Below are 72,089 nucleotides of genomic sequence, written 5' to 3'. Positions count from 1 at the left end.
AAATTTGTGTGATTATACAGACTGTTGTTATTTTAAGGAAGTCCTCCATACAGCAATTCCAATTTTGCTGTCAGAAGTATGTTTAACCCTTTGAGGACCAGGCCCAAAATGACCCAGTGGACCGCGCAAATTTTGTTCTTTGCGCTTTCGTTTTTTCCTCCTCTCCTTCTAAGAGCTCTAGCACTTTCAGTTTTCTATCTACAATGCCATGTAAGGGCTTGTTTTTTACAGGAATAGTTGTACTTTGTAATGGCGTCTTTCATTTTACCATAACATGTATGACGGAATCCCAAATATATTATTTATAAAGATATAAATAGGTGAAATCGTAAAAAAGAATGCAATATGGTAACGTTTGGGGGATTCCTGTGTCTACGTAATGCACTATATGGTAAAAGCGACATGATACCATTATTCCATAGGTCAGTCCGAACACAACCATATGCAGGTTTACACAGATTTTCTAATGTTATATATATATTTTTTTATGAAATCCTTTTTTTTGTTCACTGTGCGGCGTTATGGTTATGGGAGTCATACTTCCATCCATTTTATTGCTTCTTGCTCCCAGGAATGCTGATTTTCAGTACCCCGGCTCCTGCCCTTTGTGTTGCCCACTTACAAAATGGCCGACGGCGCTGTGCACTCCCATATGCATGGGCTGGCCATATCTATGTAAATGCCATAAAAAGGCTTTGTTCCTGCCTATGTTGGAGGATGCTCGGTGCCACTAAACAGCAGGGCCTGAGAGGACATTAAAGGCTGCAGGCAGTGTGGATTGCTGCCGGCTCCTTTTGTCCGCTCAAATCCTGCCACCTAAATGGAAAGCAGCCAGGAAGCTGAGGGACCCCATTAAGCTGAATAGCATTTGTTGGGGGTCCAATGTTTAATTGACCTTTCTGCTGAGTTTTTGTGCAGTGAACGGAGCCTGTGAGGGAGGCAGATGTGTATGAAGGGCAGATGGCAGCAGCCATTTTCCTATTGCATCAACTTAGCTGATAAAATCTCCAGTGACAGTTAAGGGTGCTCAGTGGTGGCAGTGGCAGGGTGTCGGCGCTCGGGGCTGACAGGGAAGGGTTCAATTCCCAGTACCCACACTTTTTTTTTTTTTTCACCCCTTCCTTTACATTTTAGGCTTATTGGATCTCCACTATTATCTTACCACTTTGGCGAACCAGAACACACTATATACAGCTTTGCCTTCATCCCTCCTTGCTCATCATCTACAACTTGGTGCCTACTTATATACTGGCCCTCAAGAAGCCATTGCCTGTGAAACATACCTCCTTTATGGTCGGGGTTCTCCTTCTAGTCTTTTTCATTTCATTTCTTTACATGTAGGTATTCTTGAGTATTCTTTGGATATTGTAGGTTTTTCTTGCATGTGCCATCTATTTACCAGTGGGGTATACCTTATATAGATATCAATGGCTTATCCTTATTTTCTCAATAGAATCACAAGGATTGAACCTTTATGCCTATAGTATTGTATACTATGTAGTCATATCTTTTCACTCTCGCTGAGGTTTTCATGGATTAAGCAGCAATGAGGATGTTCCCTTACCTGTTTGCCTATCAGCTTTGGCTTATATATATGTACTTACCTTACCAACCCTTCCTCTGATTTGAGGGCCGTTCATGTAGAGCAGGGGTGTCAAGCTCAAATACATAATGGGCCAAAATAAAAAAATTGGACAAAGTCTAGGGCCAACCTTGATAATTATTTAAGCATGAATGCCGTACTGTCAGTGCTGTGCACTATGATATATGACATGATATATTGCTATGCCATGATTAATCTTCAACCCTGGTAATATCCAACCCCCCCCCCCCCAATATTGCCCCATGTAGTAGCCAACAACTATACTGCTTTTTCAGTGTAACAAAAAACCCCACCCCTATTCCCCATGTAAGTAGTTTTCCCAAATATGTGGCACTCTGTGCCCCCATATAATATAGGAGATCTTGTTTGTGCCTCCAAATAGGTAGGGTGTAGTAGTGGAGGTATAGTGGATAAGGGGTTTAGTAGTACAGGTAAGGATGAGGGGTGTAGTAATAGTAGTAGTAATAGTACAGGTATAGATGAGGGGTGTAGTAATAGTTCAGGTATATATGAGGGGAGTAGTAGTGAAGGTATAATGGATAAAGGGTGTAGTAGTACAGGTATAAATGAGGGGTGACTGAGCGGACATTGAAGGAGACTGGGGGGACACTGAAGGGGACTGGGGGGATGCTGAAGGGGACTGGGGTAACTGAGGGTGGATAAGGTGAATGGGGGGACACTGAGAGGGACTGGGACAGCTGGGGGTGATTGGAGCAGGAGGGCACATACACCTTCTCCTCTAACCTCCCCACACACGTTTCCCTCCCAGCCAGACATGGAGGTCCCCGGTCTCTGGAGGAGGACGCAGGGACTTCAAGAGTAGGTGATCATGTCGTTGCGGGTCCTGGAGCTGTACAGCGGGATCGGGGGTCTGCACTGAAATCCTGCTGTACAGCTCAAGGACCCGCAGCAACGTGATCACCTTCTCCTGTGGTCCCTGCGGCCTCCTTCAAAAACCGGTAACCTCCATGTCTGGCCGGAAGGGGAGCCGGATGCTCAGCGGAAGAGGCGGGGGCAGGTCAGCTGTAGGCCGGCTGCACAGGTGGCTGTAGGCCGCCGGCACCACACCTCCCCTCTGCAGCCTGCCCACCCAACATCTTGACTCCGCCCACCCCTCTCCAGCATGCCTGTGTCGCGCCCCACACCATCCCTCTGCGACTTGCCCGCCGGCCCGACACCGCAACCCCCCTATCCCCCGCTCTTCTCCGGCTTCTCTGGACTGCCCGCGCGTACCTCACAACGCACAGCCCGAAATTAATTTTTGTGAAAATTGAATTCACGGTTTTCACAAAAAATAAAATCGATTTCAACTTTCTGGGCGAATTAATCAAATTAATTCGATTAATCGTCTGCCCTAGTCTCATATAGTAGACAGCCCTCCCCTATTGTCCCATATTTAGTAGCCAGCCCTCCCCAGTAGTCTCATATAGTAGACAGCCCTCCCCTATTGTCTCTTATATAGTAGCCAGCCCTCCCCCATTGTCTCTTTATATAGTAGCCAGCCCTCCCCAGTAGTCTCATATAGTAGACAGCCCTCCCCTATTGTCTCTTATATTGTAGCCATGGCGGGTCAGATGTAATTCAAACTCTCAATTGCCTGGTGGGCCAAAAATAATGGCACAATGGGCCAGAGTTTGACATGACTTATATAGAGGGATCCCAACTTTTTTGTTCTATTGTTCACAGGCTCCATTTCTTGGTTAATGCGAGCAATTACTCCTTTCTTAGACCCCACCATGCTAGGAGCACCATCAGTTGTCACACTGGCTAGTTTAGCCCAGTCCAGCTCCAAATCCTTCACAGTTTGGGAAACCTTTTCATAGATATCCTCTCCTGTAGTTGTTCCTTTGATGCTTTGCAGTGCAGCAAGCTCTTCTGTGACTTCGAAATTCTCATTTATCCCAAAAATAATAATTAGAAGTTCAGAATGCTGTGCAGAATCACGAACATCATTGCTCTCATCAAGTGCCAAGGAAAAATAGGAAAGTTTTCTTGCTCAATTTTGCAAATGCTAATGCAAGTTGTCTCCCATTTCTTCAATCCTTTGTGTAATTGTAGATCCTGAAAGACTAACTGTACTAAATAAATCTGCCTTTTCTGGACACATCTCTTTGGCAACAGAAAGAAGGCACTCCTTTACAAATTCGCCCTCCACGAAAGGTCTGCGAGTGCACGCTATTAGCTTGGCTACTTGAAAACTTGCTCGCAGTGATGAAATATTTAGCTGCTTCTGCTTCACAAAAGTATTTTGCTGAGTTGTCAATGTATTTTTCAGTTTTAATATTTTATCTTTTCTCACATCACTGACTAAACAATCATATTTATCTTTATGTTGAGTTTGATAGTGTCGCCGCAAATTGTATTCTTTGAACACAGACACTGAGTTCTGGCATATCAAACACACAGCTTTTTCCTTGTACTGCATGAAAAGATCAACAGATATAGATATCACACTGTTGCGGTGCAGGAACCAACATGATTACAGAGTCGGTTCCTCCACCACCTTTCCAGTTCACACTACCCTGTGCGAACCGCAGTGCAATCTGTAAACTCACACAGGAATCTGATCGCATGGGTGAGAAATCCCATGCAATCAGATTCCACGGCAGGAAAAAAATAAGTCATGATGCGTCCTGTGCTCCTCTCCAGGGCTGGCTCCAGTGTTTTGTGGGCCCTTGGGCCTCAGAACCTCAGTGGGCCCCTATGTGGAACAAATTATGTGGTGTCATTATTAGGGGGTCTCAGCAGAGACGGGGGAGATGAGAGATCAAGGGCCTCTTCTGAGACCCCTAACAATCCGGGACTGGGTGGCAGCAGGCTGGTGTTATTAGGCTGGCAATGGCCAAAATAAATAGCCCTTGCCACACTGATAGTATCAGGCTTCTGCTTAGTTTTGTGTCTGGCTAAAAAATAAATAATTTAACAAAAAGTGTGTGGGGTTCCCCTATTTTCCATATCCAGCCAGATCCAAAACTAAGCAGCAGCAGCCTGACATTATTGGCTTGCAAGGGCTGCTTTGTTTTGTGTCTGGTTGGCTATAGAAAATAGTGGGGACCCCACACATTAGTTTAATAAATAAATAAATAATTAAAAAAATGTGTGGGGTCCCCCTATTTTCCATAACCAGATACAAAACTAAGCAGCAGCAGCCTGACACTATTAGGGTGGCAAGGGCCATTTATTTTGGCCGTTGCCAGCCTAATAACACCAGCCTGCTGCCTCCTAGTCCCGGATTATCATTTTCTGACACTCCAAGTCTGACGGCGGTGGGTACCGGGGTAATAAGTGGGGGGTTAGTGTTAGCGGTTCTACTGGCTAACACTAAGCCCGGCATAGAAATGGACGCCATCTGTTAGACAGCTTCCACTACTAAGCCAAATAGAAGTAAGGAAAAAACACAACTTTAAAAGGATCTTTATTGAAATAAAACTCCCCAGAAACCTCTCATTGACCCTTTCATTAAATAAAAAAGCGATCCTCTTCTTTCCGTAGTAGTCCAGTCTTTATTTCAACCTGTAAAGTAAAAATAAATTAATGACAATTTCACTGGTAGTCTACTGTCACTAAAAAAACATATCGAATTTAGTCCTCTAGACCGCAAGAAGTCCCAACCTTTACATGTAACAGTTTTAATTAATAAAGAAATGCAATAGCAATATAAATAATGATATCATCAGAGTATATAATAAAATATACAAATAAAATGAGTGAAAATTTTGGTTTTAAAACATCATGTACATCATATATAAATCATAAAAGTTAGCCGTGAAAGTACGGAATTGGAAAAAAGGATAGTTGAAAAGTCAATGTAATACCGCTGGGTACTGGCCAATGAGCATTAGTTCAATGTATTGTTAGAAGTGTTATTTCAGACCTCAGATCGTTTTTAGGTCACAGTTAATATTGGACTTATGGTCCTTCTAGTGTTCGTGTGTCTCGCAGCTCCCGGCACTTGGTACAGCGAGATACCTTATAATGGCCAGGTTAAGTCACACTTATTGCACTTTAGGTATAAAGGATGGCGTCTGTGACGCCGCTCACCCGTCCCAATCGAGGTGATGGCTGCTGTCGTGGCTCTCTCCCTCCTGAGGAGGCTGCCAGTTGTGATCACTTGGTCTGGGCTGGAGAGGCTCTTGCAGCGCGTCCTCGTGGTGTTGGCGTTCGCGCGCCGTTACTCGGCCTCGTTCTGTATCGCGGCCTCATTCTGTATCCCGGCCTCGTTCTGCGACCTCGTTCTCCCCTCGGGTATCTCCGTCTAGGGTGAGATGCTGGTGGAAGTAGCAGATAGTTGCAAATAGATTGGTCGGGTGGGAAGGATAGCGGGGGGCCCCCCAATAGCGGTATGTCTTGCAAATTGAAATAGTTTGTGATAAACAGTTCATATATTGCGCCAAATGCGTTTCAAGGTTATAATGATTAACCCCTTTGTCAGTGGCAGTGGTAAGCAAGTATTGGCAATCTTTGTGGTCCCCTCCTCCGGGGACATTTTATAGTTGGTCACTCATTGGTATCTCATTAGTCTCTCATTAGTCAGATTGATAACTATATCGGATGATAAGGAAAACCCAGACTTAGTGGGAGTTCTCAAGGATATTTAGAGATTTTATAAGCTCTCAAAGGGTTATGAAGTTGGACACTTACCTTGGACAAACATACAATTTTAAAATAAAACATCAAATTCCTATAATGTACATCAATAGATAGGTAGGCTGTAAAAGTCGATCCTCATCAAACATGTAACATGGGAGCATCCAGAGAGGCCGTATTATGTAAATTGGCATAAATGAAAATATATATAATAGAAAACGCTCGGACAAGACATATTGTGTGAACAAGAGTAAATGTGTAATTTATATATGGTGGAAAATATAGAAGAGATTTGACTGATGTCTCTAAGATCATGTATAGTGATCTGGAGTATATAATCGAAATAGTAGATCATAAAATGGTAAATATATGGGTGTATGTATGAATAGATGAATAAATGGATAAATAATCAAGGGATGTTGGATATATCGAAAGGTAGGGGAGGTTTGGATAGTTTGGACCAGTGCTTATAAGAGAATATATGATGATCAGATGTATGATTTCGATTAGATGTAGTTCTCAGGTTCATGATATGTACTAACGCATACAGAAGTGAATGAATGTAGATAAATAAATAAATAAATAATCAAACATAAGAAAAGTGGAAAAATGAATAATCGATCTTGGAATATTGAGTAAATAAATAAGATAGATGGATGAATGAATAAATGGGTAATAAGTTATACTTATATTCTGAGGGAAGGATTTTCCCTTACAAACCGCATGGGAATCGCATCATGTGAATATATGCATGAATTCAAATACATATAACTCTCAGGTTCATAATAAAGAGTGGACTTATAAATCAAAAGGAATAAACTAATAGATCAAAAACAGATCGATTGTGAGATGAGGGAAAAATAAAATTGAATAAAAATAATAAAAAATAATAAAAATTAATAGAGAATTAATATAAATTGCTGGACTATACTCATGTTCTAGGAGAATTATTCCCTTTCGAACCACTTGAAGAACGCATCATGTAAATTAGGAACCAAAGGATATATTTCAGGTAACAGAATGATGGCTGGTCTATGTGATACCAACTAGAGGCATGAGTGAGGAGTGGGTTGGCTGGGACCAAGGTGGCAGAGACGGCTCCGGCGCCGTGGAGAACGGCCAGGCACGGAGGCGGCTGTGGCATCGAGGTGGCCAGGTAGGGGGGAGGGGGAGGGGTGGTGCAAAAGGACATATATAGTCATATATAAAATATCAAAAAAGCATAAGGAATCATAAAAAACCAAAAACCTCCATCTCGGCATTCAGGCCCCTAGGTTCAAGGCTATCAAGTTCAAATATTCTCTGGGATTCTATCCTTAACATCTTACTAATAAAGTCGCCCCCTCTCCAGTCCTTCTGTACACTTTGTATGGCTAGAAAGGATAATTGGGAAGGATCATACTGATGCGTCTCTTTAAAGTGGGATGAGAGGGGGTGAGTCATTTCACCTTTTCTGAGGTTACGAATGTGTTCCGTAATTCTAATTTTTAGCTGTCTTTTTGTCTTACCCACATATTGTTTGCGACAGTTGCACTGTATAACGTAAATGACTCCTTTGGAATTACACGTCAAGCATTCCTTGATGTTCATCTTATAGTTGTTGGAAGTGGATATAACGCTTATAGTGTGTCTGGGGGTAGATATATTTTTACATCCCACACATGTGCCACATTTATGGAAGCCCGGTGTTTGCAGCCAAGACCTGGAGGTGGTGGCATTCTGAGTTCTCTTGGTGACAGTGGGGGCCACTTGGATTCTCAAATTGGGAGCTCTGGTATATACTATTGGGGGTCTCTGGGGAAGGCAGGGTCCTACTGTTTTATCTCTTTGAATTAAATGCCAGTTTTTTGTAATAACTTTTTCCACTTTCTTATGGTCTGAATTGAATGGTAGGATGATGGATTCCATTCTTTCTGTAGGAGCTTTGTATGTTGAATTAAAGAATGATTGGCGTTCTAGTCCTCTAACTTTAGCTAGTGATTTTTGTAAAATGGTGTCTAGATAGTTCTTTTCTTGGAACCGTGTTGTTAATTTCTGGGCCTCGATCTCAAATTGGTTGGATTTTGTGCAGTTCCTTTTTAGTCTTCTAAACTGTCCTGTGGGGACATTGATAAGCCACCTAGGGAGGTGGCAACTATTAAAGAGGATATAGCTGTTTCTGGCTTTCGGTTTCTGATAGGTTCTACATTCAAGGCCTTCCTCTGACGCAAGTATATGGAGATCAAGGAATTCGATTTCAGATCTACTTATTACTGGTGTTAGCCTTATGTTCCAGTCATTCTGATTAAGAGTATTTATGAAGATCTCAAGATCATCACGCGTGCCGTCCCATATGACAATTATGTCGTCTATATATCTCCGCCAGAGGACCAGGACCGCGCCCAGCCTGGGGGTGACTGCCGTCTCTTCCCAGGTTGCCATGAAGAGATTAGCAAAAACTAGGCGCGAACCTGGTCCCCATAGCGGTGCCGATTTGCTGGACGTAGTAGTCCCCCTCATAGTAAAAATAATTGTGTGTCAAAATAAAACGGATAAAATCCAAAATTAATTGTATCTGGTCAGATCTCATATCGCTCTTATCTAAATGATTCCTAACTGCCTCTATCCCTCGTTCATGTTCTATTATTGTGTAAAGGGAGCTTACGTCCATTGTTGCCATGATGTGATTAGTGTTCCATGGAAAGGCTTCTAATAACTCAATGGTTGTTGTTGTGTCTCGTAAGTAGTAGGGAGTCTGTTTTACATACGGTTGAAGAAGTTTGTCTATATATTGTGAAATGTTTGAAGTGATGGATCCTATCCCTGAAATGATTGGACGTCCTGGTGGTTGTGTTGGGTGTTAATGGATTTTTGGCAAACAATAGAATACAGGTATGCTAGCTGGCGTATCAAGCTATATTCTTTGTGATTGAGAATGCCCTCCTCTAATGCTCTATCACATAAGGGTAAAAGTTCAGATAGATATAGTGATGTGGGGTCAGATCTCAATTTTGTATATGTTGTTTGGTCCGCTAGTTGTCTAAGGCATTCTTGGTTATAATCTGCAATGTTTTGGATGACTATAGCTCCCCCCTTATCTGCAGGGCGAATGATGATATTTGCATTAGTTTGTAATTCCTTAATTGCTTGTCTCTCCTTATAGCTTAAATTATGTTCAAATCTCTTAGTGGGGTTCATATGTCGTAGATCTGCGGTTACAGCTCTCTGAAATGCTGTGATATCTGGTCCCATCTCGTGTTTAGGATAAAAATGTGATTTGTTCTTACAATCTGTATGAATATATGGGTCAGTCTTCTTTTTTAACCCTTAGACGACCCAGGGCGTATAGTTACGCCATGGAAGTCTGTCCCCAGACGACCTAGGGTGTAACTGTACGCCCTGGGTGTTTCTCCGGCTATGAAGTGTGCTCCGGAGCGGAGCGCGCTTCATAGCAGGTGGGGGCCGGCTTCAATCAGCAGCCGGGACCTCACCGGTAATGACACGCTGCAGCGATCGCGCTGCCACGTGTCATTAACTCCTTAAACGCCGCGACCGCAGCGTTTAAGTGTAAGTGACAGGGGGAGTCCCCTGTCACTTACCGATCGGGACCCCCGCAGTGTGACTACGGGGGTTCCGATAGGTAGAGCGGGCCGCCGGAGGTCTCTCACCTGCCTCCGTGCGGTCTGATCGGCGATCTGCTGCACTAAGCTTGCACAGGCAGGCTTAATGAGCAGATCGCCGATAACACTGATCAATGCTATGCCTATGGCATAGCAATGATCAGTGTAAAAATCCAAGTACTGGATATAAAAGTCCCCCAAAGGGACTTCAAATGTGTAAAAAAAAAAAAGTTAAAAACACTAACACACAACCCCAAAACCCCTCCCCCAATAAAAGTTGAAATAACCCCCCTTTCCCATTATATAAATAAAACATATAAAAGTAAATAAACAAATAAACATATAATATACCGTAGCGTGCGTAATTGTCCGATCTATTAAAATATAACAAGCGTCATTGCGAACGGTAAACGGCGTACACGAAAAGAGGGAAAAAGGTGCGCAGATTACCGATTTTATGTTACATTATATATAAAAAAAAATTAATAAAAAGTGATCAAAACGTCCGATCTTCACAAATATGGTATTAATAAAAACTAGAGATCATGGCGGAAAAAATGACACCCCATACAGCCCCGTAAGTGAAAAAATAAAACCGTTATAAGCGTCACAATAGGCCCATTTTATTTATAATTAATTGCCAAAAAAAAGGATTTCATTTAAAAAAAATATATAACATTAGAGAATCTGTGTAAACCTGTATATGGTTGTGTTCGGGCTGACCTATAGAATAATAGTATCATGTCGCTTTTACCATATAGTGCATTACGTAGACACAGGAACCCCCCAAACGTTACCATATTGCATTCTTTTTTGCAATTTCACCAATTTATATCTTCATAAATAATATATTTGGAATTCCATCATACATATATGGTAAAATGAATGACGCCATTACACAGTACAACTATTCCTGTAACAAATAAGCCATTACATGGCCTTGTAGATAAAAAACTGAAAGTGCTATGGAGGCACACAGGCGAGATAGGATGGGTGCCCAGGGACTGTAGCCGGTCCGTTGCTGGGTGGGTGCGGCATAGTGCAACACAAGCCAGCCTTTAGGCAGAGTTCCCCCTCCCTTCCTTCCTAGCCACCCCTTCTTCTGGCCCACATGACCTGGCCAACCAATAGTTTGCTATACATGGGGCATATTACCCCTGGGGTTAGCCTACCTCTTCCTCTTGCGATTCCGGAGGCAGCTCTTAGAAGGGGAGGAGGGAAAAACGGAAACACTAAGATCAAAATTAGCGCGGTCCACTGGGTCATTTTGGGCCTGGTCCTCAAAGGGTTAAAATACTTTTTTAAACATAGTTTTCGGACATATTTTTCCAGTCCTATATACACCTCAAATTTATTACATGGTTTCATTGGTGGTTGTGATATGTTCTCTGTGTCCTCTCCTTCTTGTTCAGCGTCGGCATGTTCTCTTTTTCTCCTTGGTGTTTGAACTAGTTGATTCAGAGGTTGTGGGGATGGTGAGTTGTTGTGTCTGGTTTGTAATGGCGTAGGTAGAAGTGGTTTCCTGTAATTGTTCCTGTTGTTGGTATTGTTGTTGTTGTAATGGTGATATTGTTTCATGTTCTGTTGATACGTGTGGTGTGATTTTGGTCTCCTCACATAGTCTACTGTCACTATTAGCGGATCTCAGCAGTGGCTCTCACCAGCCTGTGCTTAGACCCCCTATTAATGACAGTAGAGAAAAAATCCACCTACCTTCTCCAAACTAAACACATCCCTCACTACCCCCTCAACCAGCCCCCCTCACTACCCCCTCAACCAGACCCCCTCACTACCCCCTCAACCAGACCCCTCACCCACCCGAATACTCACCACACCTGCTGCTAGGTTGCTTGGAGGAGACTCTGGCAGGACGAGCTGCATCTAAATAGCATTGCAGCCCCTTCCCCGGTGTCTAGTGGGGGAAATCGTCCCCTGCACGATGCGATCACAGAGGGGCGATCCCTTCTGCTTACCCGGGCCGAGCCTTAACGTCTGTATGACGCTCGGCAATAGATTGCTTCTGGCTGCAGCAGCCCTAAGCAATCTAACACTGATCTCATTGATCAGTGCATTGTTAGTACACTGCAGTGATCTCTATGAGGGATCACTGCACTCATAATAAAAGTCCCCCAGGGGGACTAAAAGGTAAAGTAAAAAAAAAAAAAATTCCCATCAATAAGAAATCCCCTCCCCTTATAAAAGTCTGAATCACCCCCCATTTTATATTTTAGAAATAAATAAACATACATATTTGATATCGCCGCGTGTGTAATCACCTAAACTATTAAATTATCACAAGCCTGATCTCGCACAGTATACAGCGTAAGCGTAAAAACCCGCCAAAGTGCAAAATGATGATTTTTGGTCACATCAAATCCAGAAAATTGTAATAAAAAGTGATCAAAAAGTCCCATATACACAATCAAGGTATCACAATCACTGATAGAAACTACATATCATGGCACAAGAAATGACACCTCACTCAGCCCCATAGACCAAAAAATAAAAATGTTATAAGGATGTGAATAGAGCAATTAGAGTTTTTTAAAAGCCATCAAATAAAATAAAAGTTGTACAAGTACAAAAAATTGCCCTTTTTTCAGTTTCACTGCACAAACAATTTTTTTCCGGTTGTGCAGCATATTTTATGGAAAAATGAAATCGAAATTTTTTAAAAGCCATCAAATAAAATAAAAGTTGTACAAGTTACATATAGTTGTAATCGTACCGATTTAAGAAACATAAATAACATGTTTGTCTTACTATGGGGCGAACGGTGTCAACACAACCCCCCCTTCCCAAATAAAACAATTGCCCTTTTTTTCAGTTTCACTGCACAAACAGTTTTTTACGGTTGTGCAGCATATTTTATGGAAAAATGAAATCGGTTAATGCAAAGTTCAATTAGTGCCACAAATAATAAGGCCTCATATGGGTCTGTAGGTGAAATAATGCAAGCGCTATGGTTTTTTAAACACAAGGAGGAGAAAATGAGAGAGCAAAATCGAAATTTGACTCCTTCCTTAAAGAGGTTAAAGGGGTATTCCGGGAAAATTTACTTTTCCACTATCCACAGGATACCCCTTTAAGTATGTTCCTGAGTTATTGCTCAGTGCACAACTCCACCACTTGTAGAGTCTGGCTCCTCCCACCCATGTAATTGATTACACGGACATCACCACAGGTCCTTCGGCCAACACTCCCCAGGGGATGCGGTCCTACAGCAGCCCAGGTGTCCTGTCTCTCTTCTCTATCAGAGTCCTGGCAGGGAGGAGCAGGAGTCAGGACAGGGCTGTTAGTTAGCAGCAGGATGGTGAGAGGGCACTCAGCTGCTGCATCCACAGGTGAGCGAGGGCATTCCCAGCTAGAGAAAGGTGTGGTCTGCTGGGAGAGGAGGGGGCGGCAGACAGTCGCAGCAATGGCTCAGCATCCTAGGTGAGGAGCCGTCTCCCTTTCTGACAACAGGGGGCGCCGCCTGAGGTCCCCACTTCAAGTGGCCTCATGGATGAAGTGCCACTGGCTGTATTTATTATCCTGTAGAGTAATATCCCTGTCACTTATACTCAGTTCTCCCCATTTCTCTTAATTCCCCCCAGTCATGTTCACTATGGTACATTGACGTGTATTACACCTTACTACACCACAGTTTGGTTTCATTGTTCACTGTGCGGCGTTATGGTTATGGGAGTCATACTTCCATCCATTTTATTGCTTCTTGCCCCCAGGAATGCTGATTTTCAGTACCCCGGCTCCTGCCCTTTGTGTCGCCCACTTACAAAATGGCCGACGGCGCTGTGCACTCCCATATGCATGGGCTGGCCGTATCTATGTAAATGCCATAAAAAGGCTTTGTTCCTGCCTATATTGGAGGATGCTCGGTGCCACTAAACAGCAGGGCCTGAGTGGACATTAAAGGCTGCAGGCAGTGTGGATTGCTGCCGGCTCCTTTTGTCCGCTCAAATCCTGCCACCTAAATGGAAAGCAGCCAGGGAGCTGAGGGACCCCATTAAGCTGAATAGCATGTGTTGGGGATCCAATGTCTAATTGACCTTCCTGCTGAGTTTTTGTGCAGTGAACGGAGCCTGTGAGGGAGGCAGATGTGTATGAAGGGCAGATGGCAGCAGCCATTTTCCTATTGCATCAACTTAGCTGATAAAATCTCCAGTGACAGTTAAGGGTGCTCAGTGGTGGCAGTGGCAGGGTGTCGGCGCTCGGGGCTGACAGGGAAGGGTTCAATTCCCAGTACCCACACTTTTTTTTTTTTTTTACCCCTTCCTTTACATTTTAGGCTTATTGGATCTCCACTATTATCTTACCACTTTGGCGAACCAGAACACACTATATATACAGCTTTGCCTTCATCCCTCCTTGCTCATCATCTACAACTTGGTGCCTACTTATATACTGGCCCTCAAGAAGCCATATCCTGTGAAACATACCTCCTTTATGGCGGGGTTCCTCTTCTAGTCTTTTTCATTTCATTTCTTTACATGTAGGTATTCTTGAGTATTCTTTGGATATTGTAGGTTTTTCTTGCATGTGCCATCTATTTACCTTTATGCCTATAGTATTGTATACTATGTACTCATATCTTTTCACTCTCGCTGAGGTTTTCATGGATTAGGCAGCAATAAGGATGTTCCCTTACCTGTTTGCCTATCAGCTTTGGCTTATATATATGTACTTACCTTACCAACCCTTCCTCTGATTTCAGGGCTATTCATGTAGAGCAGGGGTATCAAACTCAAATACATAGTGGGCCAAAATTGAAAAATTGGACAAAGTCGAGGGCCAACCGTGATTATTTAGGCACGAATGCCGCCTTCCTGGTACTGTCAGATCAGCATGCGCCATTCCTGGTACTGTCAGTGCTGCGCACTATGATAAATGACATGATATATTGCTATGCCATGCTTAACCTTCAACCCATGTAATAGCCAACCCCCCCAATATTGCCCCATGTAGTAGCCAACCAAACCAAAATTGCCCCATATATTAGCCAGCCCTCCCAATAGTGTTCAAATAGTAACCAGCCCCCAATAGTCTCATATAGTAGCCAGCCCTTCCCCATAGTCTCTTTTATAGTAGCCAGCCCTCCCCATAGTCTCTTTTATAGTAGCCAACCCTCTCCAATAGTCTCATATAGTAGCCAGCCCTCCCCCAATAGTCTCATATAGTAGCCAGCCCTCCCCCATAGTCTCTTTTATAGTAGCCAACCCTCTCCAATAGTCTCATATAGTAGACAGCCCTCCCCATAGTCTCTTATATAGTAGCCAGCCCCTCCCCAATAGTCTCATATAGTAACCAGCCCTCTCAGTAGTCTCATATAGTAGTCAGCACCAGGGGTCAGAACAGGAATCATGACAGAACTGTAGCCAGGAGACAATACACAACTGAAAGTCTTTTTGGATGGCCATGGGCCCCCCTGGAGCTCAGGGCCCCAGGCTACCGCCCAAAACTGACCTATTATAATCCACTACTGGTCAGCCCTCCCCCATAGTCTCTTATATAGTAGCCAGCCCTCCCCCATAGTCTCTTATACAATCGCCAGCCCTCCCCAGTAGTCTCATATAGCCTGGGCGTTATGGGCAAAAAATAAAATCTCGATTTAAAAAAAAACAAACTTTTGGACGAATCTCAATCTTTTTTGCTGCATAAACAGAACATTTTTCTCCCTGCAGCGTCAGATACTATTTTAATGATATTTCAGTCAACAGCTGTATTGCTTTCCAGTGTAACAGAGCTCCCCCCCCCCCCCGTTCCCCATGTAAGTAGTTTTCCTAAATACGTGACACTACGTGATACTTTGCCCCCCCATATAATATAGGAGATCTTGTTTGTGCCTCCAAATAGGTAGGGTGTAGTAGTGGAGGTATAGTGGATAAGGGGTGTCATAGTACAGGTTAGGGTGAGGGGTGTAGTAGTAGTAATAATAATACAGGTATAGATGAGGGGTGTAGTAGTAGTTCAGGTACATATGAGGGGAGTAGTAGTGAAGGTATAGTGGATAAAGGGTGTAGTAGTACAGGTATTGATGAGGGGTGACTGAGGGGACACTGAAGGAGACTGGGGGGACACTGAAGGGGACTGGGGGGACACTGAAGGGGACTGGGGTGACTGAGGGGGAATAAGGTGACTGGGGGGACACTTAGGTGGACTGGGGGGACACTGAGGGGGGGCAGCTGGGGGTGATTGGAGCAGGAGGGCACATACACCTCCTCCTCTCACCTCCACACACACATGTTCCCCTCCCGGACAGACATGGAGGTCCCTGGTCTCTGGAGGAGGCTGCAGGGACTACAGGAGAAGGTGATAACGTCGCTGCAGGTCCTGGAGCTGTACAGCGGGATCGGGGGTCTGCACTGACGCCTTCTTTAATTTGAGGCCGTACTTTCCTTTTCATCTTCATCTGTCCCAGACCACTATGATGTTTTCTTCCAGCTACAATTCTTCTTTTCTGAACCTGCCAGACAAACAGGTGCTCCACACTTTTACAACAACTTCCACTTTTTTGTGTCTTGTCAGTAGCTATGTGGGTTGCCCTATGTATATAGGATCCCCTGCTGTGCTCCCATATGGTAACAATGCCCACTGCTGTGCTTCCATATAGTAATAATGTCTCCTGCTGTGCGCCCATATAGTAATAATGCCCCCAGTGTGCCTTCCAAATAGTAGTAATGCCCCTGATGTGCCCCCCATATAGTAATAATGTCCCCTGCTGTGCATCCTATATAGTAATAATGCGCCTGCTGTACCCTCCATATAGTAATAATGCCTCCTCTGCTGTGCCTCCTATATAGTAATAGTGCGCCCACCATATTAATAAGATTCCCCTCCTGCCTGCAATTAACCTAACCGCCATCCCAACACACACTACCCCACCTGACCCTCCCCACATACACACTACGCCATTTGACCCCCCTTCCACACACTATCTCCCCTGACCCCCCTCCACACACTATCCCCCCTGACCCCCCATACACACACACTATCCCCCCCTGACCCCCCATACACACACACTATCCCCCCCTGACCCCCTCATACACACACACTATCCCCCCTGACACCCCCATACACACACACACACTATCCCCCCTGACCCCCCATACACACACTATCCCCCCTGACCCCCCCATACACACACACACACACACTATCCCCCCTTACCCCCATACACACACTATCCCCCCTGACCCCCCCATACACACACACTATCCCCCCTGACCCCCCATACACACACACACACACTATCCCCCCCTGACCCCCCCATACACACACACTCTCCCCCCTGACCCCCCCATACACACACACTCACAGTACCCCACTTATCAGATGGCTGCCTTCTCCTCCGACCTGCGCCAGCAAGACTGCTGCAGCAGTAGTAGCGCTTCACCTACTGCCCGCCCGACAAATCGCCGTGTTCTTCAAATACAATCAGCGCAGGGCGAGAGCGTGGGGCCGCTGCGGCTGGCCATGGTGCACGCAGCCAATCAATGCGTGCGCCACGCACCCGCCCGCTGGGGCAAGTCGTGGCGGGCGGGGTAACTGAGATAAGCGCAGACCAGGCGGCGGGCAGCCGGGTGACAGTCTGGGCGTGGGGGCGCGTGGTGCGCTATCCAACCCAGGCTGTGTGAGGTCCCGGGGGTGCCACCAGCGCCCCCTAGCTGTCGGCGCCCCGTGCCGTTGCCCGGCCCGCCCGATGCAAGAAATGACCCTGCTAGGAGCACCATCAGTTGTCACACTGGCTAGTTTAGCCCAGTCCAGCTCCAAATCCTTCACAGTTTGGGAAACCTTTTCATAGATATCCTCTCCTGTAGTTGTTCCTTTAATGCTTTGCAGTGCAGCAAGCTCTTCTGTGACTTCGAAATTCTCATTTATCCCACAAATAATAATTAGAAGTTGTGCAGAATCACAAACATCATTGCTCTCGTCAAGTGCCAAGGAAAAACAGGAAAGTTTTCTTACGCAGTTTTGCAAATGCCAATTAGTGTTGCACAATGCACCGAAATATCGATACTACTATCGATATTTCGGGCAGAAAAACGGTGCGGTACCAGGATTTCCTGGTATCAATACTTTATGTTAAGCTGCATAATAGCGCATAATAATATAAAGTACAGCGCAGAGACCACGGCCGGCAGCTAGCTGATCGCCGGCCATGTTCTCTGTGTGCCGCCCCCTGGTGTCCCCTCCTCCGCCCGCGCGCTCTCCGCTCCCGGTGGCGCCAACTTCAAATAACCGGCACATAGCGATCGCTAGTGCCGGCTATTTTACAGGGTAGATGCCGCTGTCACAACTGACAGCAGCATTTAACCCCCCCCCCCAGAGCCACTCCATATGCAGCAGAAGTCTGCTGTATATGGAGCGCCCCCACTGCTAATGACTGCAGCCCGCGATATTACGGGTGGCAGTTATTTAACTATTCCCCCGCCGCGGCTGCGTCCTTCCAGTCCTGCCCCCCATTGTCAGCCCCGGCAGCCACCTCTGCACCGCCAGTCCAGCCCTTCATCCACCCCTCCCCTCCGTCCCCCGGGACCCGCCGCTGCACTTTGCGGTCCCTCACACCGGCCAGTCCCCTCCCAGCATACCTGCTTGTGCACAAGAAGGTATGCTGGAAGTTGTAGTGCACGGAGGTATGCTGGGATCGGGAGGCTGCTGCTGCACAACTACAACTCTCACCATACCTTCTAGTGCACTACAACTCTCAGCATACCTCTTTGCACAAAGAGGTATGCTGGGGGTTCTAGTGCACAAGAAGATGTTGGGAGTTGCAGTTGTGCAGCAGCAGCCTTCCGACACAACTCCCAGCATATCTCCTTGTCCACTACAACTCCCAGCATACCTTCTTGAGCACTACAACTCCCAGCATATCTTCTTGTGCACAAGGAGGTATGCTGGGGGTTGTAGTGCACAAGAAGGTATGCTGGGAGTTATAACAAACAAGGAAATATGTTGGGAGTTGTAGTTGTGCAGCAGCAGCCTCCCATCACAACAACTCCCAGCATACCTCTTTGTGCATTACAACCCCCAGCATACCTCTTTGTGCACAAGAAGATATGCTGGGAGTTGTAGTGCACAAGAAGGTATGCTGGGAGTTGCAGTTGTGCAGCAGCAGCCTCCTGACACCACAACAACCCCCAGGATACCTCTGTGCACTACAACTCCCAGCATACCTTCTTGTGCACAAAGATGTATGCTGGGAGTTGTGTTGGGAGGCTGCTGCTGCACCACTGTACCTCCCAGCATACCTTCTTGTGTACTACAACCCCACCATACCTCTTTGTGGACAAGGAGGTATGCTGGGAGTTGTAGTGCACAAGAAGGTATGCTGGTAGGTACAAGGGAATTAAAAAGTGTAAAAAAAAACCTAGGGAAATCCTACTGTGCTGCTCCAGGGGAAGGCGAAAACCCCTATGAGGGAGATGACAATTAAAAAAATTTCAGAATAAAAGTTCTAATAATCCCCGCCTTTCCCTTTTATTCATGTCAAAAAATAAACATTTGGCATCATTGCATGCGGAATTGTCCGAACCATTAAAAGTAACAAAAAAAAAGATCAAAAAGTCACATAAATAAAAATGTGGTGCATGGGGGCATCATACCCACAGTCTGGGTGAGGGGGGGGGGGATGTCATTATATTTGTATTTTAAGTGCTTTTTTTCAAAAGTATCGAAATGGTATTGAGTATCGGGAAAAAAAAGATGGTATCGGTATCGAACTCAAAATTCTGTTATCGTGACATCCCTAATGCCAATGCAAGTTGTCTCCCATTTCTTCAATCCTTTGTGTAGTTGTAGATCCTGAAAGACTAAGGGCCCTATTCCACCGGACGATTATCGTTCGCATAATCGTTAACCATTAACGATCTCAAACTATGCTATTGCGAAAGACCTGAAAACGTTCACTCATTTCCATGGAATGATAATCGTTACTTATGATCGTATTTGCGATCGTTTTTTCTTCGCTATTTTAACAACGTCTTATTCAATGCGAACGATTTGCGAACGAGCAACGATAAAAAAGGTCCAGGTCTTATAAAGCGATCAACGATTTCTCGTTCGGTCATTAATCGTTAACTGCATTTCAACCGAACGATTATCGTTTAGATTCGAACGATTTAACGATAATCTGAACGATAATCGTCCGGTGGAATAGGGCCCTAACTGTACTAAATAAATCTGCCTTTTCTGGACACATCTCTTTGGCAGCAGAAAGAAGGCACTCCTTAAAGTGACTGTACCACCAGGCCCAGGCAGAAGCACTGGAGGCGGGCCGACCCACCCCCCAGTGGGAAGAAACCCCAGCCCCTCCATGATGTGACTCCATTAGAATCAATGGAACCCTATCATAGAGGGGCGGGGGTTTCCTCCCACTAAGGGTGGGTCGGCCCGCCTCCAGTGTGTCAGCCTGGGCCTGGTGGTACAGTCACTTTAACAAATTCGCCCTCCGCGAAAGGTCTGCCAGTGCACGCTATTAGCTTGGCTACTTAAAAACTTGCTCGCAGTGATGAAATATTTAGCTGCTTCTGCTTCACAAAAGTATTTTGCTGAGTTGTCAATGTATTTTTCAGTTTTAATATTTTATCTTTTCTCACATCACTGACCAAACAATCATATTTATCTTTATGTTGAGTTTGGTAGTGTCGCCGCAAATTGTATTCTTTGAACACAGACACAGAGTTCTGGCATATCAAACACTCAGCTCTTTCCTTGTACTGCATGACGACCAACAAAACACAGTTATCACTGAACTCAAGGAGAACAGTGAAAAAAATTCCAATGAAGTACTCAATCAAGAGTCTCCACTGATGCCCCCAAAAATTTAAATATGCAAAACAGGAGTCCGTGGAGCCTCGGTTGTGAGTCTCAAAACACGGGATAGCCAGATATCTCTAGCCTGTTGATAGGGAGAGCACCACACCACCCTGATAAATAGCCCCTTAAGTCCCACTCGGTTGCGAGTATTGGAACATAAATAGGGAAACACCAGGGTGGCCCCTTTTTGTCAATGTCAAACTCAAGGTGCGAGTATTGCGATCATGACAAGGGCTTGCCAAGGCAGGCTTCCATCCACAGACAGCCGTTTCGGGGTTTTTGCCCCTCGTCAGTGTGGAGTAGGATTCTGGCTAGTTGGGGCAATAGCAAATCGACCACAATCGACCGACCGTGTTTTGAGACTCGCAACCGAGGCTCCACGGACTCCTGTTTTGCATACTTGTACTGCATGAAAAAGTAATCATAAGTCCACTATCAGGGGCGGAACTACCGCCGTAGCAGCCGTAGCGACTGCTACGGGGCCCCTAGCATCGGGGGGCCCGTGGCATGGGCCCCCGGAGCTTACTGCCTACAATACCTGGTGGCCTCCCGGGCCTCCCGGGTGTTCAGTGTTCTGATTGACAGCGCGAGAAGCCATAGGCTTCCCGCCCTGTCAATCACTCTTGTGACCGCAAGCAGCATTTTGCTTGCGATCACAAGAGTGTTGCCCCTGCCCCCGACAGATCAGATATATATATAGCCCCTAGTGCTGTGCATCCCCCATATATATATATATATATATATATATATGGGATACACAGCACTAGGGGCTGTATATATATATATATATATATATATATATATATATGGGGGATGCACAGCACTAGGGGCTGTATATATATATATATATATATATATATATATATATATATGGGGGATGCACAGCACTAGGGGCTGTATATATGTATGTATATATATATATATATATATATATATATATATATATATGGGGGATGCACAATACTGGGGGCTGTATATATATATATATATATGGGGGAGGCACAGCACTGGGGGCTATATATATATATGGGGGAGGCACAGCACTGGGGGCTGTATATATGGGGGAGGGACAGCACTGGCGGCTATATATATGGGGGAGGCACAGCACTGGGGGCTGTATATATATGGGGGAGGCACAGCACTGGGGGCTGTATATATGGGGGAGGGACAGCACTGGGGGCTATATATATGGGGGAGGCACAGCAATGGGGGCTAAATATATGGAGAGGCACAGCATTGGGGGCTATATATATGGGGGAGGCACAGCACTTTGGGCTATATATATGGGGGAGGCACAGCACTGGGGGTTATATATATGGGGGAGGGACAACACTGGGGGCTATATGGGGGAGGCTCAACACTGGGGGCTACATATATGGGGGAGGCACAACACTGGGGGCTATATATGGGGGAGGCACAACACTGGGGGCTATATATATGGGGAGGCACAACACTTGGGGCTACATATATATGGGGGAGGGACAACACTTGGGGCTATATATATGGGGGAGGGAAAACACTGGGGGCTGCCTATGGGGGAGGCACAACACTGGGTGCTGCCTATGGGGGAGGCACAACACTGGGGGTTGCCTATGGGGGAGGGATAATACTGGGGGCCATTTGTAAGGGGAACAACACTGGGCGCTGCCTATGGAGGAGGGACAACACTGGGGGCCATTTGTAAGGGGAACAACACAGGGGGCAATCTATAAGGAGTACGTCACAGAGGAGGCATCTATAAGGGTAAATACACTGCGGGATGTATATAATAGGGCATGCGCAGAGGGGGGGGTATCTATTTTAGTGGACTAAACAGAGGGGTCATCTATAAGGGGACTACACAGAGGGGGCCATATACTACAGGGCAGTGATAGGGAACCTTGGCTCTCAAGCTGTTTAAAAACTACAGCTTTAGCTTTGTCTACACATGATGGGAGTTGTAGTTTTGCAACAGCTAGAAAGCCGAGGTTCCCTACCCCTGGTATAGGGGATGCACAGAGGTTGTCATCTACTATAAACACAGAGGGGCTCTCTACTATAGTAGATGCACACAGGGCCATCTATGTGGAAGACTGAACAAGGGACTATCTATAAGGAGCCAGGGCTACCCACTGAAAGAGGGCTTAAAGGGGCCAATACAGATGTGCAGTGTGTATAGAGATGAGGATGGTGCCAGAGTGAGGAGCCTAATATGTCTGTCTGGCAGATTCTGTTGATTTGTGGCTCGGAGAAGTTCTCATAATGGCCCAGGACAGATGGAGAAGAAGATGAAAAGGGAAGAACTCCGATCAGAGGAGAAGTCCCCTGTGAGTCACTAAATATATTTGCACTGTAATTTATATGTAGTACAGACCCTGTGTAGAGCTGGGTGTGTTGACGGCGTAGTGGTCGGTTGAGGGGGGGGGGGGGGGGGGCAATTAAAAGTTTGCTATGGGGCCCAGCCATTTCTAGTTACGCCCCTGTCCACTGTTCTTTGAATATCCTACACGCCGAGTCAATTTTCCTCTTTTTTGACATCATTGTTTCCAAGGGATTACAAATTGCTATTAGTAAAATACCAACAGATATAGATATCACACTGGTGCGGTGCAGGAACCAGCATGATTACAGAGTCGGTTCCTCCACCACCTTTCCAGTTCACACTACCCTGTGCGAACCGCAGTGCGATCTGTAAACTCACACAGGAATCTGATCGCATGGGTGAGAAATCCCATGCAATCAGATTCCACGGCAGGAAAAAAAGAAGTCATGATGCGTCCTGTGTTCCTCTCCAGGGCTGGCTCCAGGTTTTTGTGGGCCCTTGGGCAACAGAACCTCAGTGGGCCCCTATGTGGAACAAATTATGTGGTGTCATTATTAGGGTGTCTCAGCAAAGACGGGGAGATGAGAGATCAAGGGCCTCTTCTGAGAGCCCCTAACAATCCGGGACTGTGTGGCAGCAGACAGGGCCGTATTTGTCACTAGGCACCCGTGGTCCGGTGCCTAGGGCGGCATCTGCAGGGAACACTTTTTTTTATTATTATTAAAAAAAAAAAATCTTTGTAGGCACCGGCCCACGGGTGCCTAGTCCGCGCCGGGGGGGAGGAGGGGAGGAGGGGGAGCGTCCGGGAGCAGGAGCAGGATGGGCAGCAGGCAGGCTGGCTCCCTCCCCCTATGCAGCGCCGAGGTCCCGGTTCCGGGGCCGAGCTTCCGGCACACACAGCTTGACAGAGGAAGCTCACAGCTGCAGCCCCGCGATGCACGATCTTCTCTCCTGCTCGGCGGCGCTCACGTGATGTGACGTCATCGCCGAGCAGGAGAGAAGATCCGGGACCGCGGGGCTGCAGCTGTGAGCTTCCGGCCTCTGTCAAGCTGTGTGTGCCGGAAGCTCGGCCCCGGACCCCGCACCCTGGACCCCGGACCTCGGACCTCGGCACTGCATGGGGGGAGGGAACCAGCCTGCCTGCCCATCCTGCTCCTGGCCGCTCCCCCTGCCCCCCAGCCTCTACCTGCCCCCCCAACCTCTCTACCTAACCCCCAGCCTTTCCCCTACCCCTAGCCTCTCCCCTGCCCCCCAGCCTCTCCCCTGCCCCCCAGCCTCTCCACCTAACCCCCAGCCTCTCCACCTAACCCCCAGCCTCTCCCCCTGCCCCTTAGCCTCTCCCCTGCCCCCAGCCTCTCCCCTGCCCCCCAGCCTCTCCCCTGCCCCCCAGCCTCTCCACCTAACCCCCAGCCTCTCCCCTGCCCCCCAGCCTCTCCCCTGCCCCCCAGCCTCTCCACCTAACCCCCAGCCTCTCCCCTGCCCCCCAGCCTCTCCACCTAACCCCCAGCCTCTCCACCCAACCCCCAGCCTCTCCACCTAACCCCCAGCCTCTCCCCTGCCTCCCAGCCTCTCCCCTGCCCCCAGCCTCTCCACCTAACCCCCAGCCTCTCCCCTGCCCCCCAGCCTCTCCCCCTGCCCCCAGCCTCTCCCCTGCCCCCCCAGCCTCTCCACCTTACCCCCAGCCTCTCCCCTGCCCCCAGCCTCTCCACCTAACCCCCAGCCTCTCCGCTGCCCCCCCAGCCTCTCCACCTAACCCCCAGCCTCTCCCCTGCCCCCCCAGCCTCTCCCCTGCCCCCCAGCCTCTCCAGCTAACCCCAGCCTCTCCACCTAACCCCCTGCCCCCCAGCCTCTCCACCTAACCCCCAGCCTCTCCCCTGCCCCCCAGCCTCTCCCCTGCCCCCCAGCCTCTCCACCTAACCCCCAGCCTCTCCACCTAACCCCCAGCCTCTCCCCTGCCCCCCAGCCTCTCCCCTGCCCCCCAGCCTCTCCACCTAACCCCCAGCCTCTCCCCTGCCCCCCCAGCCTCTCCACCTAACCCCCAGCCTCTCCCCTGCCCCCCAGCCTCTCCCCTGCCCCCCCCCAGCCTCTCCACCTAACCCCCAGCCTCTCCCCTGCCCCCCCAGCCTCTCCACCTAACCCCCAGCCTCTCCCCTGCCCCCCCAGCCTCTCCACCTAACCCCCAGCCTCTCCCCTGCCCCCAGCCTCTCCCCTGCCCCCCCAGCCTCTCCACCTAACCCCCAGCCTCTCCCCTGCCCCCCCAGCCTCTCCCCTGCCCCCCAGCCTCTCCCCTGCCCCCCAGCCTCTCCACCTAACCCCCAGCCTCTCCCCTGCCCCCCCAGCCTCTCCTCTGCCCCCCAGCCTCTCCCCTGCCCCCCAGCCTCTCCACCTAATACTCAGCCTCTCCCCTGCCCCCCAGACTCTCCCCTGCCCCTTCAGCCTCTCCACTGCCCCCAGCCTCTTCCCCTGCCCCCCAGCCTCTCCCCCTGCCCCCAGCCTCTCCCCTGCCCCCCAGCCTCTCCCCCTAACCCCCAGCCTCTCCCCTGACCCCAGCGTCTCCCCTGCCCCCCCAGCCTCTCCCTCTGGTCCCCAGCCTCTCCCCTGACCCCAGCCTCTCCCCTGCCCCCCCAGCCTCTCCCCTGCCCCCCCAGCCTCTCATCCTGCCCCCCAGCCTCTTTCCCTGCCCCCCCAGCCTCTCCACCTAACCCCCAGCCTCTCCACCTAACCCCAGCCTCTCCCCTGCCCCCCAGCCTCTCCCCTACCCTCAGCCTCTCCCCTACCCTCAGCCTCTCCCCTGCCCCCCAGCCTCTCCCCTGCCCCCCAGCCTCTCCCCTGCCCCCCAGCCTCTCCCCTGACCCCAGCCTCTCCCCTGCCCCCCCAGCCTCTCATCCTGCCCCCCAGCCTCTTTCCCTGCCCCCCCCCCCCAGCCTCTCCACCTGCCCCCCAGCCTCTCCACCTAACCCCAGCCTCTCCCCTGCCCCCCAGCCTCTCCCCTACCCTCAGCCTCTCCCCTGCCCCCCAGCCTCTCCCCTGCCACCCAGCCTCTCCCCCTAACCCTCAGCTTCTCCACCTAACCCCCAGCCTCTCCACCTAACCCCAGCCTCTCCCCTGTTCCCCAGCCTCTCCCCTACCCTCAGCCTCTCCCCTGCCCCCCAGCCTCTCCCCTGCCCCCCAGCCTCTCCACCTGCCCCCCAGCCTCTCCACCTAACCCTCAGCCTCTCCCCCTAACCCTCAGCCTCTCCCCTGCCCTCCAGCCTCTCCCCCTAACCCTCTCCCCCTAACCTTTAGCCTCTCCCCTGTCCTCCAGCGTCTCCCCCTAACCCTCAGCCTCTCCCCTGTCCTCCAGCCTCTCCCCCTAACCCTCAGCCTCTCCCCCTAACCCCCAGCCTCTCCCCCTACCCCCCAGCCTCTCCCCTACCCTCAGCCTCTCCCCTGCCCCCCAGCCTCTCCCCTGCCCACCAGCCTCTCCACCTGCCCCCCAGCCTCTCCCCCTAACCCTCAGCCTCTCCCCCTAACCCTCAGCCTCTCCCCCTAACCCTCAGCCTCTCCCCTGCCCTCCAGCCTCTCCCCCTAACCCTCTCCCCCTAACCCTCAGCCTCTCCCCTGTCCTCCAGCCTCTCCCCCTAACCCTCAGCCTCTCCCCCTAACCCTCAGCCTCTCCCCTGCCCCCAGCCTCTCCCCTGCCCCCCCAGCCTCTCCACCTAACCCTCAGCGTCTCCCCTGACCCCAGCCTTCATGATGCTGCGCCATATGGAGAAGAAAGCAAAAAGTGAGCGACGGCAATTTGAGAAGACGTCACCTGTGAGTCATTAGTAACTGCACTGCACTGTAATCACTTCTATAGTGTGCAGAGCCTGTGTACCATTGGGGTCTCAATGGGTCAGTGTATTGTTTGCGGTAGTGTACTGACACAGCTCTGCGGTCACTACAGTACACTAGCGCAAACTTTTAAACTAGGACCCAACTACAAGAGCTGCAGGCACTACAGCTCCCAGCATATCCTGAGGGCTGTAGACTGTCAGTAAATGCTGGGAGTTGTAGTGCCTGCAGCTGTTGTTGAGTCATAGGTGCATGATACACTGGATGCTTTGTGGCATATAAGTATACATAGATCTGTGGGGGCTCAGTGCAGGGAAGTGACCTCAGAACATCACTAATAGGGGATAGAACAAAAACATCTCCCCCTATCCCCTATTAGTGATGTTCTGGGGTCACTTCCCTACACTGAGCCCCCACAGATCTATGTATTCTGATCTCCCACAACGCCTCCAGGACCCATCTACAACAGCTGCAGGCACTACAACTCCCAGAACAGTCTGCAGCCCTCAGGATATGCTGGGAGTTGTAGTGCCTGCAGCTGCTGTAGTTGGGTCCTAGGTGCATTATACACTGGATGCTTTGTGGCATATAAGAATACATAGATCTGTGGGGGCTCAGTATATAGAAGTGACCCCAGAACAGCACTAATAAGATATAGGGGGAGATGTTTTTGTTCTATCCCCTATTAGTGCTGTTCTGGGGTCACTTCTATATACTGAGCCCCCACAGATCTATGTATTTTTATATGCCACAAAGCATCCAGTGTATAATGCACCTAGGACCCAACTACAACAGCTGCAGGCACTACAACTCCCAGCATGTACTGACAGTCTGCAGCCCTCAGCATATGCTGGGAGTTGTAGTACAGTAGTACAATCCTCTGATAGCTGCCGCTGTAGACAGATGTGTTGCTGGACCTTTAGGGCTGATGGTTGTCACCCACAGATTGCAGCCACCAGGAGACTCTGCACACAGTGATTTATTACAGGGTTGTCCTCTCAGAGACTACAACTCCCAGCATACCCTGAGAGCTGTATAAATGGAGGGTGTTCTGAGATTTGTCACAGATACAGATGAATTCAGGAAAGGAGCGGGTCAGCATGTCATGTCTCACTGGTTGTATATTGGTGGGCTCCAGGTACCCCAGTCCAACACTGGACAGAACCGGTCCCCAAACTAAGACGTCCCCGGCCTCCTTCCTTCCTCCATCACATTTGTTTGATGAGAACAGCGGGCATCAAGCAGAGCGGCACCCAAGTGCCAGGGTATATACCATGCATGTACAGTAACGGTGGGGGGGGGGGGGGCGCCTCTGCGTGCAAAGTGCCTAGGGCAGCATGAACTCTAAATGCAGGCCTGGCAGCAGACTGGTGTTATTAGGCTGGCAAAAGCCAAAATTAATGGCTTTGCCACACTGATAGTATCAGGCTTCTGTTTAGTTTTGTGTCTGGCTGGTTATGAAAAATAGGGGGGACCCCATGCATTGGTTTAATAAATAAATAAATAAATAATAAGAAAAAAAATAATGTGTGGGGTTCCCCTATTTTCCATAACCAGCCAGATACAAAACCAAGTCCCACATCGCGGCACTCCGGTCCCCAGCAGTTTCCGGGTGTCTGACGTGGGCTCGAGACGTGACGTCTCAGGTCCGTTCAGCCACTCAGTGAAGAAGGCGGGATCCGTTTCAAGTCTGCTCAGATCCCGCCTCCTTCACTGAGGGGCTGAGCGGACCTGAGACGTCACATCTTGGGCCCACGTCAGACACCCGGAAGCGGCCGGGCACCGGAGTGGCACGATGCGGGACCCGCCGCTGGAATTGGGGAGGTGAGTGGACGTCTTTTTCCTCAGCCACCTCCTCCCCGATCCCAGTAAAAAAATGCCCTCCCACTGAAGTACCCCTTTAGCCTGGCAAGGGCTGCTTTGTTTTGTGTCTCGTTGGCTATGGAAAATAGGGGGAACCCCACACATTAGTTTAATAAATAAATATATAATAAAAAAAAAATGTGTGGAGTCCCCCTATTTTCCATAACCAGACAGATACAAAACTAAGCAGAAGCCTGATACTATCAGTGTGGCAAGTGCCATTTATTTTGGCCGTTGCCAGCCTAATAACACCAGCCTGCTGCCGCCCAGTCCCGGATTATAATTTTCTGACACTCCAAGACTGACGGTATCTGGCTCTTCCCGGTACCCATGGTGGCGGTGGGTACCGGGATAATAAGTGGGGGGTTAGTGTTAGCGGTTCTACCGGCTAACACTAAGCCCGGCATAGAAATGGACGCCATCTGTTAGACAGCTTCCACTACTAAGCCAAATAGAAGTAAGGAAAAAACACAACTTTAAAAAGATCTTTATTGAAATAAAACTCCCCAGAAATCCCTCATTGACCCTTTTATTAAATAAAAAAGCGATCCTCTTCTTTCCGTAGTAGTCCAGTCTTTATTTCAACCTGTAAAGTAAAAATAAATTAATGACAATTTCACTGGTAGTCTACTGTCACTATTAGGGGATCTCTATTAGGGGATCCCCGGTGTCTAGTGTGGGAAATCGTCCTCCGCGTGATGCGATTACGGAAGGGCGATCCTTTCTGCTTAGGCTAGGTTCACACTGCGTTTTCAGCATCCGTTTAACGGATCCGTTTTTTTTAACGTCCACAAAAATAGGGTCAGCAACGTTTTTTGGTCCGTTTTGGTCCGCCAAAAAAAACGGATCCGTTTTTTTTTTATAATGGAAGTCAATGGAAAAACGGATGCACACAAATGAATCCGTTTTTTGCAATCCGTTTTTCATGCGTTTTTTGCAAAAAACGGATGCGTTAAACGGATGCTGAAAACGCAGTGTGAACCTAGCCTTACCCGGGCCGAGCCTCAACGTCTGTATGACGCTCGGCAATAGATGCAGCAGCCCTAAGCAATCTAACACTGATCTCATTGATCAGTGTATTGTTAGTACACTGCAGTGATCTCTATGAGAGATCACTGCAGTAATAATAAAAGTCCCTCAGGGGACTAAAAGGTAAAGTTAACCAAAAAAAAAAAAAAATATATATATATTTTTTTTTCCATCAATAAGAAATCCCCTCCCCTTATAAAAGTCTGAATCACCCCCTTTTTCATATTTTATAAATAAATAAATATATAAACATACATATTTAGTATCGCCGCGTGTGTAATCTTCTAAACTATCAAATTATCACATGCCTGATCTCGCACGGTATACGGCGTAAGCGTAAAAACCCGCCAAAGTGCAAAATTGATGATTTTTGGTCACATCAAATCCAGAAAATTGTAATAAAAAGTGATCAAAAAGTCCCATATGTGCAATCAAGGTACTGATAGAAACTACATATCATGGCGCAAGAAATGACAGCCCCATAGACCAAAAAATAAAAGTGTTATAAGGATGGGAATAGAGCAATTTGTAGAACTATTTTTTTTAAACATTTTAATTTTTTAAAAGCCATCAAATAAAATAAAAGTCGTACAAGTTACATATAGTTGTAATCGTACCGATTTAAGAAACATAAATAACGTGTTTGTCTTACTATGGGGCAAACGGTGTCAACACAACCCCCCCTTCCCAAATATAAAAAAATTGCCCTTTTTTTTCAGTTTCACTGCACAAACAATTTTTTCCGTTTGTGCAGCATATTTTATGGAAAAATGAAATCAGTCAATGCAAAGTACAATTAATGTCACAAATAATAAGGGCTCATATGGGTCTGTAGGTGAAATAATGCAAGTGCTATGGTTTTTTAAACACAAGGAGGAGAAAATCAGAGAGCAAAAACGAAAATTGGCACCGTCCTTAAAGGGTTAAAGGGGTATTCTGGGAAAATGTGACTTTTCCCCTATCTACAGGATACCCCTTTAAGTATGTTCCTGAGTTATTGCTCAGTGCACAACTCCACCACTTGTAGAGTCTGGCTCCTCCCACCCATGTAATTGATTACACGGACATCACCACAGGTCCTTCAGCCAACACTCCCCAGGGGATGCGGTCCTACAGCAGCCCAGGTGTCCTGTCTCTCTTCTCTATCAGAGTCCTGGCAGGGAGGAGCAGGAGTCAGGACAGGGCTATTAGTTAGCAGCAGGATGGTGAGAGGGCACTCAGCTGTTGCATCCACAGGTGAGCGAGGGCATTCCCAGCTAGAGAAAGGTGTGGTCTGCTGGGAGAGGAGGGGGCGGCAGACAGTCGCAGCAATGGCTCAGCATCCTAGGTGAGGAGCCGTCTCCCTTTTTTGACAACAGGGGGCGCCGCCTGAGGTCCCCACTTCAAGTGGCCTCATGGATGAAGTGCCACTGGCTGTATTTATTATCCTGTAGAGTAATATCCCTGTCACTTATACTCAGTTCTCCCCATTTCTCTTAATTCCCCCCAGTCATGTTCACTATGGTACATTGACGTGTATTACACCTTACTACACCACAGTTTGGTTTCATTGTTCACTGTGCGGCGTTATGGTTATGGGAGTCATACTTCCATCCATTTTATTGCTTCTTGCTCCCAGGAATGCTGATTTTCAGTACCCCGGCTCCTGCCCTTTGTGTCGCCCACTTACAAAATGGCCGACGGCGCTGTGCACTCCCATATGCATGGGCTGGCCGTATCTATGTAAATGCCATAAAAAGGCTTTGTTCCTGCCTATATTGGAGGATGCTCGGTGCCACTAAACAGCAGGGCCTGAGAGGACATTAAAGGCTGCAGGCAGTGTGGATTGCTGCCGGCTTCTTTTGTCCGCTCAAATCCTGCCACCTAAGTGGAAAGCAGCCAGGAAGCTGAGGGACCCCATTAAGCTGAATAGCATGTGTTCGGGATCCAATGTTTAATTGACCTTCCTGCTGAGTTTTTGTGCAGTGATCGGAGCCTGTGAGGGAGGCAGATGTGTATGAAGGGCAGATGGCAGCAGCCATTTTCCTATTGCATCAACTTAGCTGATAAAATCTCCAGTGACAGTTAAGGGTGCTCAGTGGTGGCAGTGGCAGGGTGTCGGCGCTCGGGGCTGACAGGGAAGGGTTCAATTCCCAGTACCCACAATTTTTTTTTTTTTCACCCCTTCCTTTACATTTTAGGCTTATTGGATCTCCACTATTATCTTACCACTTTGGCGATCCAGAACACACTATATACAGCTTTGCCTTCATCCCTCCATGCTCATCATCTACAACTTGGTGCCTACTTATCTACTGGCCCTCAAGAAGCCATTGCCTGTGAAACATACCTCCTTTATGGTCGGGGTTCCTCTTCGAGTCTTTTTTCATTTCATTTCTTTACAATTAGGTATTCTTGAGTATTCTTTGGATATTGTAGGTTTTTCTTGTATGTGCCATCTATTTCCCAGTGGGGTATACCCAATATAGATATCAATGGCTTATCCTTATTTTCTTAATAGAATCACAAGGATTGAACCTTTATGCCTATAGTATTGTATACTATGTTTTCACTCTCACTGAGGTTTTCATGGATTAGGCAGCAATGAGGATGTTTCCTTACCTGTTTGCCTATCAGCTTTGGCTTATATATTTATACTTACCTTACCAACCCTTCCTCTGATTTCAGGGCCGTTCATGTAGAGCAGGGGTGTCAAACTCAAATACATAGTGGGCCAAAATTAAAAAATTGGACAAAGTCGAGGGCCAACCTTGATAATTATTTAAGCACGAATGCCGCCAACCTGGTACTGTCAGATCAGCATGCGCCATTCCTGGTACTGTCAGTGCTGCGCACTATGATAAATGACATGATATATTGCTATGCCATGATTAATCTTCAACCCATGTAATAGCCAACCCCCCCAATATTGCCCCATGTAGTAGCCAACCAAACCAAAATTGCCCCACATATTAGCCAGCCCTCCCAATAGTGTTCAAATAGTAGCCAGCCCCCAATAGTCTCATATAGTAGCCAGCCCTCTCCAATAGTCTCATATAGTAGCCAGCCCTCCCCTATAGTCTCTTTTATAGTAGCCAACCCTCTCCAATAGTCTCATATAGTAGCCGGCCCTCCCCCATAGTCTCTTATATAGTAGCCAGCCCCTCCCCAATAGTCTCATATAGTAACCAGCCCTCCCAGTATTCTCATATAGTAGTCAGCCCCAGGGGTGGATTAACTTTACCATAAACCCCGGGCTGTTCACCCAGCCTGGGCCCCCCCAACCCACTGTAACTATGGCAGCATTAGCATGGTGTCCATAGTATAGGATAGATAATGTCATGTGTCCCTTATTTGTGCAAAATTGTGGTAAAAATGTAATGATTTTTTGCAAATCATGACAGAACTGTAGCCAGAAGACAATACACAACTGAATACACTACCGCCCGAAACTGACCTATTATAATCCACTACTGGTCAGCCCTTTCCCATAGTCTCTAATATAGTAGCCAGCCCTCCTTCATAGTCTCTTATACAGTAGCCAGTCCTCCCCAGTAGTCTCATATAGGGCTGGCCGTTATGGGCAAAAAAATAAAATCTCGATTTTTAAAAAGAAACGTCGGACGAATCTTGATTTAAATCTCGATTTTTTTTTCTTTTTTGCTACATAAACAGAACATTTTTCTCCCTGCAGCGTCAGATACTATTTAAATGATATTTCAGTCGACAACCCCCCCCCCCCCCCCCCCCCGTTACCCATGTAAGTAGTTTTCCCAAATATGTGACACTCTTTGCCCCCATATAATGTAGGAGATCTTCTTTGTGCCTCCAAATAGGTAGGGTGTAGTAGTGGAGGTATAGTGGATAAGAGGTGTAATAGTACAGGTAAGGATAAGGGGTGTAGTAATAGTAGTAGTAATAATACAGATATAGATGAGGGGTGTAGAAGTGAAGGTATAGTGGATAAAGGGTGTAGTAGTACAGGTATAAATGAGGGGTGACTGAGGGGACACTGAAGGAGACTGGGGGGACACTGAATTGGACTGGGATGACTGAAGGGGAATAAGGTGACTGGCGGACACTTAGGGGGACTGGGGGGACACTTAGGGGGACTGGGGCAGCTGTAGGTGATAGGAGCAGGAGGGCACATACACCTCCTCCTCTCACCTCAACACACACACATGTTCCCCTCCCGGCCAGACATGGAGGTCCCCGGTCTCTGGAGGAGGTTGCAGGGACTACAGGAGAAGGTGAATACGTCGCTGCGGGTCCTGGAGCTGTACAGCGGGATCGGGGGTCTACACTGAAACCCCCGATCCCGCTGTACAGCTCCAGGACCCGCAACAACATAATCACCTTCTCCTATAGTGCCTGCGGCCTCCTCCAAAAACCGGTGACCTCCATTTCTTGCCATAAGGGGAGCCGGATGCTTAGCGGAAGGGGCGGAGGCAGGTCAGCGGCGGCGCTGTTAAGTGGGTGTAGGCCACCGGCACCGCACCTCCCCTCTGCAGCCTGCCCACCCAACATCTTGCCTCCGCTCACCCCTCTCCAGCGTGCCTGTGTCGCACCCCACACCGCCCCTCTTTAGCTTGCACGCTGGCCCGAAACCGCAACCCCCCTTCCCCCCGCTCCTCTTCGGCTTCTCTGGACTGCCCGCGCGCGCCTGACAACGTGCAGCCCAAAATTTATTTTTGTCAAAATTGAATTCATGATTTTCACAAAAAATTTTATTGAAAAATGATAGTGACGAGAAAGGCCTGTCATATACTCATGGCATATTTAACCTTCTCAGCATTAGGATATGTTCACACAACTGCAGTACCGGCCGGGATGATCTTTACAGAGACCGGCCGTCTTTTCAGAGACCGGGTCACGGAACGGCCGGTCTCGTACGAGGTCTGAACAGGGCCTTACACTTAAGAAGGTGATAGACAATTACAGTAGTCCAGTTCACACAACTTATTAATAGAAAAATATGGAGGATCATGTGTGTTATATAGACTATAGCTCAGGGGTCCCCAAACTTTTTACACAGAGTGCCAGTTCACTGTCCTTCAGACCATTGAAGGGTCAGACTATAAAAAAAATATGATCAAATCCCTAGGCACACTGCATATATCATAAATAGAGATGAGCGAACGTCGAGCATGCTCGAGTCCATCCGAACCCGAACTTTCGGCATTTGATTAGCGGTGGCTGCTGAAGTTGGATAAAGCCCTAAGGCTATGTGGAAAACATGGATATAGTCATTGGCTGTATCCATGTTTTCCAGACAACCTTAGAGCTTTATCCAACTTCAGTAGCCCCCGCTAATCCAATGCCGATCGTTCGGGTTCGGATGGACTCTAACCCGAACCCGGTTCGCTTATCTCTAATCATAAAACAAAACAGGAACAAATACAATATTTACAATAAAGAACAAGTAAATTGAAATCAACAAACTCACCAGTGTTTCACTGGGAACTATGGGCCTGCTTTTAGGTAATGAGATGGTCAATGTCCGGTTCCATAGGCTAGGTTCACACTGCGTTTTCAGCATCCGTTTAACGGATCCGTTTTTTTTAACGTCCAGAAAAATAGGGTCAGCAACGTTTTTTGGTCCGTTTTGGTCCGCCAAAAAAAACGGATCCGTTTTTTTTTATAATGGAAGTCAATGGAAAAACGGATGCACACAAATGAATCCGTTTTTTGCAATCCGTTTTTCATGCTTTTTTTGCAAAAAACGGATGCGTTAAACGGATGCTGAAAACGCAGTGTGAACCTAGCCATATTTGTCACTGCTAGATGTAACAAGTGATGTAAGTGTGTATCAGTTAGTCTAGATCTGGTTGGAGATTTCAGATGTTTCATTCTGGAAAAATTCTGTTCACAGACATAAGTGCTGCCAAAGATGGTTGCCATTTTGAGTGCATTGTTCCTGAGATTAGGATTTGTCTCAGAGGGGAGAGAGCCATAGAAATGAAGCAAGCTGCTTGACTTGAATGCGTCCTTCAGAGAGCCATAATTCTGCAGTTCAGCCAGTTCCATTTGGTAAATTGTATTCACATTTTCAATGTCAATTGAAAATGGGTTTACGGAAAAGTTGTATGTCTTGTTCATAGAGATGAAGCTCTTTGAATCTTAATTGGAACTCCTTTTGCAAATTTTCTGTTTCTTTTGGGAATGGAATCAAGCGTTTTTCCGCTAACAGATTTTCAGTTAAGGGGAGATGGCAGAAATTTTCCTCCTTCACTTGTTTGATAAGGAGGCCTAATTTTACTTCAAATGCTTTAACATGTGATTGCATATCACAGATGAGCTTCCATTTTCCTTGAAGTTGCACATTGAAACTGTTGAGTAGCTCTGTTACATCTTTCAGTAAGGCGAGGTGCGATTTCCATTCTGCATCATTGACAGGCTTGGACTGGGCCACCGGGAAGCCGAGTATTTCCCCGGTGGGCCCCACCCCCCAGTCAGGGGACACAGGGCTGGAGACTGCAGCAATGTGGTCCCCACTCAAGCCCAGCCGGAGCCCCGTGCTTTTGGGGGGCCCACTCAGGGCCCCGTGCTCCTCGGGGGCCCACTCGGTCGCAGGGTTCCTTTTTAACTGGAAGTGATCGCAACAATCGAACACAATGTAGTGTTCTGATTGACAGCGCGAGAAGCCATAGGCTTCCCGACCTGCCAATCACTCTTGTGACCGCAAGCAGCGTTTTACTTGCGATCACAAGAGTGTCCGCCCCCGTCCCGCCCGACGAGCAGCTCTGTTGAGTCCCGGCAGCGCCATCACTGACTTCAGTGTGCTCCGCGGCGGCTGGGACATCCGTTATGCGCGCCCTGTACCGGAAGTTCCAGCCGCTGCGTCACACACTGAGGGGGGAGGCTGATCAACATAGGGGGCTATATGGGGAGGGAGGAGGGTGAACAACATAGGGGGCTATATGGGGAGGGGGGAGGCTGAACAACATAGGGGGCTATATGGGGAGGGGGGAGGCCGAACAACATAAGGGGGCTATATGGGGAGGCTGAACAACATAGGGGGCTATATGGGGAGGGGGAGGCTGAACAACATAAGGGGGCTATATGGGGAGGGGGGAGGCTGAACAACATATGGGGCTATATGGGGAGGGGGAGGCTGAACAACATAAGGGGGCTATATGGGGAGTGGGGAGGCTGGTCAACATAAGGGGGCTATATGAGGAGGTAGGGGGGGGAGCTGGACAACATAGGGGGCTATATGAGGAGGTGGGGGAGGCTGGACAACATAAGGGGGCTATATGAGGAGGGGGGGAGGCTGAACAACATAAGGGGGCTATATGAGTGGGGGAAGCTGAACAACATAAGGGGGCTATATGAGAAGGAGGGAGGGAGGCTGGACAACATAAGGGGGCTATATGAGGGGGGGAGGCTGGACAACATAAGGGGGCTATATGAGGAGTGAGGGAGGCTGGACAACATAAGGGGGCTATATTAGGAGGGGGAGGCTGGATAACATATGGGGGCTATATGAGGAGGGGGAGGCTGGACAACATAAGGGGGCTATATGAGGAGGGGGGAGGCTGGACAACATAAGGGGGCTATATGGGGAGGGGGGAGCTGGGCTGAACAACATAAGGGGGCTATATGGGGAGGGGCAGCTGGGCTGAACAACATAAGGGCGCTATATGAGGAGGGGGCGAGCTGGACAACATAAGGGGCTATATGGGGAGGGGGGGAGCTGATCTGGACAACAGAAGGGGGCTATATGAGGAAGGAGGGGAGGCTGGACAACATAAGGGGGCTATATGGGGAGGGAGGGGAGCTGGGCTGGACAACATAAGGGGGCTATATGGGGAGGGGGGGTGGACAACATAAGGGGGCGATATGGGGGGGATCTGGACAACATGAGGGGGCTATATGGGGGGGGCTGGACAACATAAAGGGGCTATATGGGGAGGGAGGGGAGCTGGGATGGACAACATAAGGGGGCTATATGGGGAGGGGGGGTGGACAACATAAGGGGGCTATATGAGGGGGATCTGGACAACATGAGGGGGCTATATGGGGGGGGCTGGACAACATAAAGGGGCTATATGGGGGCCGGACAACATAAGGGGGCTATATAGGGGCTGGACAACATAAGGGGGCTATATAGGGGATGGACAGCACTGGGGGCTATATGAGGGATGGACAACACCGAGGGACATCTATAAGGGAGGCAGAGGGGTGCAATCTATAAGGTGTCTACACAGAGCAGGCATATACTATATGAGGAAGGGGAGGAGGCTGAACAACATAAGGGGGCTATATGGGGAGGGAGGGGAGCTGGGCTGGACAACATAAGGGGGCTATATGGGGAGGGGGGGTGGAAAACATAAGGGGGCTATATGGGGGGGGATCTGGACAACATGAGGGGGCTATATGGGGGGAGCTGGACAACATAAAGGGGCTATATGGGGGCCGGACAACATAAGGGGGCTATATGGGGGCTGGACAACATAAGGGGGCTATATAGGGGATGGACAGCACTGGGGGCTATATGAGGGATGGACAACACCGAGGGACATCTATAAGGGAGGCAGAGGGGTGCAATCTATAAGGTGTCTACACAGAGCAGGCATATACTATAAGGGATATATATATATTGTAAAGAGATGAGGATGGTGCCAGGGTGAGGAGCCTAATATTTCTTTTAGGCAGATTCTGTGGATTCGTGGCTCGGAGAAGTTCTCATAACGGCCCAGGGCAGATAGAGAAGAAAATGAAAAGGGAAGAACTACAATCGGAGAAGACGTCCCCTGTGAGTCACTTGATATAACTGCACTGTAATGTATATGGTGTACAGAGCCTGTGTAGAGCTGCATCCACCTCTATATGACAGAATGAGATGATCTGTGCACAGTGAATATTATTCAGTATCAGCGGTGGTGTTAGTCAGTATGTGGTGGTGGTAGTCAGTATCAGCGGTGGTGTTAGTCAGTATGTGGTGGTGGTAGTCAGTATCAGCGATGGTGTTAGTCAGTATGTGGAGGTGTTATTCAGTAGCAGTGGTGGTTTTAGTCAGTATGTGGTGGTATTAGTCAGTTGTAGTGGTGGTGTTAATATGTGGTGGTGTTATTCAGTAGCAGCGGTGGTGTTAGTCAGTATGTGGTGGTAATATTTGTTACTTATCTGGTACTGTGTTTTATTGGATTTAGTAAACTGGATTTAGTCAGTAACAATATGGTGGTGATAGTTGTGGTGTGGCAGTATTATTTCCCCACTTGTAAACTGGTATTATTGGTCATAGTACACAGGATCCAGTTAGTAACAGTATGGCGGTAATATTTATGGTCATAATATTTTCCTCCTATATACTGGTATTATTGGTAATATCAGTCTTGGTATACTGTATTTGGTCAGTAATAGTATGGCGGTAATATGTGTGGGGATATTTGCTCTCTATATACTGGTGTTATTGGTGGCTGTATGATATATGTATCTAAGTATACAGCATTATCATGCAAAGAAAATTGTCCTATAGCCCGATTATGCGAGCCAATTATTGGTAACAAGCGCTCCCAGGAAGCCCCATGTAAAAGTGCCAGAGACCAGCTGACAAGAAAACGATCTTTTGTGCATCTGTAAAAATCATTGCTGATTAGGAATTGCAGCCCTACACTGCCCCATATCACGCCGTATAACTGGACCCTTATTAAAGGGGTAGTGCGGTATAAAGCAGTTATTCACTAACTAACACACATGTAATGTGTGTTAATTAGTGAATAAATGCTTTACACCGCACTACCCCTTTAATGGTACCATAGATAAGTATGGTGGCTGAAGGGTGGGCCCCAAGAATGATCTCCCTTGGTGGGCCCAACGCACTCCAGTCCGACACTGATCATTGAGCTCTGGTACTTCTTTGTTTTTGAAAGCATAAAAGCTGTTCTGTGGAAGTAAGTCATAGAAATGTCTCAGAACTCTCCCTCGACTCAGCAAACGGACTTCTGTGTGGTACACAGCATCTTCATGGGCGACATTTAGCTCAGACATAAATTTCTGAAATTGTCTGTGGTTTAGTGCATTAGCTCTAATGAAGTTAACACAAATTACCACAATTTTCATAACAGAGTCCCACTTGAGTTATTTACTACATAACGCTTGTTGGTGGATGAGGCAGTGTATGGCTATTGGATGAGAATGGTTACGTTTGTCCATTTCTTGGTTAATGCGAGCAATTACTCCTTTCTTAGACCCCACCATGCTAGGAGAACCATCAGTTGTCACACTGGCTAGTTTAGCCCAGTCCAGCTCCAAATCCTTCACTATTTGGGAAACCTTTTTATAGATATCCTCTCCTGTAGTTGTTCCTTTTATGCTTTGCAGTGCAGCAAGCTCTTCTGTGACTTCGAAATTCTCATTTATCCCACGAATAATAATTAGAGTTTGTGCAGAATCACGAACATCATTGCTCTCGTCAAGTGCCAAGTTAAAATAGGAAAGTTTTCTTGCGCAGTTTTGCAAATGCTAATGCAAGTTGTCTCCCATTTCTTCAATCCTTTGTGTAATTGTAGATCCTGAAAGACTAAGGGCCCTATTCAACCGGACGATTATCATTCGCATAATCGTTAACAATTATCGATCTCAAACTATCGCTATTGCGAAAGACCTGAAAACGTTCACTCATTTCCATGGAACGATAATCGTTACTTATGATCGTATTTGCGATCGTTTTTCTTCGTTATTGCGTTCGTATCTACTACAAACGACCGAACGACGTCTTATTCAATGCAAACAATTTGCGAACGTTTTGCGAACGAGCAACGATAAAAATAGGTCCAGGTCTTATAAAGCGATCAACAATTTCTTGTTCGGTCGTTAATCGTTAACTGCATTTCAACCGAACGATTATCTTTTAGATTCGAATGATTTAACGATAATCGTCCGGTGGAATAGGGCCCTAATTGTACTAAATAAATCTGCCTTTTCTGGACACATCTCTTCGGCAACAGAAAGAAGGCACTCCTTAAAGTGACTGTACCACCAGGCCCAGGCAGAAGCACTGGAGGCGGGCCGACCCACCCCCCAGTGGGAAGAAACCCCAGCCCCTCCATGATGTGACTCCATTACAATCAATGGAACCCTATCATAGAGGGGCGGGAATTTCCTTCCACTAAGGGTGGGTCGGCCCGCCTCCAGTGCTTCAGCCTGGGCCTGCTGGTACAGTCACTTTAACAAATTCGCCCTCCACGAAAGGTCTGCCAGTGCACGCTATTAGCTTGGCTACTTAAAAACTTGCTCGCAGTGATGAAATATTTAGCTGCTTCTGCTTCACAAAAGTATTTTGCTGAGTTGTCAATGTATTTTTCAGTTTTAATATTTTATCTTTTCTCACATCACTGACCAAACAATCATATTTATCTTTATGTTGAGTTTGATAGTGTCGCCGCAAATTGTATTCTTTGAACACAGACACTGAGTTCTGGCATATCAAACACACAGCTCTTTCCTTGTACTGCATGAAAAAGTAATCATAAGTCCACTGTTCTTTGAATATCCTACACTCCGAGTAAATTTTTCTCTTTTTTGACATCATTGTTTCCTAGGGATTACAAATTGCTATTAGTAAAATACCAATAGATAAAGATATCCCACTGGTGCGGTGCAGGAACCAACATGATTACAGAGTCGGTTCCTCCACCGCCTTTCCAGTTCACACTACCCTGTGCGAACCGCAGTGCGATCTGTAAACTCACGCAGGAATCTGATCGCATGGGTGAGAAGTCCCATGCAATCAGATTCCACGGCAGGAAAAAAAGAAGTCATAATGCGTCACGAACCTCAGTGGGCCCCTATGTGGAGCAAATTATGTGGTGTCATTATTAGGAGGTCTCAGCATAGACGGGGGAGATGAGAGATCAAGGGCCTCTTCTGAGACCCCCTAACAATCCGGGACTGGGTGGCAGCAGGCTGGTGTTATTAGGCTGGTAACGGCCAAAATAAATGGCCCTTGCCACACTGATAGTATCAGGCTTCTGTTTAGTTTTGTGTCTGGCTGGTTATGAAAAGTAGGGGGGACCCCATGCATTGGTTTAATAAATAAATAAATAATTTAAAAAAAATAATGTGTGGGTTCCCCCTATTTTCCATTACCAGCCAGATACAAAACTAAGCAGCAGCAGCCTGTCATTATTAGGCTTGCAAAGGCTGCTTTGTTTTGTGTCTGGTTGGCTATGGGAAATAGTGGGGACCCCGCACATTAGTTTAATAAATAAATGAATAATTAAAAAAAGTGTGGGGTCCCCCCTATTTTCTATAACCAGCCAGATACAAAACTAAGTAGCAGCAGCCTGACATTATTAAGGGGTACTCCAGTGGAGGGGAACTTTTTTACTGGGACCGGGGAGGAGGTGGCCGAGGAAAAAGTTCCAGCGGCGGGTCCTACATCGCGGCAATCCGGTGCCCGGCCGCTTCCGGGTGTCTGGCGCGGGCACGAGACGTGACGTCTCAGGTCCGCTCAGCCACTCAGTGAAGGAGGCGGGATCCGTTTCACCTGAGACCTGAGACGTCACATTTTGGGCCCGCGTCAGACACCCGGAAGCGGCCGGAAACCGGGCATCGGAGCGCCGCGATGTGGGACCCGCCACTGTAACCGGGGAGGTGAGTGGACGTCTTTTTCCTCGCCCACCTCCTCCCCGGTCCCAGTAAAAAAGTGCCCTAGTGTCTAGTGGGGGAAATCGTCCCCCGCGCGATTCGATCACGGAGGGGCGATCCCTTCTGCTTACCCGGGCCGAGCCTCAACGTCTGTATGACGCTCGGCAATAGATTGCTTCTGGCTGCAGCAGCCCTAAGCAATCTAACACTGATCTTATTGATCAGTGTATTGTTAGTACACTGCAGTGATCGCTAGGAGAGATCACTGCAGTAATAATAAAAGTCCCCCAGGGGGACTAAAAGGTAAAGTTAAACAAAAAAAAAAAAAAAAAGATTTTTTTTTCCCATCAGTAAGAAATACGCTCCCCTTATAAAAGTCTGAATGACCCTCCTTTTCATATTTTATATATAAATAGATAAATAAACATACATATTTGGTATCGCCGCGTGTGTAATCACCTAAACTATTAAATTATCACATTACTGATCTCGCACAGTATACGGCGTAAGCGTAAAAACGCGCCAAAGTGCAAAATTGCTGATTTTTGGTCACATCAAATCCAGAAAATTGGAATAAAAAGTGATCAAAAAGTCCCATATGTGCAATCAAGGTACTGATAGAAACTACATATCATGGCGCAAGAAATGACAGCCCCATAGACCAAAAAATAAAAGTGTTATAAGGATGGGAATAGAGCAATTTGAAGAACTTTTTTTAAAAAAGATTTTAATTTTTTAAAAGCCATCAAATAAAATAAAAGTTGTACAAGTTACATATAGTTGTAATCGTACCGATTTAAGAAACATAAATAACGTGTATGTCTTACTATGGGGCAAACGGTGTCAACACAACGCCCCCTTCCCAAATAAAAAAAATTTGCCCTTATTTTCAGTTTCACTGCACAAACAATTTTTTCCGGTTGTGCAGCATATTTTATGGAAAAATGAAATCAGTCAATGCAATGTACAATTAGTGTCACAAATAATAAGGGCTCATATGGGTCTGTAGGTGAAATAATGCAAGTGCTATGGTTTTTTAAACACAAGGAGGAGAAAATCAGAGAGCAAAAACGAAAATTGGCACCGTCCTTAAAGGGTTAAAGGGGTATTCCGGGAAAACTTGACTTTTCCCCTATCCACAGGATACCCCTTTAAGTATGTCCCTGAGTTATTGCTCAGTGCACAACTCCACCACTTGTAGAGTCTGGCTCCTCCCACCCATGTAATTGATTACACGGACATCACCACAGGTCCTTCGGCCAACACTCCCCAGGGGATGCGGTCCTACAGCAGCCCAGGTGTCCTGTCTCTCTTCTCTATCAGAGTCCTGGCAGGGAGGAGCAGGAGTCAGGACAGGGCTGTTAGTTAGCAGCAGGATGGTGAGAGGGCACTCAGCTGCTGCATCCACAGGTGAGCGAGGGCATTCCCAGCTAGAGAAAGGTGTGGTCTGCTGGGAGAGGAGGGGGCGGCAGAGAGTCGCAGCAATGGCTCAGCATCCTAGGTGAGGAGCCGTCTCCCTTTCTGACAACAGGGGGCGCCGCCTGAGGTCCCCACTTCAAGTGGCCTCATGGATGAAGTGCCACTGGCTGTATTTATTATCCTGTAGAGTAATATCCCTGTCACTTATACTCAGTTCTCCCCATTTCTCTTAATTCCCCCCAGTCATGTTCACTATGGTACATTGACGTGTATTACACCTTACTACGCCACAGTTTGGTTTCATTGTTCACTGTGCGGCGTTATGGTTATGGGAGTCATACTTCTATCCATTTTATTGCTTCTTGCCACCAGGAATGCTGATTTTCAGTACCCCGGCTCCTGCCCTTTGTTTCGCCCACTTACAAAATGGCCGACGGTGCTGTGCACTCCCATATGCATGGGCTGGCCGTATCTATGTAAATGCCATAAAAAGGCTTTGTTCCTGCCTATGTTGGAGGATGCTCGGTGCCACTAAACAGCAGGGCCTGAGAGGACATTAAAGGCTGCAGGCAGTGTGGATTGCTGCCGGCTCCTTTTGTCCTCTCAAATCCTGCCACCTAAATGGAAAGCTGAGGGACCCCATTAAGCTGAATAGCATGTGTTGGGGTCCAATGTTTAATTGACCTTCCCGCTGAGTTTTTGTGCAGTGAACGGAGCCTGTGAGGGAGGCAGATGTGTATGAAGGGCAGATGGCAGCAGCCATTTTCCTATTGCATCAACTTAGCTGATAAAATCTCCAGTGACAGTTAAGGGTGCTCAGTGGTGGCAGTGGCAGGGTGTCGGCGCTCGGGGCTGACAGGGAAGGGTTCAATTCCCAGTACCCACAATTTTTTTTTTTTTTTCACCCCTTCCTTTACATTTTAGGCTTATTGGATCTCCACTATTATCTTACCACTTTGGCGATCCAGAACACACTATATACAGCTTTGCCTTCATCCCTCCTTGCTCATCATCTACAACTTGGTGCCTACTTATATACTGGCACTCAAGAAGCCATTGCCTGTGAAACATACCTCCTTTATGGTCGGGGTTCTCCTTCTAGTCTTTTTCATTTCATTTCTTTACATGTAGGTATTCTTGAGTATTCTTTGGATATTGTAGGTTTTTCTTGTATGTGCCATCTATTTACCAGTGGTGTATACCCAATATAGATATCAGTGGCTTATCCTTATTTTCTCAATAGAATCACAAGGATTGAACCTTTATGCCTATAGTATTGTATACTATGTAGTCATATCTTTTCACTCTCGCTGAGATTTTCATGGATTAGGCAGCAATGAGGATGTTCCCTTACCTGTTTGCCTATCAGCTTTGGCTTATATATATGTACTTACCTTACCAACCCTTCCTCTGATTTGAGGGCCGTTCATGTAGAGCAGGGGTGTCAAGCTCACATACATAATGGGCCAAAAAAAAAAAAAAGGACAAAGTGGAGGGCCAACCTTGATAATTATTTAAGCAGGAATGCCGCCAACCTAGTACTGTCAGATCAGCATGCGCCATTCCTGGTACTGTCAGTGCTGAGAACTATGATAAATGACATGATATATTGCTATGCCATGATTAATCTTCAACCCTGGTAATATCCAACCCCCCCCCCCCCCCAATATTGCCCCATGTAGTAGCCAACAACTATACTGCTTTTTCAGTGTAAAAAAAAAAACCCACCCCCATTCCCCATGTAAGTAGTTTTCCCAAATATGTGGCACTCTGTGCCCCCATATAATATAGGAGATCTTGTTTGTGCCTCCAAATAGGTAGGGTGTAGTAGTGGAGGTATAGTGGATAAGGGGTGTAGTAGTACACGTAAGGATGAGGGGTGTTGTAATAATAGTAGTAATAATACAGGTATAGATGAGGGGTGTAGTAGTAGTTCAGGTATATATGAGGGGAGTGGTAGTGAAGATAAAGTGGATAAAGGGTGTAGTAGTACAGGTATAGATAAGGGGTGACTGGGGGGACGCTAAAGGCAACTGGGGTAACTGAGGGGGGATAAGGTGACTGGGGGGACACTGAGGGGGACTTGGGCAGCTGGGGGTGATTGGAGCAGCAGGGCACATACACCTTCTCCTCTCACCTCCACACACACGTTTCCCTCCCAGCCAGACATGGAGGCCCCTGGTCTCTGGAGGAGGCCGCAGGGACTACAGGAGTAGGCGATCATGTTGCTGCGGGTCCTGGAGCTGTACAGTGGGATCGGGGGTCTACACTGAAATCCTGCTGTACCGCTCAAGGACCCGCAGCGAAGTGATCACCTTCTCCTGTGGTCCCTGCGGCCTCCTTCAAAAACTGGTAACCTCCATGTCTGGCCGGAAGGGGAGCCGGACACTCAGCGGAAGGGGCGGGGGCAGGTCAGCGGTGGCGCTCTTATATTGGCTGTAGGCCGCCGGCACCGCACCTCCCCTCCGCAGCCTGCCCACCCAACATCTTGACTCCGCCCACCCCTCTCCAGCGTGCCTGTGTCGCGCCCCACACCGCCCCTCTGCGGCTTGCCCGCCGGCCCGACACCGCAACCCTCCTATCCCCCGCTCCCCTCCGGCTTCTCTGGACTGCCCGTGAGCGCCTCACAACGTGCAGCCCGAAATTAATTTTTGTGAAAATTTAATTCACGGTTTTTCCAAAAAATCAAATCGATTTCTGGGCGAATTAATCGATTTAATTCGATTAATCGTCAGCCCTAGTCTCATATAATAGACAGCTCTCCCCTATTGTCTCTTTTATAGTAGACAGCCCTCCCCCATTGTCTCTTTATATAGTAGACAGCCCTCCCCAGTAGTCTCATATAGTAGACAGCCCTCCCCTATTGTCTCTTATATTGTAGCCATGGCGGTCCAGATGTAATTCAAACTCTGAATTGCCTGGTGGGCCAAAAATAATGCCACAATGGGCCAGAGTTTGACATGACTTATATAGAGGGATGCCAACTTTTTTGTTCTATTGTTCACAGGCTCCATTTCTTGGTTAATGCGAGCAATTACTCCTTTCTTAGACCCCACCATGCTAGGAGCACCATCAGTTGTCACACTGGCTAGTTTAGCCCAGTCCAGCTCCAAATCCTTCACAGTTTGGGAAACCTTTTCATAGATATCCTCTCCTGTAGTTGTTCCTTTGATGCTTTGCAGTGCAGCAAGCTCTTCTGTGACTTCGAAATTCTCATTTATCCCAAAAATAATAATTAGAAGTTCAGAATGCTGTGCAGAATCACGAACATCATTGCTCTCATCAAGTGCCAAGGAAAAATAGGAAAGATTTCTTGCTCAATTTTGCAAATGCTAATGCAAGTTGTCTCTCATTTCTTCAATCCTTTGTGTAATTGTAGATCCTGAAAGACTAACTGTACTAAATAAATCTGACTTTTCTGGACACATCTCTTTGGCAACAGAAAGAAGGCACTCCTTTACAAATTCGCCCTCCACGAAAGGTCTGCCAGTGCACGCTATTAGCTTGGCTACTTGAAAACTTGCTCGCAGTGATGAAATATTTAGCTGCTTCTGCTTCACAAAAGTATTTTGCTGAGTTGTCAATGTATTTTTCAGTTTTAATATTTTATCTTTTCTCACATCACTGACCAAACAATCATATTTATCTTTATGTTGAGTTTGATAGTGTCGCCGCAAATTGCATTCTTTGAACACAGACACTGAGTTCTGGCATATCAAACACACAGCTCTTTCCTTGTACTGCATGAAAAAGTAATCATAAGTCCACTGTTCTTTGAATATCCTACACTCCGAGTAAATTTTTCTCTTTTTTGACATCATTGTTTCCTAAGGATTACAAATTGCTATTAGTAAAATACCAATAGATAAAGATATCCCACTGGTGCGATGCAGGAACCAGCATGATTACAGAGTCGGTTCCTCCACCGCCTTTCCAGTTCACACTACCCTGTGCGAACCGCAGTGCGATCTGTAACAGGATCTCACACAGGAATCTGATCGCATGGGTGAGAAGTCCCATGCAATCAGATTCCACGGCAGGAAAAAAAGAAGTCATGATGCGTCCTGTGCTTCTCTCCAGGGCTGGCTCCAGGTTTTTGTGGGCCCTTGGGCAACAGAACCTCAGTGGGCCCCTATGTGGAGCAAATTATGTGGTGTCATTATTAGGGGGTCTCAGCAGAGACGGGGGAGATGAGAGATCAAGGGCCTCTGCTGAGACCCCCTAATAGTGACAGTAGATTACCAGTGAAATTGTCATTAATTGTTTTATTTTAACTTTACAGGTTGAAATAAAGACTGGACTACTATGGAAAGAAGAGGATTGCTTTTTTTATATATTAAAAGGGTCAATCTCAATAAAGAGATTTATTTCATTAAAGATCCTTTTAAAGTTGTGTTTTTTTCTCCTTACTTACATTTGACTTAGTAGTGGAAGCTGTCTAACAGATGGCCTCCATTACTAACTGGGCTTAGTGTTAGCCAGTAGAACCGCTAACACTAACCCCCCACTTATTACCCCGGTTCCCACCGCCACCAGGGGTACCGGGAAGAGCTAGATACCGTCAGACTTGGAGTGTCAGAAAATGATAATCCGGGACTGGGCGGCAGCAGACTGGTGTTTTTAGGCTGGCAACGGCCAAAATAAATGGCACTTGCCACACTGATAGTATCAGGCTTCTGCTTAGTTTTGTGTCTGGCTGGCTATGAAAAATAGGGGGGACCCCATGCATTGGTTTAATAAATAAATAATTAATAATAATATTTAATTAATTGTGGGGTTCCCCTATTTTCCATAACCAGCCAGATACAAAACTAAGCAGCAGCCTGACATTATTAGGCTTGCAAGGGCTGCTTTGTTTTGTGTCTGGTTGGCTATGGAAAATAGTGGGGACCCCACACATTAGTTTAATAAATAAATGAATAATTTAAAAAAATGTGTCGGGTCCCCCTTTTTTCCATAACCAGCCAGATACAAAACTAAGCAGCAGCCTGACACTATCAGGGTGGCAAGGGCCATTTATTTTGGCCGTTGCCAGCCTAATAACACCAGCCTGCTGCCACCCAGTCCCGGATTATCATTTTCTGACACTCCAGGTTTGACGGTATCTGGCTCTTCCCGGTACCCCTGGTGGCGGTGGGTACCTGGGTAATAAGTGGGGGGTTAGTGTTAGCAGTTCTACTGGCTAAGACTAAGCCTGGCATAGTTATGGACGCCATCTGTTAGACAGCTTCTACTACTAAGCCAAATAGAAGTAAGGAAAAAACACAACTTTAAAAGGATCTTTATTGAAATAAAACTCCCCAGAAACCCCTCATTGACCCTTTTATTAAATAAAAAAGCTATCCTCTTCTTTCCGTAGTAGTCCAGTCTTTATTTCAATCTGTTAAGTAAAAATAAATTAATGACAATTTCACCGGTAGTGTACTGTCACTATTAGGGGATCTCAGCAGAGGCTCTCACCAGCCTGTGCTTAGACCCCCTATTAATGACAGTAGAGAAAAAACCCACCTATCCTCTCCAAACTAAACGCATCCCTCACCCCCTCAACCAGCCCCCCTCACTACCCCCTCAACCAGACCCACCACCCACTCCTCCATCCCCCGAATACTCACCTCACCTGCAGCTAGGTTGCTTGGTGGAGATTTGTGCACGTCCCGCTGCGGCAGGCCGAAACAAGTGACGTCACGCAGCGGGACGTGCGTGAGGAACGTAACTGGCACTTGCCAGGAAGAGAGGATCTGCTGTCAGCGTCCCGGGGATGGTGATGGTGGCAGCGGATGCAGGGTAGGGTCCGGCGGCGGGGGAGTTATGCTGCAGCGCGGTCTGGAAGGGGGAGCTCTGTTATTGTTGGTCAGTGAGAGGAGTCCTCTTACTGACCACCAATGAAACAGTTGTCCCTTCCGGAAGCGCGTCAGGGGCCGGACAAATGGCCTCGGGGGCCGTAGTTTGGGGACCCCTGCTATAGCTGGTATAAGGAAATGCACTGAACAGCAACTCCAATCTAGTTGTCCCACTGCTGAACCGACTAGAATGGAGTTGACAGAGTGAAACCTCCTGAGCAGACCAATTCTTTGAGAAGTTTCACCCCTCCCTTCCAGACTGATTTTTTTTGTGACTGATTTTTTACCACTATTTCCTATAGACAGTGCCTCTCTTTGAGAAGATCACTCCCTGGTCCAACCAAAGACCACTTTTTTGTGCAGATCCCCATAAAAAGACCAGAAGTAGAACTTATATGTTAAAATTGCTACCCGACAGCGCTGACAAGGCCATGATGAAAGAGGAGGGAGCACACGAGCAGGACAAGAGAGGGTGGAGGACGGAAGGAGGAGGCATGGCTGGGCTGGGAGGAGAAAGAAAGGTGTATGGAGCCTATACCAGTGATGTAATATGATGGTGTATAGAGCTGATACCAGTAAAGTAATAGGATGGTGTATGGAGCTGATACCAGTGATGTAATAGAATGGTTTACAGAGCTGATACCAGTGATGTAATAGAATAGTATAAAGAACTGATACCAGTAATGTAATACAATGGTGTATATAGCTGATACCAGTGATGGAATAGAATGGTTTACAGAAATGATACCAGTAATGTAATAGAATAGTATAAAGAGCTGATACCAGTGATGAAATAGAATGGTTTATAAAGCTGATACCAGTTATGGAACAGAATGGTGTATAGAACCTGATACAAGAGATTTAATAGAATGGTGTATAGAGCTGATACCATTGATGGAATAGAATGGTATACAAAGCTGATACCAGTGATGGAATACAATGGTGTACAGAGCCAATACCGGTGATTGAATAGATTGGTGTATAGATCCTGATACCAGTTATGGAATACAGTGGTGTACAGAGCTGATACTAGCACAGATACTGTATTTATATTATACTTTACTCGGCTCCAAGAATAGTTTTAGGGATGGGCAATGATTTCCATATGTAGGGATATACTAAAAAAGTTCCTAATACAGTACTTTTTGCTGCATGAATGCTGTCTCATGAAACACATGATAAAATACAACATTGTGTGCTCTTTCATCATTATTTATGTGTACATGTATGCTGTACATGTTCCTGCTATAATTAGGGGGGAGATTTATCAAACTGGTGTAAAGTTGAATTGTCTTAGTTGCCCCAACCAATCAGATTCCACCTTTCATTTTTAAAAGAATCTGTGAGGAATGAAAAGTGAAGTCTGATTGGTTGCTAGACAATGCTCGGGTCACGGAACGGCCGGTCTCTTCCCGGGTCATCACTGCAGTACCGGCCGGATAATCTTTTTGCCGCAGGGTTCTGATGCGGGCGCATTAGCGCCCGTCCACCCACATCAGAACCTCCCATAGCACTGAACTGACAGGGTTTCCTGCGGCCACAATTTATTGAATTGCGGCCGAAGAAAACTGACATGTTAGTTATTTGCGGTGCCGCACGGGATCCCGGCCGGAGCGTATATGATGTGTATACGCTCCGGCCGGGATCCCATAGCAGAATAGGCTATGTTCACAGGCGCATAAAGTACGGCCGTTGTTGCCGATGGCAACAACAGCCGTACTTTTCTGTAGTGTGAACATAGCCTAATTCTGCATTTTCTATACTATGTTCTTTGACAAGACCACCCCCCAAAATTGTGCAAAATTGGGTGGTCAGCTATTAGAGTTTTCACTGTATATGGAAATTTGTGTGATTATACAGACTGTTGTTATTTTAAGGAAGTCCTCCATACAGCAATTCCAATTTTGCTGTCAGAACTATGTTTAACCCTTTGAGGACCAGGCCCAAAATGACCCAGTGGACCGCGCAAATTTTGTTCTTTGCGCTTTCGTTTTTTCCTCCTCTCCTTCTAAGAGCTATAGCACTTTCAGTTTTCTATCTACAATGCCATGTAAGGGCTTGTTTTTTACAGGAATAGTTGTACTTTGTAATGGCGTCTTTCATTTTACCATAACATGTATGACGGAATCCCAAATATATTATTTATAAAGATATAAATAGGTGAAATCGTAAAAAAGAATGCAATATGGTAACGTTTGGGGGATTCCTGTGTCTACGTAATGCACTATATGGTAAAAGCGACATGATACCATTATTCCATAGGTCAGTCTGAACACAACCAGATGCAGGTTTACACAGATTTTCTAATGTTATATATATATTTTTTTATGAAATCCTTTTTTTTGTTCACTGTGCGGCGTTATGGTTATGGGAGTCATACTTCCATCCATTTTATTGCTTCTTGCTCCCAGGAATGCTGATTTTCAGTACCCCGCCTCCTGCCCTTTGTGTCGCCTACTTACAAAATGGCCGACGGCGCTGTGCACTCCCATATGCATGGGCTGGCCGTATCTATGTAAATGCCATAAAAAGGCTTTGTTCCTGCCTATATTGGAGGATGCTCGGTGCCACTAAACAGCAGGGCCTGAGAGGACATTAAAGGCTGCAGGCAGTGTGGATTGCTGCCGGCTCCTTTTGTCCGCTCAAATCCTGCCACCTAAATGGAACGCAGCCAGGAAGCTGAGGGACCCTATTAAGCTGAATAGCATGTGTTGGGGTCCAATGTTTAATTGACCTTCCTGCTGAGTTTTTGTGCAGTGAACGGAGCCTGTGAGGGAGGCAGATGTGTATGAAGGGCAGATGGCAGCAGCCATTTTCCTATTGCATCAACTTAGCTGATAAAATCTCCAGTGACAGTTAAGGGTGCTCAGTGGCGGCAGTGGCAGGGTGTCGGCGCTCGGGGCTGACAGGGAAGGGCTCAATTCCCAGTACCCACACTTTTTTTTTTCACCCCTTCCTTTACATTTTAGGCTTATTGGATCTCTACTATTATCTTACCACTTTGGCGATCCAGAACACACTATATACAGCTTTGCCTTCATCCCTCCATGCTCATCATCTACAATTTGGTGCCCACTTATCTACTGGCCCTCAAGAAGCCATTGCCTGTGAAACATACCTCCTTTATGGTCGGGGTTCCTCTTCGAGTCTTTTTTCATTTCATTTCTTTACAATTAGGTATTCTTGAGTATTCTTTGGATATTGTAGGTTTTTCTTGTATGTGCCATCTATTTCCCAGTGGGGTATACCCAATATAGATATCAATGGCTTATCCTTATTTTCTTAATAGAATCACAAGGATTGAACCTTTATGCCTATAGTATTGTATACTATGTTTTCACTCTCACTGAGGTTTTCATGGATTAGGCGGCAATGAGGATGTTTCCTTACCTGTTTGCCTATCAGCTTTGGCTTATATATATGTACTTACCTTACCAACCGTTCAACCCTTCCTCTGATTTCAGGGCCGTTCATGTAGAGCAGGGGTGTCAAACTCAAATACATAGTGGGCCAAAATTAAAAAATTGGACAAAGTCGAGGGCCAACCTTGATAATTATTTAAGCACGAATGCCGCCAACCTGGTACTGTCAGATCAGCATGCGCCATTCCTGGTACTGTCAGTGCTGAGCACTATGATAAATGACATGATATATTGCTATGCCATGATTAATCTTCAACCCATGTAATAGCCAACCCCCCCCATATTGCCCCATGTAGTAGCCAACCAAACCGAAATTGTCCCACATATTAGCCAGCCCTCCCAATAGTGTTCAAATAGTAGCCAGCCCCCAATAGTCTCATATAGTAGCCAGCCCTCTCCAATAGTCTCATATAGTAGCCAGCCCTCCCCTATAGTCTCTTTTATAGTAGCCAACCCTCTCCAATAGTCTCATATAGTAGCTGGCCCTCCCCCATAGTCTCTTATATAGTAGCCAGCCCCTCCCCAATAGTCTCATATAGTAACCAGCCCTCCCAGTATTCTCATATAGTAGTCAGCCCCAGGGGTGGATTAACTTTACCATAAACCCCGGGCTGTTCACCCAGCCTGGGCCCCCCCAACCCACTGTAACTATGGCAGCATTAGCATGGTGTCCATAGTATAGGATAGATAATGTCATGTGTCCCTTATTTGTGCAAAATTGTGGTAAAAATGTAATGATTTTTTGCAAATCATGACAGAGCTGTAGCCAGAAGACAATACACAACTGAATACACTACCGCCCGAAACTGACCTATTATAATCCACCACTGGTCAGCCCTTTCCCATAGTCTCTTATATAGTAGCCAGCCCTCCTTCATAGTCTCTTATACAGTAGCCAGTCCTCCCCAGTAGTCTCATATAGGGCTGGCCGTTATGGGCAAAAAATAAAAAAGATACTTCGGACGAATCTCGATTTAAATCTATATATTTTTTTCTTTTTTGCTACATAAACAGAACATTTTTCTCCCTGCAGCGTCAGATACTATTTAAATGATATTTCAGTCGACAACCTCCCCCTCCCCCCCGTTACCCATGTAAGTAGTTTTCCCAAATATGTGACACTCTTTGCAAATAGGTAGGGTGTAGTAGTGGAGGTATAGTGGATAAGGGGTGTAATAGTACAGGTAAGGATGAGGGGTGTAGTAATAGTAGTAGTAATAATACAGATATAGATGAGGGGTGTAGAAGTGAAGGTATAGTGGATAAAGGGTGTAGTAGTACAGGTATAAATGAGGGGTGACTGAGGGGACACTGAAGGAGACTGGGGGGACACTGAAGGGGACTGGGATGACTGAGGGGGAATAAGGTGACTGGCGGACACTTAGGGGGAATGGGGGACACTTAGGGGGACTGGGGCAGCTGTAGGTGATTGGAGCAGGAGGGCACATACACCTCCTCCTCTCACCTCAACACACACACATGTTCCCCTCCCGGCCAGACATGGAGGTCCCCGGTCTCTGGAGGAGGCTGCAGGGACTACAGGAGAAGGTGAATACGTCGCTGCGGGTCCTGGAGCTGTACAGCGGAATCGGGGGTCTGCACTGAAACCCCCGATCCCGCTGTACAGCTCCAGGACCCGCAACAACGTAATCACCTTCTCCTATAGTGCCTGTGGCCTCCTCCAAAAACCGGGGACCTCCATTTCTTGCCATAAGGGGAGCCGGATGCTCAGCGGAGGGGGCGGGGGCAGGTCAGCGGCGGCGCTGTTAAGTGGGTGTAGGCCACCGGCACCGCACCTCCCCTCTGCAGCCTGCCCACCCAACATCTTGCCTCCGCTCACCCCTCTCCAGCGTGCCTGTGTCGCACCCCACACCGCCCCTCTTTAGCTTGCACGCTGGCCCGAAACCGCAACCCCCCTTCCCCCCGCTCCTCTCCGGCTTCTCTGGACTGCCCCCGCGCGCCTGACAACGTGCAGCCCAAAATAAATTTTTGTCAAAATTGAATTCATGATTTTCACAAAAAATTTTATTGAAAAATGATAGTGACGAGAAAGGCCTGTCATATACTCATGGCATATTTAACCTTCTCAGCATTAGGATATGTTCACACAACTGCAGTACCGGCCGGGATGATCTTTACAGAGACCGGCCGTCTTTTCAGAGACCGGGTCACGGAACGGCCGGTCTCGTACGAGGTCTGAACAGGGCCTTACACTTAAAAAGGTGATAGACAATTACAGTAGTCCAGTTCACACAACTTATTAATAGAAAAATATGGAGGATCATGTGTGTTATATAGACTATAGCTCAGGGGTCCCCAAACTTTTTACACAGAGTGCCAGTTCACTGTCCTTCAGACCATTGAAGGGTCAGACTATAAAAAAAATATGATCAAATCCCTAGGCACACTGCACATATCATAAATAGAGATGAGCGAACCTCGTGCATGCTCGAGTCCATCCGAACCCGAACTTTCAGCATTTGATTAGCGGTGGCTGCTGAAGTTGGATAAAGCCCTAAGGCTATGTGGAGAACATGGATATAGTCATTGGCTGTATCCATGTTTTCCAGACAACCTTAGAGCTTTATCCAACTTCAGTAGCCCCCGCTAATCAAATGCCGATCGTTCGGGTTCGGATGGACTCTAACCCGAACCCGGTTCGCTTATCTCTAATCATAAAACAAAACGGGAACAAATACAATATTTACAATAAAGAACAAGTAAATTGAAATCAACAAACTCACCAGTGTTTCACTGGGAACTATGGGCCTGCTTTTAGGTAATGAGATGGTCAATGTCCGGTTCCATATTTGTCACTGCTAGATGTAACAAGTGATGTAAGTGTGTATCAGTTAGTCTAGATCTGGTTGGAGATTTCAGATGTTTTATTCTGGAAAAATTCTGTTCACAGACATAAGTGCTGCCAAAGATGGTTGCCATTTTGAGTGCATTGTTCCTGAGATTAGGATATGTCTCAGAGGGGAGAGAGCCATAGAAATGAAGCAAGCTGCTTGACTTGAATGCGTCCTTCAGAGAGCCATAATTCTGCAGTTCAGCGAGTTCCATTTGGTAAATTGTATTCACATTTTCAATGTCAATTGAAAATGGGTTACGGAAAAGTTGTATGTCTTGTTCATAGAGATGAAGCTCTTTGAATCTTAATTGGAACTCCTTTTGCAAATTTTCTGTTTCTTTTGGGAATGGAATCAAGCGTTTTTCCGCTAACAGATTTTCAGTTAAGGGGAGATGGCAGAAATTTTCCTCCTTCACTTGTTTGATAAGGAGGCCTTATTTTACTTCAAATGCTTTAACATGTGATTGCATATCACAGATGAGCTTCCATTTTCCTTGAAGTTGCACATTGAAACTGTTGAGTAGCTCTGTTACATCTTTCAGGAAGGCGAGGTGCGATTTCCATTCTGCATCATTGACAGGCTTGGACTGGGCCACCGGGAAGCCGAGTATTTCCCCGGTGGGCCCCACCCCCCAGTCAGGGGACACAGGGCTGGAGACTGCAGCAATGTGGTCCCCACTCAAGCCCAGCCGGGGCCCCGTGCTTTTGGGGGGCCCACTCGGGGCCCCGTGCTCCTCGGGGGCCCACTCGGTCGCAGGGTTCCTTTTTAACTGGAAGCGATCGCAACAATCAAACACAATGTAGTGTTCTGATTGACAGCGCGAGAAGCCATAGGCTTCCCGACCTGCCAATCACTCTTGTGACCGCAATCAGCGTTTTGCTTGCGATCACAAGAGTGTCCCCCCGTCCCGCCCGACGAGCAGCTCTGTTGAGTCCCGGCAGCGCCATCACTGACCTCAGTGTGCTCCGCGGCGGCTGGGACATCCGGTATGCGCGCCCTGTACCGGAAGTTCCAGCCGCTGCATCACACACTGAGTTCAGTGGTGCGCGCTTGCCGGGACTCCACAACAGAGCTGCTCATCAGGTGGTGAAGAGAGAAGAAGATGAGACCAGCGACGGGGGAGCGTGTGGTTAGGTGACTTATGTGTTGTTGTTTTTTTTTATCAGAGGGGGGAGGCTGAACAACATAAGGGGGCTATATGAGGAGGGGGGAGGCTGATCAACATAGGGGGCTATATGGGGAGGGAGGAGGGTGAACAACATAGGGGGCTATATGGGGAGGGGGGAGGCTGAACAACATAGGGGGCGATATGGGGAGGGGGGAGGCCGAACAACATAAGGGGGCTATATGGGGAGGCTGAACAACATAGGGGGCTATATGGGGAGGGGGAGGCTGAACAACATAAGGGGGCTATATGGGGAGGGGGGAGGCTGAACAACATAGGGGGCTATATGGGGAGTGGGGAGGCTGGTCAATATAAGGGGGCTATATGAGGAGGTAGGGGGGGAGCTGGACAACATAGGGGGCTATATGAGGAGGTGGGGGAGGCTGGACAACATAAGGGGGCTATATGAGGAGGGGGGAGGCTGAACAACATAAGGGGGCTATATGAGCGGGGGAAGCTGAACAACATAAGGGGGCTATATGAGGGGGGGAGGCTGGACAACATAAGGGGGCTATATGAGGGGGGGAGGCTGGACAACATAAGGGGGCTATATGAGGAGTGAGGGAGGCTGGACAACATAAGGGGGCTATATTAGGAGGGGGGAGGCTGGATAACATATGGGGGCTATATGAGGAGGGGGGAGGCTGGACAACATAAGGGGGCTATATGAGGAGGGGGGAGGCTGGACAACATAAGGGGGCTATATGGGGAGGGGGGAGCTGGGCTGAACAACATAAGGGGGCTATATGGGGAGGGGGGAGCTGGGCTGAACAACATAAGGGCGCTATATGAGGAGGGGGCGAGCTGGACAACATAAGGGGCTATATGGGGAGGGGGGGAGCTGATCTGGACAACAGAAGGGGGCTATATGAGGAAGGAGGGGAGGATGGACAACATAAGGGGGCTATATGGGCAGGGAGGGGAGCTGGGCTGGACAACATAAGGGGGCTATATGAGGAGGGGGGGTGGACAACATAAGGGGGCGATATGGGGGGGATCTGGACAACATGAGGGGGCTATATGGGGGGGGGCTGGACAAAATAACGGGGCTATATGGTGAGGGACGGGAGCTGGGATGGACAACATAAGGGGGCTATATGGGGAGGGGGGGTGGACAACATAAGGGGGCTATATGAGGGGGATCTGGACAACATGAGGGGGCTATATGGGGGGGGCTGGACAACATAAAGGGGCTATATAGGGGATGGACAGCACTGGGGGCTATATGAGGGATGGACAACACCGAGGGACATCCATAAGGGAGGCAGAGGGGTGCAATCTATAAGGTGTCTACACAGAGCAGGCATATACTATATGAGGAAGGGGAGGAGGCTGAACAACATAAGGGGGCTATATGGGGAGGGAGGGGAGCTGGGCTGGACAACATAAGGGGACTATATGGGGAGGGGGGGTGGAAAACATAAGGGGGCTATATGGGGGGGATCTGGACAACATGAGGGGGCTATATGGGGGGGTCTGGACAACATAAAGGGGCTATATGGGGGCCGGACAACATAAGGGGGCTATATGGGGGCTGGACAACATAAGGGGGCTATATAGGGGATGGACAGCACTGGGGGCTATATGAGGGATGGACAACACCGAGGGACATCTATAAGGGAGGCGGAGGGGTGCAAACTATAAGGTGTCTACACAGAGCAGGCATATAATATAAGGGATATATATATATTGTAAAGAGATGAGGATGGTGCCAGGGTGAGGAGCCTAATATTTCTTTTAGGCAGATTCTGTGGATTCGTGGCTCGGAGAAGTTCTCATAACGGCCCAGGGCAGATAGAGAAGAAAATGAAAAGGGAAGAACTACAATCGGAGAAGACGTCCCCTGTGAGTCACTTGATATAACTGCACTGTAATGTATATGGTGTACAGAGCCTGTGTAGAGCTGCATCCACCTCTATATGACAGAATGAGGTGATCTGTGCACAGTGAATATTATTCAGTATCAGCGGTGGTGTTAGTCAGTATGTGGTGGTGGTAGTCAGTATCAGCGGTGGTGTTAGTCAGTATGTGGTGGTGGTAGTCAGTATCAGCGATGGTGTTAGTCAGTATGTGGAGGTGTTATTCAGTAGCAGTGGTGGTTTTAGTCAGTATGTGGTGGTATTAGTCAGTTGCAGTGGTGGTGTTAATATGTGGTGGTGTTATTCAGTAGCAGCGGTGGTGTTAGTCAGTATGTGGTGGTAATATTTGTTACTTATCTGGTACTGTGTTTTATTGGATTTAGTAAACTGGATTTAGTCAGTAACAATATGGTGGTGATAGTTGTGGTGTGGCAGTATTATTTCCCCACTTGTAAACTGGTATTATTGGTCATAGTACACAGGATCCAGTTAGTAACAGTATGGCGGTAATATTTATGGTCGTAATATTTTCCTCCTATATACTGGTATTATTGGTAATATCAGTCTTGGTACACTGTATTTGGTCAGTAATAGTATGGCGGTAATATGTGTGGGGATATTTGCTCTCTATATACAGGTGTTATTGGTGGCTGTATGATATATGTATCTAAGTATACAGCATTATCATGCAAAGAAAATTGTCCTATAGCCCGATTATGCGAGCCAATTATTGGTAACAAGCGCTCCCAGGAAGCCCCATGTAAAAGTGCCAGAGACCAGCTGACAAGAAAACGATCTTTTGTGCATCTGTAAAAATCATTGCTGATTAGGAATTGCAGCCCTACACTGCCCCATATCACGCCGTATAACTGGACCCTTATTAAAGGGGTAGTGCGGTGTAAAGCAGTTATTCACTAACTAACACACATGTAATGTGTGTTAATTAGTGAATAAATGCTTTACACCGCACTACCCCTTTAATGGTACCATAGATAAGTATGGTGGCTGAAGGGTGGGCCCCAAGAATGATCTCCCTTGGTGGGCCCAACGCACTCCAGTCCGACACTGATCATTGAGCTCTGGTACTTCTTTGTTTTTGAAAGCATAAAAGCTGTTCTGTGGAAGTAAGTCATAGAAATGTCTCAGAACTCTCCCTCGACTCAGCAAACGGACTTCTGTGTGGTACACAGCATCTTCATGGGCGACATTTAGCTCAGACATAAATTTCTGAAATTGTCTGTGGTTTAGTGCATTAGCTCTAATGAAGTTAACACAAATTACCACAATTTTCATAACAGAGTCCCACTTGAGTTATTTACTACATAACGCTTGTTGGTGGATGAGGCAGTGTATGGCTATTGGATGAGAATGGTTACGTTTGTCCATTTCTTGGTTAATGCGAGCAATTACTCCTTTCTTAGACCCCACCATGCTAGGAGCACCATCAGTTGTCACACTGGCTAGTTTAGCCCAGTCCAGCTCCAAATCCTTCACTATTTGGGAAACCTTTTTATAGATATCCTCTCCTGTAGTTGTTCCTTTGATGCTTTGCAGTGCAGCAAGCTCTTCTGTGACTTCGAAATTCTCATTTATCCCACGAATAATAATTAGAGTTTGTGCAGAATCACGAACATCATTGCTCTCGTCAAGTGCCAAGGAAAAATAGGAAAGTTTTCTTGCGCAATTTTGCAAATGCTAATGCAAGTTGTCTCCCATTTCTTCAATCCTTTGTGTAATTGTAGATCCTGAAAGACTAAGGGCCCTATTCAACCGGACGATTATCATTGGCATAATCGTTAACAATTATCGATCTCAAACTATCGCTATTGCGAAAGACCTGAAAACGTTCACTCATTTCCATGGAACGATAATCGTTACTTATGATCGTATTTGCGATCGTTTTTCTTCGTTATTGCGTTCGTATCTACTACAAACGACCGAACGACGTCTTATTCAATGCGAACGATTTGCGAACGTTTTGCGAACGAGCAACGATAAAAATAGGTCCAGGTCTTATAAAGCGATCAACAATTTCTTGTTCGGTCGTTAATCGTTAACTGCATTTCAACCGAACGATTATCGTTTAGATTCGAATGATTTAACGATAATCGTACGGTGGAATAGGGCCCTAATTGTACTAAATAAATCTGCCTTTTCTGGACACATCTCTTTGGCAACAGAAAGAAGGCACTCCTTAAAGTGACTGTACCACCAGGCCCAGGCAGAAGCACTGGAGACGGGCCGACCCACCCCCCAGTGGGAAGAAACCCTAGCCCCTCCATGATGTGACTCCATTAGAATCAATGGAACCCTATCATAGAGGGGCGGGAATTTCCTCCCACTAAGGGTGGGTCGGCCCACCTCCAGTGTGTCAGCCTGGGCCTGGTGGTACAGTCACTTTAACAAATTCGCCCTCCACGAAAGGTCTGCCAGTGCACGCTATTAGCTTGGCTACTTAAAAACTTGCTCGCAGTGATGAAATATTTAGCTGCTTCTGCTTCACAAAAATATTTTGCTGAGTTGTCAATGTATTTTTCAGTTTTAATATTTTATCTTTTCTCACATCACTGACCAAACAATCATATTTATCTTTATGTTGAGTTTGATAGTGTTGCCGCAAATTGTATTCTTTGAACACAGACACTGAGTTCTGGCATATCAAACACACAGCTCTTTCCTTGTACTGCATGAAAAAGTAATCATAAGTCCATTGTTCTTTGAATATCCTACACTCCGAGTCAATTTTTCTCTTTTTTGACATCATTGTTTCCTAGGGATTACAAATTGCTATTAGTAAAATACCAATAGATAAAGATATCCCACTGGTGCGGTGCAGGAACCAGCATGATTACAGAGTCGGTTCCTCCACCGCCTTTCCAGTTCACACTACCCTGTGCGAACCGCAGTGCGATCTGTAAACTCACGCAGGAATCTGATCGCATGGGTGAGAAGTCCCATGCAATCAGATTCCACGGCAGGAAAAAAAGAAGTCATAATGCGTCACGAACCTCAGTGGGCCCCTATGTGGAGCAGATTATGTGGTGTCATTATTAGGAGGTCTCAGCATAGACGGGGGAGATGAGAGATCAAGGGCCTCTTCTGAGACCCCCTAACAATCCGGGACTGGGTGGCAGCAGGCTGGTGTTATTAGGCTGGTAACGGCCAAAATAAATGGCCCTTGCCACACTGATAGTATCAGGCTTCTGTTTAGTTTTGTGTCTGGCTGGTTATGAAAAGTAGGGGGGACCCCATGCATTGGTTTAATAAATAAATAATTAAAAAATAAATAAATGTGGGGTCCCCCCTATTTTCCATAACCAGCCAGATACAAAACTAAGCAGCAGCAGCCTGACATTATTAAGGGGTACTCCAGTGGAGGGGAACTTTTTTACTGGGACCGGGGAGGAGGTGGCCGAGGAAAAAGACATCCGCTCACCTCCCCAGTTCCAGCGGCGGGTCCTACATCGCGGCAATCCGGTGCCCGGCCGCTTCCGGGTGTCTGGCGCGGGCACGAGAAGTGACGTCTCAGGTCCGCTCAGCCACTCAGTGAAGGAGGCGGGATCCGTTTCAAGTCCGCTCAGATCCCGCCTCCTTCACTGAGTGGCTGAGCGGACCTGAGACGTCACATTTTGGGCCCGCGTCAGACACCCGGAAGCGGCCGGAAACCGGGCACCGGAGCGCCGCGATGTGGGACCCGCCACTGTAACCGGGGAGGTGAGTGGACGTCTTTTTCCTCGCCCACCTCCTCCCCGGTCCCAGTAAAAAAGTGCCCTAGTGTCTAGTGGAGGAAATCGTCCCCCGCGCGATTCGATCACGGAGTAGCGATCCCTTCTGCTTACCCGGGCCGAGCCTCAACGTCTGTATGACGCTCGGCAATAGATTGCTTCTGGCTGCAGCAGCCCTAAGCAATCTAACACTGATCTTATTGATCAGTGTATTGTTAGTACACTGCAGTGATCTCTATGAGAGATCACTGCAGTAATAATAAAAGTCCCCCAGGGGGACTAAAAGGTAAAGTTAAAAAAAAAAAAAAAAAATTCCCATCAGTAAGAAATCCGCTCCCCTTATAAAAGTCTGAATGACCCTCCTTTTCATATTTTATATATAAATAAATAAACATACATATTTGGTATCGCCGGGTGTGTAATCACCTAAACTATTAAATTATCACATTACTGATCTCGCACGGTATACAGCGTAAGCGTAAAAACGCACCAAAGTGCAAAATTGATGATTTTTGGTCACATCAAATCCAGAAAATTATAATAAAAAGTGATCAAAAAGTCCCATATGTGCAATCAAGGTACTGATAGAAACTACATATCATGGCGCAAGAAATGACAGCCCCATAGACCAAAAAATAAAAGTGTTATAAGGATGGGAATAGAGCAATTTGAAGAACTTTTTAAAAAGATTTTAATTTTTTAAAAGCCATCAAATAAAATAAAAGTTGTACAAGTTACATATAGTTGTAATCGTACTGATTTAAGAAACATAAATAATGTGTATGTCTTACTATGGGGCAAACGGTGTCAACACAACACCCCTTCCCAAATAAAAAAATATTTGCCCTTATTTTCAGTTTCACTGCACAAACAAATTTTTCCGGTTGTGCAGAATATTTTATGGAAAAATGAAATCAGTCAATGCAAAGTACAATTAGTGTCACAAATAATAAGGGCTCATATGGGTCTGTAGGTGAAATAATGCAAGCGCTATGGTTTTTTAAACACAAGGAGGAGAAAATCAGAGAGCAAAAACGAAAATTGGCACTGTCCTTAAAGGGTTAAAGGGGTATTCTGGGAAAATTTGACTTTTCCCCTATCCACAGGATACCCCTTTAAGTATGTCCCTAAGTTATTGCTCAGTGCACAACTCCACCACTTGTAGAGTCTGGCTCCTCCCACCCATGTAATTGATTACACGGACATCACCACAGGTCCTTCAGCCAACACTCCCCAGGGGATGCGGTCCTACAGCAGCCCAGGTGTCCTGTCTCTCTTCTCTATCAGAGTCGTGGCAGGGAGAAGCAGGAGTCAGGACAGACTGCTAGGATACCCCATACCGCGTGAATGGTGCTGGCCAAAATAACTGCACGGACAACAGTTCCAATTTAAGTGGACGGGGTCGGCCACAGCTTTATTAAAGTATAACCGTAAATTAGCAACTCTTCATCGGGGTTGTGCCAGCCGTCGGAAGGCCGACGGGCACTGCCTCCATTTCCTTTTTTCTTATTCACCGCCAGCTGTGACTTACATGAAAGTTGTAACAGATTTACACACCAACACCAACACTGCCATGCAGACACACAAACGCAACTGAGCTTAAACTGTTGGGAGGGAGGGAGGGACAAACTCCTGTGGTGGCCAAGCGGAAAGAGGGTAAGCCCGCCCCTTACCCGGGCTTTTATACCACCTATCTCCTCCCACCGCCTGCCCTTTCCTGGCAACACTCCTCCCCACCATTCCGACCGGAACTCCCACCATATGCAGCTATCCGTACCCAGCCCCATTCACAGACCATTAACCCCTTGCTCTCACCACCGCCCCATCAGTCCAAGACACCATGCCTTATACAGGCTGGTGTCCAATAGGGCTGTTAGTTAGCAGCAGGATGGTGAGAGGGCACTCAGCTGCTGCATCCACAGGTGAGCGAGGGCATTCCCAGCTAGAGAAAGGTGTGGTCTGCTGGGAGAGGAGGGGGCGGCAGACAGTCGCAGCAATGGCTCAGCATCCTAGGTGAGGAGCCGTCTCCCTTTCTGACAACAGGGGGCGCCGCCTGAGGTCCCCACTTCAAGTGCCCTCATGGATGAAGTGCCACTGGCTGTATTTATTATCCTGTAGAGTAATATCCCTGTCACTTATACTCAGTTCTCCCCATTTCTCTTAATTCCCCCCAGTCATGTTCACTATGGTACATTGACGTGTATTACACCTTACTACACCACAGTTTGGTTTTATTGTTCACTGTGCGGCGTTATGGTTATGGGAGTCATACTTCCATCCATTTTATTGCTTCTTGCCCCCAGGAATGCTGATTTTCAGTACCCCGGCTCCTGCCCTTTGTGTCGCCTACTTACAAAATGGCCGACGGCGCTGTGCACTCCCATATGCATGGGCTGGCCGTATCTATGTAAATGCCATAAAAAGGCTTTGTTCCTGCCTATATTGGAGGATGCTCGGTGCCACTAATCAGCAGGGCCTGAGAGGACATTAAAGGCTGCAGGCAGTGTGGATTGCTGCCGGCTCCTTTTGTCCTCTCAAATCCTGCCACCTAAATGGAAAGCAGCCAGGGAGATGAGGGACCCCATTAAGCTGAATAGCATGTGTTGGGGATCCAATGTTTAATTGACCTTCCTGCTGAGTTTTTGTGCAGTGAACGGAGCCTGTGAGGGAGGCAGATGTGTATGAAGGGCAGATGGCGGCAGCCATTTTCCTATTGCATCAACTTAGCTGATAAAATCTCCAGTGACAGTTAAGGGTGCTCAGTGGTGGCAGTGGCAGGGTGTCGGCGCTCGGGGCTGACAGGGAAGGGTTCAATTCCCAGTACCCACAATTTTTTTTTTCACCCCTTCCTTTACATTTTAGGCTTATTGGATCTCTACTATTATCTTACCACTTTGGCGATCCAGAACACACTATATACAGCTTTGCCTTCATCCCTCCATCTACAACTCCATCAACTCATCTACAACTTGGTGCCTACTTATATACTGGCACTCAAGAAGCCATTGCCTGTGAAACATACCTCCTTTATGGCGGGGTTCTCCTTCTAGTCTTTTTCATTTAATTTCTTTACATTTAGGTATTCTTGAGTATTCTTTGGATATTGTAGGTTTTTCTTGTATGTGCCATCTATTTACCAGTGGGGTATACCCAATATAGATATCAGTGGCTTATTCTTATTTTCTCAATAGAATCACAAGGATTAAACCTTTATGCCTATAGTATTGTATACTATGTAGTCATATCTTTTCACTCTCACTGAGGTTTTCATGGATTAGGCAGCAATGAGGATGTTCCCTTACCTGTTTGCCTATCAGCTTTGGCTTATATATTTATACTTACCTTACCAACCCTTCCCTAGAGGGATCCCAACTTCTTTGTTCTATTATTCACAGGCTCCAAATGTTGTTTGTAATTGTATTTAATTTTTTTCCCTGTCATATTTCAGCTTTTATTGAAAAATTTAAGAAGTCCGGCAAAATTTTTTATTAAAGTATTTTATTGCCCCCTAAAAAACATACAAATTACCATTATACACTTATTACAGGAAATGCACATAAAGTACTTTTTTTCCCTGCACTTACTACTGTATCAAGGCTTCCTGGATAAAATGGTGATATCACGACCCAACTCCCAGAGCTGTGTGGGCTGTGGCTGCTGTAGAGGATGATGGCAGGGTGACACTGAGGGACACAGGGCACTGGAGGGACACTGAGCATACCTCTGCCATCATCCTTTTTAGCAGCCACAGCCCGCACAGCTCTGGGAGTCGGGTCGTGACATCACCATGTTATCCAGTAAGTGAAGCCTTGCTGCAGTAGTAAGTGCAGGGAAAAAGCACTTTCTGTGCATTTCCCGTAATAATTGTATATTGGTGATTTGTATAACTTTTGGGGGGCAATACAATACTTTAATAAAAATTTCTGCCGGACTTCTCCTTTGAAGGTACAGAATTGAAAACTGCGGGAGGGGTTTAAAAAAAAAAATAATTAAAGGAGAAGTCCAGCGAAATTTTTATTAAAGTAATTTATTAAGCTTCAAAAGTTATATAAATCACCAGTATACACTTATTACAAAAAATGCACATAAAGTGCTTTTATCCCTGCACTTACTACTGCATCAAGGCTTCACTTCCTGGATAAAATGGTGATGTCACGACCCAACTCCCAGAGCTGTGCGGGCTGTGGCTCCTGGAGAGGATGATGGCAGAGGTATGCTCAGTGTACCCCATTGCTACGTGTCCCTCAGTGTCCCTCTGCCATCTTCCTCTCCAGCAGCCACAGCCCGCACAGCTCTGGGAGTCGGGTCGTGACATCACCATTTTAGCCAGAAAGTGAAGCCTTGATGCAGTAGTAAGTGCAGGGAAAAAAGCGCTTTATGTGTATTTCCTGTAATAAGTGTATATTGGTAATTTGTATAACTTTTGGGGGGCAATACAATACTTAAAAAAAAAATTTCACCTGACTTTAAAATTTAGACTGGTGCAAACTGCCCACTGCAACCAATCACAGCTCAGCTTCCAGCTCTGGTGAAAGAAAAGAGATGCTGTGATTGGTTGCTGTGGCCAGTTGGCACCAGTCTAAATTTTACACCCTTTGATAAATCTCCCCCTTTGTGTGAATCCTTTAACATCAGCTACTTTAAAGTTATAGTCAAGGGAAAGGCCCAGTGGCGTAGCTATAGAGGTCGCAGAGGTCGTACTTGCGACCCGGCCCGTCATCAAGGGGGGCCCGCAGGGGAGATTTTCATCTGTAAGGAGGGGGAGGACAGGAGAGTTGGGGCAAGGCAGTCACTATCTGCCTCAGCAGCACACTTACTTATTAAGCGGCAGCCCCTAATTTCCAATGTGTCTGTGGACGGAGACGAGGAGGAGGGACAGAGCTACAGCAGAGAACAGCCGCCCCTCCTCCCCTCAGCACTGTGTGCTCCGGAGCCGGCCTGAGACCTGACATGCTGGGCCTGCAGCTGCTGGTAGGAATCTACACACTGCATAAACTATCTGCTGTATTTTATATTTTTATGTGCAGAAACTGGTTCCTCATGCCTCCCTGTACTGTACATAGCCCATAGTGTGCCCATCATGTGCTATACATCTCCCATAGTGTGCCTCTCTGTACTGTACATAGCCCATAGTGTGCCCATCATGTGCTGTACATCTCCCATAGTGTGCCTCCCTGTACTGTACATAGCCCATAGTGTGCCCATCATGTGCTATACATCTCCCATAGTGTGCCTCTCTGTACTGTACATAGCCCATAGTGTGCCCATCATGTGCTGTACATCTCCCATAGTGTGCCTCCCTGTACTGTACATAGCCCATAGTGTGCCCATCATGTGCTGTACATAGCCCATAGTGTGCCTCTCTGTACTGTACATAGCCCATAGTGTGCCCATCATGTGCTATACATCTCCCATAGTGTGCCTCTCTGAACTGTACATAGCCCATAGTGTGCCCATCATGTGCTGTACATCTCCCATAGTGTGCCTCCCTGTACTGTACATAGCCCATAGTGTGCCCATCATGTGCTGTACATCTCCCATAGTGTGCCCATCATGTACTGTACATAGCCCATAGTGTGTCCATCATGTGCTGTACATAGCCCATAGTGTGCCCATCATGTGCTGTACATAGCCCATAGTGTGCCTCCCTGTACTATACGTAGCCCATAGTGTGCCCATCATGTGCTGTACATAGCCCATAGTGTGCCTCCCTGTACTGTACATAGCCGATAGTGTACCTCCCTGCACTGTACATAGCCCAAAGTGTGCCCATCATGTACTGTACATAGCCCATAGTGTGCCTCCCTGTACAGTACGTAGACCATAGTGTGCCCATCATGTGCTGTACATATCATATAGTGTGCCCATCATGTGATGTACATATATAGTGTGCCCATCATGTGCTGTACGTATCATATAGTGTACCCATCATGTGCTGCACATCTCCCATAGTGTGCCCATCATGTGCTGTACATATCATATAGTTTGCCCATCATGTACTGTACATATCTTATAGTGTGCCTCCCTGTACTATACGTAGCCCATAGTGTGCCCATCATGTGCTGTACATAGCCCATAGTGTGCCCATCATGTACTGTACACTACCGTTCAAAAGTTTGGGGTCACCCAAACAATTTTGTGTTTTCCATGAAAAGTCACACTTATTCACCACCATACGTTGTGAAATGAATAGAAAATAGAAATAATGATTTGTATTTGAAATAAAATTGTTTTTACATCAAACTTTGCTTTCGTCAAAGAATCCACCTTTTGCAGCAATTACAGCATTGCACACCTTTGGCATTCTAGCTGTTAATCTGTTGAGGTAAGCTGGAGAAATTGCACCCCACGCTTCTAGAAGCAGCTCCCACAAGTTGGATTGGTATGATGGACACTTCTGGCGTACCATACGGTCAAGCTGCTCCCTCAACAGCTCAATGGGGTTCAGATCTGGTGACTGCGCTGGCCACTCCATTACCGATAGAATACCAGCTGCCTGCTTCTGCTGTAAATAGTTCTTGCACAATTTGGAGGTGTGTTTAGGGTCATTGTCCTGTTGTAGGATGAAATTGGCTCCAATCAAGCGCTGTCCACTGAGTATGGCATGGCGTTGCAAAGTTGAGTGATAGCCTTCCTTATTCAGAATCCCTTTTACCCTGTACAAATCTCCCACTTTACCAGCACCAAAGCAACCCCAGACCATCACATTACCTCCACCATGCTTAACAGATGGCGTCAGGCATTCTTCCAGCATCTTTTCATTCTTCTGCGTCTCACAAACGTTGTTCTTTGTGATCCAAACACCTCAAACTTGGATTCATCCGTCCATAACACTTTTTTCCAGTCTTCCTCTGTCCAATGTCTGTGTTCTTTTGCCAATCTTAATCTTTTTCTTTTATTGGCCAGTCTCAGATATGGCTTTTTCTTTGCCACTCTGCCCTGAAGCCCAAAATCCCGCAGCCGCCTCTTCACTGTAGATGTTGACACTGGTGTTTTGCGGGTACTATTTAATGAAGATGCCAGTTGGGGACCTGTGAGGCGTCTGTTTCTCAAACGAGAGACTCTAATGTGCTTATCTTCTTGCTTAGTTGTGCAACGCGGCCTTCCACTTCTTTTTCTATTCTGGTTAGAGCCTATTTGTGCTGTCCTCTGAAGGGAGTAGTACACACCGTTGTAGGAAATCTTCAATTTCTTAGCAATTTCTCGCATGGAATAGCCTTCATTTCTAAGAACAAGAATAGACTGTCGAGTTTCAGATGAAAGTTCTCTTTTTCTGGCCATTTTGAGCGTTTAATTGACCCCACAAATGTGATGCTCCGGAAACTCAATCTGCTTAAAGGAAGGTCAGTTTTGTCGCTTTTGTAACGAGCTAGACTGTTTTCAGATGTGTAAACATGATTGCACAAGGGTTTTCTAATCATCAATTAGCCTTCTGAGCCAATGAGCAAACACATTGTACCATTAGAACACTGGAGTGATAGTTGCTGGAAATGGGCCTCTATACACCTATGTAGATATTGCACCAAAAACCAGACATTTGCAGCTAGAATAGTCATTTACCACATTAGCAATGTATAGAATGTATTTCTTTAAAGTTAGGACTAGTTTAAAGTTATCTTCATTGAAAAGTACAGTGCTTTTCCTTCAAAAATAAGGACATTTCAATGTGACCCCAAACTTTTGAACGGTAGTGTACATAGCCCATACTGTGCCCATCATGTGCTGTACATATCATATAGTGTGCCCATCATGTGCTGTACATATCATATAGTGTGCCCATCATGTGCTGTACATATCATATAGTGTGCCCATCATGTGCTGTACATATCATATAGTGTGCCCATCATGTGCTGTACATATCATACAGTGTACCCATCATGTGCTGTACATAGCCCATAGTGTGCCTCCCTGTACTGTGCATAGCCCATAGTGTGCCCATAATGTGCTGTACATAGCCCATAGTGTGCCTCCCTGTACTGTACATAGCCCATAGTGTGCCTCCCTGTACTGTACATAGCCCATAGTGTACCTCCCTGTACTGTACATAGCCCATAGTGTGCCCATCATGTGCTGTACATAGCCCATAGTGTGCCTCCCTGTACTGTGCATAGCCAGGCCTGTATTTAGAGTTCATGCTGCCCTAGGCACTTTGCACGCAGAGGCACCCCCCCCCCCCCCCCACGTTGCTGTACATGCATGGTATATACCCTGGCACTTGGGTGCCGCTCTGCTTGATGCCCGCTGTTCTCATCAAACAGACGTGATGGAGGAAGGAAGGAGGCCGGGGACGTCTTAGTTTGGGGACCGCTTCTGTCCAGTGTTGGACTGGGGTACCTGGGGCTCACCAATATACAACCAGTGAGACACGACATGCTGACCCGCTTCTTTCCTGAATTCATCTGTATCTGTGACAAATCTCAGAACACCCTCCATTTATACAGCTCTCAGGGTATGCTGGGAGTTGTAGTCTCTGAGAGGACAACCCTTTAATAAATCACTGTGTGCAGAGTCTCCTGGTGGCTGCAATCTGTGGGTGACAACCATCAGCCCTGAAGGTCCAGCAAAACATCTGTCTACAGCCGCAGTTATCATAGGATTGTACTACTTTACTACAACTCCCAGCATATCCTGAGGGCTGCAGACTGTCAGTACATGCTGGGAGTTGTAGTGCCTGCAGCTGTTGTAGTTGGATCCTAGGTGCATCATACACTGGATGCTTTGTGGCACATAAGAATGCATAGATCTGTGGGGGCTCAGTGCAGGGAAGTGACCCCAGAACAGCACTAATAGGGGATAGAACAAAAACATCTCCCCCTATATCTTATTAGTGATGTTCTGGGGTTACTTCCCTGCACTGAGCCCCCACATATCTATGTATTCTGATATGCCACAAAGCATCCAGTGTATGATGCACCTAGGACCCAACTACAGCAGCTGCAGGCACTACAACTCCCAGCATATCCTGAGGGCTGCAGACTGTTCTGGGAGTTGTAGTGCCTGCAGCTGTTGTAGTTGGGTCCTGGAGGCGTTGTGGGAAATCAGAATACATAGATCTGTGGGGGCTCAGTGCAGGGACGTGACCCCAGAACAGCACTAATAGGGATAGGGGGAGATGTTTTTGTTCTATCCCCTATTAGTGATGTTCTGGGGTCACTTCCACACACTGAGCCCCCACAGATCTCTGTATTCTGATCTCCCACAAAGCCTCCAGTGTATAATGCACCTAGGACCCAACTACAACAGCTGCAGGCACTACAACTCCCAGCATTTACTGACAGTCTACAGCCCTCAGGATATGCTGGGAGTTGTAGTGCCTGCAGCTCTTGTAGTTGGGTCCTAGTTTAAAAGTTTGGGTTAGTGTACTGTAGTGACCGCAGAGCTGTGTCAGTACACTACCGCAAACAATACACTGACCCATTGAGACCCCAATGGTACACAGGCTCTGCACACTATAGAAGTGATTACAGTGCAGTTACTAATGACTCACAGGTGACGTCTTCTCGAATTGCTGTCGCTAACTTTTTGCTTTCTTCTCCATCTGGCGCAGCATCATGAAGACTTCTCTGACCATAACTTGTCTGCAGGCGGGCAGCTGGGGGTGACTGGGGCAGGAGGGC

General features: G+C 47.0%; 1 protein-coding gene across 1 annotated transcript; it reads right to left on the bottom strand.

Moving 5' to 3' along the window:
• Nucleotides 1-35,648: 35,648 nt before the first annotated feature.
• On the bottom strand, nt 35,649-47,427 carry LOC138795234 (general transcription factor II-I repeat domain-containing protein 2-like). The gene is made up of 4 exons (XM_069974228.1): nt 47,002-47,427; nt 46,592-46,857; nt 39,419-39,623; nt 35,649-36,179 (listed from the first exon to the last, which is right to left on the bottom strand). Exons 1-4 carry the CDS (start codon nt 47,425-47,427, stop codon nt 35,649-35,651), a joined length of 1,428 nt encoding a protein of 475 aa, XP_069830329.1.
• Between the last annotated feature and the right edge of the window lie 24,662 nt (nt 47,428-72,089).

The sequence above is a fragment of the Dendropsophus ebraccatus genome, chromosome 6, assembly GCF_027789765.1.
Source record: "Dendropsophus ebraccatus isolate aDenEbr1 chromosome 6, aDenEbr1.pat, whole genome shotgun sequence".
Classification (NCBI taxonomy): Eukaryota; Metazoa; Chordata; class Amphibia; order Anura; family Hylidae; genus Dendropsophus; species Dendropsophus ebraccatus.
This window is presented reverse-complemented; position numbering and strand designations above follow the sequence as displayed.

What these genes read in the sequence shown, in the direction of transcription:
- LOC138795234 (XM_069974228.1), bottom strand. Translation starts at nt 47,427, where the DNA reads ATGATGTCAAAAAAGAGAAAAATTTACTCGGAGTGTAGGATATTCAAA. An exon ending in AGTCAGATTTATTTAGTACA is followed by an intron (nt 46,858 to 47,001) that starts GTTAGTCTTTCA and finishes GATTCTGCACAG; the next exon opens with CATTCTGAACTTCTAATTAT. An exon ending in GTGAACAATAGAACAAAAAA is followed by an intron (nt 39,624 to 46,591) that starts GTTGGCATCCCT and finishes TAACTTCATTAG; the next exon opens with AGCTAATGCACTAAACCACA.